The sequence below is a fragment of the Panicum virgatum genome, chromosome 1K (genome assembly GCF_016808335.1).
Source record: "Panicum virgatum strain AP13 chromosome 1K, P.virgatum_v5, whole genome shotgun sequence".
NCBI classification, from domain to species: Eukaryota; Viridiplantae; Streptophyta; class Magnoliopsida; order Poales; family Poaceae; genus Panicum; species Panicum virgatum.
The window spans coordinates 2065039-2134145 of NC_053136.1; the positions used below are offsets into that span (position 1 = coordinate 2065039).

Sequence of the window (69107 nt, forward strand, 5' to 3'; positions counted from 1 at the left end):
TCTTGGTGATCGGGAGGTTCTTGGTGAGCTCTTGGAGTTTAAGGGAGCCCCAAGACAAAAAGCTTGTACACGGTGTGAAGCTCGCCATTCCGGAGATGGAGAAGGAGCATTCTTAATGATTACTTACTTCTTGGTGAAGCAAGGGAGCGATACCTTTGTGTGGGTGCTCCAACGTGGATTAGGGGAGAGCGTCAACTCCTCGATACCACGGGGAAAAAATCCGATTGTCTCGTGTCTCTTGCATTTATATTCAAGCAATTAATCTCTTTCGTTGTGATCTTTACTTTCTTTTGCTTTTTTGTTTGACTAGGACAATCGCGTGTTAGTTTGATCTCTTGACTAGAATTTGTACTTGTTAGTGTGTTTCTCCCTTGGCAAGATGATCCTGTTAGTGTGTTTTTCTACCTAAGGATTCTTTGTTAGTGTGCTCTAGTGAATATGTTTTAAATTTATAGATTAGACAATATTAGTCTAGGTAAAGAACAAGTTTAAAATTTGAAAAAAATCCCAATTCAACCTCCTTCCTTGCGCCTCGATCCTTTCAGTGGCCGAGGGTGTACGTCGCGGTGTACTCAGCCAGCAGGTACATGAGCCAGATGACGATCCTCAGAGCGCGGGAGATGCTGCGCCGACGCATCCACGCGAAGCTGAGCAGGAACACCTGCAGCGCGAAACTGACAAGGACCAGGATTTGGATCTCCCATTCGTTCCAGAGGTGCAACACTCCGGCCATGGCCATCACTTACTTGGAAGCTTATTTGTAGTGATGAATTACCCAATCAATCAGTCACTGAAACAAAGACAAGGACCATCGTCATGAGCAATTGATCAATTATACTAGCTACACATGCAACAACAGAAATAAAATACTCCAATCAATGGCAGTAGATTGCAGATCGATTAGGTGCACCAAAAAACTGGACCAAGCTTTTCTTTGAAAATATATTTTGGGCCAAGTAAATGGGACTTGGACTTATCAGGGATAGGGGTCATCAGCAAGGCACTTGCCTATTCCATGTTGCATGAAGTTTTCACACACTCGGGGTGTAACTGCATCATATATAGGCTCATAATTTTTGCAATTCTGCCACTATAATCCATGACAACAGCAGGAACACAGGAGCAGAACCATTGCCGAAACTCACAAGGGATCAAATTTTTATACCGTTTTATTCCTTGCATAAATGTCATGGTATCTTGGCATTCACTAATAATTAAGATCATTTGTAAATGTTGTGCATTTTCCATTGTACAAGATTCACTGAAACTTTTAAATTTACAACAGAAATGTAGTGTACATGTAACGTAAAATAGGCAAGACCACCAATTTGACTCAAAGACTTTGAAACTGCCCTTCTTTGAATTTTGCTCAAATTTAAACCTCTTCTCTAAGAATAGAAAGCAATTCCAAAATACAAAACCCTATCTGGCCCTTTCTTTTGGGGTAAATTAGTTCTATACCGTTCAAAGTTGGTAAAGACGGTCACGCTCTGCTTTCAAGCCCACACAGATAGTCCTTAAGGAATAAAGCTAGACTTATTTTTCTTTACACATATTGCCTCGCATTCAAGCAATGTACTAATAAGGAATCACATCCCAATCAAAAGCTAAAAATAAAGCCGCGCGCAGATTCCAGTGGAGAGGAGCTACTACAGTGTTTCGACGACTAGCTAATTTGTCATATTCGAATTACAACTGTTTCAACTATTAACTAATTTAACTGAACCCTCTCTTTTTATTGTTCTTTCTATAAATGTTGTTTTTACCTTCTCTATTAATACACACACATACAGTTAAAACCAGCCGGCTCCTCATAAAAAACCATATTGATTTTTATTTTAGTAATAATAGAAGAACATCAGGCTTCATCCCACAAGTGAGGAGTGAGACCAATATTTTACAGGACATAGATGTTTAAAACAAAAACAGTCTCATACACCAAATAAAATTTAATCGACCAAAGAAAACATATTTGTATGAACAGTCATCATGTGTTGTCCACATTTGTGTGAACCAGCGGAGCAAGCAAGAAGAAGTTACCTTAAAACCAGGAGATGCAAAGTGAATACTCTTCGGAAGTGCGGAATGTTGGTGATATGACCAAGAGGCAATCATAACAATATAGATTAAAGGCCCACATGGATATTGATCCATAAGCGATTAGGGTTATTAATGGGCCTACATGGTCGATGTCCCATTAGCGCGCTCTATATATATATATGAGGGAGGGGGCTAGGGGCGCCACACCTTTTGCTGCGCCTAAACCCTAGCCGCCTGTTCGACAATGTTTTGAACTGAACATGTTTCTCAAAGTAAACAAGCTAAGATATGCATACGTATGAGATAAGAGAAGCAAGCTAACATGCAAGGAAGTCCACACATGCTAGCTGCACCGTGGCCGCAGTTAATGGGCTGGAGTTGCTAAGCTTCAAGCATTATTGGGCTGATCAGTAAAGAATTAGCACTAATTAATCTGGTGCATATGGGTTCTTACGTGACCCATGCATGGCCCATGCATCAGCCCATGCAAACAAGCCTCGTATGGTGCATACGAGTGGGCCGTCTCCATAGATTATCTTCTGGAAGCTTTCGGCATGCACAACCACGGGCGCCAGCCGCCTGTGGATGAGATCGAGCTTTCAAATTTTGAATTAGCAGCCGCACGGCGTGGAACTGATCCGAGCGCTTCGCTCGGGCGCCGGCTTGCTCAGCAACGGATTAGAGGCGGCGCACGGCTCGACGCTCCTCTCCTGGCCCCTGCCTCCAGCCCATAAAAGAGACCCCTCAGTCTCTCACGAGAAGAGGAGACACCCACATCCATCTACACCATCGTCACCACGCTCTGCACTGCGCCAGTCCGCCGGCCGGAGTTCGTGATCAACGACGACGACTGCCGTGCGGCCATCTCCATCTCCATCTCCATCACGCACACGATGCCGGTGAGCGAGTCCGCGGCCTGCGGCGGAGTTCCGGCCTCGGCTTCACGACGCCACGCAACTGACGTCGTCGCTGTCGAACACTTCGGCGTCGACTCCATGGCTCCCATCCTTCTCGCCGGTAACTCTGGTTGAGATCGATCTATCTTATTTGTTTTATTCTTGTTCTTGCATGTTTCCTTTCAGCACGCATGCATGAAGGAGTTCTGCACATCATCGTGGGCATCTCATGGTCTCCATGAAGGAGATTGTCGCTCCTCGCGGTGAGAAGCCTGCCACGTCGCCGACCGCCACCGAGATCGTCGTCGCCGTATCGCCGCCGCGGCTCGATGCCGTCCGGCTCGCCGTTGTGCAGTTCGCCGCCGGAGCTCGTCCATGAACAGCCCTCCTCATCGCCGGCCGCCGAGATCATCACCGTCTCGCCGCCACGGATCGCTGCTGTCCAACTCGCCGCCATGCAGCCGGTCATTGGAGCTCGTCGTCTCTGAACAGCCCATGTCACCGAGATGCATCTGTCCAGGAAAGGCCACGATGCCCTACATGCATCAAGTCAAGAGTTGTTCCTGTACAAGTTTAGAAGCCACCCAGATTGGATCAACGTGAACATGTGCTGTCCCCTCATCCTCGACGTTCACGGAGAGAGGAGTGATGCCGATGTGTTCTGTCTTCGACCGGGCTTCAATCGCCTAGACCCCGTGTCTGTGTCGCGGGTTGCGTTCCGGCCGGATCTGCGCCTGTCAAGTTCCTACGATGATTATTGGAGACACTTCTATTTTGCTACGCCATCTGACGTCCAACTGATCGAACTGAGCGCCACCATGCACTACATCAACAACTCTATTGCTGTACTTGCTGTTCGTAACCGACGAGGCCGAACGGCACGGGCGGACGCCATCGACGTTTCGACTGCGTTACCATCGGCCCATGGACCGACGAGGCCATGATAATGCCGACGCCTGCATTCATCCATCATCATCATCATGCATGGAGGACGCAAAGTGAAGATCGAAGAAGACGACCATTGCAGCTTAATCGGAGGTATTCTGCGACTATCTCGCAGATGTAATTAACTAGAAGACTTCCGAGGCCCTAGGAAGTAGGAACCAGAAGGCCACATCGCCCATGTTCGATCTGCCCCACGGCAGGCTATGGAGCACCCATATATATAAGGAACCTGTATTTGTATTTGTTGGAAAATATAAATAAAATATGTGTTCCTTATTTGTTCTTTGTCTATTTATTTTTTGTATACTTAGTACACTGGCACGCCCGCAATTTATTTTCCCCCGCGTGTAGAGGAAACCCCCTTTGGGTATTTTTCTCCCCAAACACTGCCCTTCCTCCTGGCCACCGTTCTCCTACAGCCTTGTGTGTGGTGCTAGCACATCGGCGCACGGTGTTCCTTCTCCCACATGTGTGGACTCCGTGGAGGCGCTGCTGTTGTTGCGGTGCTGATCGGCAAGGAGGAGACGATCCGTTCGTGACGTGATCGACTACTTCCTCTTCATCGACGTGTGCCTACGTTGGACAAGTCTACTCCAACGTATCTTCCGCTGCACTGCGCATCGAGGGGTAACGCTCCATGATCATCTGCTTACATGAGATCCTTATCGCTAGCGTAGCGTTTACTTACAGCGGTACCAAAGCGATCGAAATATAGATCGTCGATCGACACAGCACAGTAAAACTGAATGCTTGGGTTGATCTTTCGACTCAAGGACGACCGAGATAGCCTCTATCACTTGCCTCCTCCGATCCGCTGACAATGAAGAGCCTGTACAGCAGGGAAGGCCAATGAAAGGGCCGAGCCTGTACAGCAGAGCAGAGCAGAAACAGGCAAGAAAGGGCCGGCAGCTCACCACGTTGCATGGCAGAAGCAGAGGCGAGCAGCGAGCTATGTTCCCGTAACTAGCAGATCCGCAGATATAATGGTCCGTCCTTCCAAGTTCAAACACAACCGACGCAGGAACTCGGCATGTTTTGGATACTTTTGGTTGCTTCATTCTGTTTCAAAGTTAAGCGCCAATTGGGTATGATGATCGATCACTCCATAAAAATCAAGACACCCCGGCCCATCGAGGAATCAGATTCATTGCCCAGGTCTTATACTATGCTATATACCCGCTTTTAAGGAAATAAAAGGCACTAGATTCAACTTAATCTACCTACATAGTTGCGTTGCATCCAAGCAAAGTACAGTTCATGGATCACACGTCCCAATATAGCTCACACAACCCATCTTACAGAGGGAGGAGACCTACCATACTACAAAAGCAGACAAGAAATTTAAATTTAGAGGTGGCTCTCCATACTACAAAAAGCAAATAGTAAACAAGACGTTTAGACATTTCGATGTCGTTTGGTGTTGCTTTGGCTCCATACCTCGTGCCGCCACCTTCTTCCTCCTCACCGACATCTTCTTCGTCCCTAGTGCCCTCGCCCCCGCTGCTGCCCCCTCTCAGAGCTCCTCCGCTCCGACTTGGCCCGACCGCTGTCAAGGCCCCTAACCACCCTCCAACCATCCCCACCGCCTTATACACTAAATTTCCCACACAATCCAAAAGATTCGACACTTCTTTTTTTGGACACAAGACTCGACATTTCAGTAATACACTGATCGATGTGCTCGTTTATTAACTGCTGATTGTCTAAAGAAAGACTACTGACTGACTGATGGATGCACCTCCATCCGCTCAGGAAATAAATACGCCCTAACTGAGGAGTAGACGGGGGAAAGAAAGAGAGATGAATGGTTAGGGTTGGGGTCACGATGCAGACCTGGTGCTGACAGTGCCGTCCTCCAGCGGCGAGGATTCAACGCCCTTCTGCGACGACCGCGCTCCTTGGCGGCGGCAGCGGCGGCTTCCGGCCATTGAGGTCGCGTGGAAGCGTTGCTGGTGGTGGCTCGAACTGTCGAACTCGTGCTCGTTGGAAGCGCTGTTGCGAAATGTTGTGTCATTTTTTTGACGAACTGGCAGTGATATTTTTAGAGTATTTTTTGGTAAATAGTAGTGGGGCAGTTCACAGTTGGTCCTTTGAATTTTTTCACAAAAAGACGAATCTATGCATGGAATACTAAACGAAATTTATTTGTGAAACCTTCGTAGATAGGTGTAACTTTGTGAGCTGAATCTAATGATCTTAATTAATCCATAATTTGCAACAGTAATGCAACAGTAACCATGCTCTAATCATCATGTCACCGTACGGTCAAATGCTTCATTAGCTACAGCAACTGCTACAGTACAATAGCTGTGGATGTGATTTTGTAATTAGACTTCATTTAATATATCTAATTAGTGGTCAAAGCTGCCCCTAACCAAACATGGCATTGGTGCACTGGCTTCCTTTAATTTGGGTGTCTCCACCCCTGTTTGGATGCACTTCAATCCACCCACTTCAATCCACCCTGATTAGAGATGGTAAAGGGCTCAAGATTTTGAACTAAAAAAATTTAAGGACCAGTCCCTAAAAGAGTCGGGCTCTAATCTTATATAATTTTGAGCTAAATAATTTAAAGACCTTGTTGGGCTGTGAAGATGCCACTAGTGCTGTCACACCCGGTTTTAAGGACAAAACCGAATGCATAGCTATATGTATGCCAGGATCAAGTTTCATACATATAGAGATATTATAAGTGTATAATCAGTAACAGTATCACGTAAAAGAGAATTACAACAAATAGAAGATTATCAGAGTTATACAGCTTATCCTGGAAACGAATGCTCCAAACTTCACAGGCAATCGACTGCAGGTTGCGTATGCCTAGAACTCAGCATAATCTTCAAAATCTTTATACACCTTCTCCTTCTGAGCAGCAGTAAGTAAGGGTGAGTACACTTATGGTTGGTACTCAGCAAGACCACAAGAAATAACCAGAATGTGATTTATATCCATCTTTAAGTTTATTAATCATGTGAGGGTCCAAGCCGCTCTTGACCGTGAGCACGGCTGATATATCAGTTTTACACTCTGCAGAGGTTGTACACTTTCACCACAATTCGCGTAAAAGTTCCGAAGAACTTTGAACCCAACCACGCAATGTGCTAGCTAGGCACAGTATCACACTTCCAAGGTGTGATTGCATAGGGACGCTACGAGGCCTTTACAAAGATTCCCTAACATATGACAATCCGCTAAGGTTTCAAGTCAAAGTGGTCATAACACTGTCCTAATGAGGTGGTACCTTGCCAAAGGACCATTAAACAATACCAATTACCCCAAGAGGACTGAGCTATACCCCATCGATGCATCCCCTCTTGCTCTTTCAGTAAGACTGTCACAACCTAGAGTCTCTAATTAATCAGCCAAGACCAGAGCCATATAGTATTGTGGTTGTACGGTTTTCTTGGGTGGTTCTCCATGTTCCAATTAAATCATCATAATACTCTTGTAAATAAGCATAGACAGAAAGATGGTTAGGGTCACTTGCCTTTTTAAAACGATAAACTACTCATACTGCTCTTCAGCTTTTGCTCATCTGGAATTCTTGATCTTCAATCTTCAAACAGCGATCATTCTACTCGGAGCAATCATGGAGCAAACATACAAAGCAAACAAGAAGATACAACTAAGAACATTACACCATAACAAAAGAAAGGCTTTAAAAGAACGTACTAAAGGATAGGGCTCGCTGCTATGGTTACGAGAGCGCAAGAAACGCGGAAAACGGAACTAGAGTTGAAAAGAAACAGCTATCAGAAGATTTGTATTATTATTGAACAAAAAGAACTATTAGCTTTATTTATTTTAATTAGAAACCACATGTAAAAGATATTTTGAAAAGAAATATCTTTGGTTGTAAGTAACTCATATTATGTTTTTATTTGCAAAGTCAAAGTTGAACATAATCAAGTTTTATTTATAAAGTTTCAGTACAAATTAAACCAATTAACTATTTAACTAGCAAATAAAAGACATGTGAGAACAACTAGCGTCGAATTTTATATACCGTGGTTGAACTAAACAAATTATTTAGAAACATATTTAAATTGAGGTTTAATAAAATTAGTATTATTTTTGAAAACCGGTGTAGAGCTCTACTTTACTTTTAATTAGAAAAGCTAGTTTCACTAGTTATTAATCAGATTAATTCCAAGTTTATTTTAAGAACATGAACTACGATACAACATCGTTGCAACACGATAGCTTACGCTAAAACAAGTCTAGCGCAACAAGAACGGGTCGAAACGGAGCTAAAACGCGTAAACTACGGAAGAAACAAGGTTGAAGGGACCTATACGTAATTAACTATAGACTTTAGGGGGCTAGCTGCAGATTTTTGCAAGACACAGCAAATAGTGCTCGCAAATTTAGCAAAGGCTAGGGTTAGATCTGAAAAAGATCAAGGCTAGGGACTTGGTTCTATTTTACAAAAGAACAGGGGCTAAAACGAAAGAAAAAGGACTGTTTTGTAAATACCTTTGAACTGCAGCGGATTGCGGCTTGATTTCCACAAAACTGAGGGCTTTTCTGCAAAAATTCCTAGGGTTGACTGGTATCTGATCTAATTGACTTGGGTTAGATTCGATCTGGATCGTTGGATCGCGATCGAGCGGCTTAGGTCGATCGGGGCAGAGCGACGACGCTGTGGTGGCCGACAGCGAGGCGTGCGCGGCAGCGGCTCGCCGGCGTTGGCCAAAATCGGCCATCTGGGCTCGGATTTGGGCGCGGCTAGGTCGGGGAGCTTGAGCACGATACGGGGAACGCGAGGGTGGGGTCTGCGCGAAGCCTAGACGTGGCGGAGAGCACGCTCGACGGCGAGGTTGCTCGGCAGGGCGATGGCGAACGAACAGGCATGCACGGGAGCGAGAGGGAGAGGGGAAGGTGACCAGTGAAGATTCTCACCACAACACGGAGCTCCGGAGGCGGCTTGTGGAGGCGAGCGAGCGGCGGAGCGGCGAGATTTGCGGCAGAACCGAGCTCGAGCGGAGCTCCAATGGCGGCGGCGATTTAGGGCTAGGGTTTGCGAGGCGGCGGCTGTGACTAGGGGAGGCTAAGGGGGTCGTGCGGGCGCTATTTATAGGGCCCGTAGGGGATCCTTGGCGTGCGGACCAAGGCGCGGCGTGGGGAGGCGTGCGGCTGCCGGACTCCCTGAGTCCGCGTCGCCCACAGGGAGGAAGACGACCCCGACAGGCGGGGCCCGCCTGTCGGCGGCAGAAAGGAGGGGTGCCTTATCTGGGCCGAGAGAGGAAAGTGGGCCGGCGGGAGGGGGAGTTTGGGCCGCGGGAGAAGAAAAAGAAAGGGAGAGGGAGGTGGGTTGGGCCGGCTGGGCTGAAAATCAAGGGGAGGAAAAAGAAGAAGCTTTGCATTTTTGAAACTAATTCAAACAATTCAATTCAAACTCAAATTCAGAGAATTCAAATTTGAACCGAACAACAAACAATAAAACAATGCATTGCAGCATGAATGCAACACTAAAAAAACAACTTTATTTAATTTAAAAGACAAACAATTATTTTCTTTATACTAAATTCCCTGTGAAGAAAAATAAATATTGGCAAAAAAAATTTAGAATTATGAGAAAATTGTTGTTTTATTATTTTCTTTTAGTCACATCATGAAATTTGAAAATTTCAGGGTGTGACAAGGGCCACGACCCATTACCACCCCTAACCCCGATCCACATGGTCCCCAATTCCTCTGAACCCATGTGGATTAGGGTGGAGTGGAGTGCATCCAAAAAAGACTTTTATAAGAGCATTTCTAATAGGTTATGTAAATCATCGTGGATAGATAGAGAGAGAGAAAGGACGCTAAAACTCGTTTCCAACGGAGCAGCTAAAGTCGTGGACTTGCTTTCTCCTACGACATCTCGGGAAATCCGGTAAGCATATGTGCCAATGCTCCACTACTTGTCATCGCTCCTCCCATGTGGTCCCACCCTCTCTTCAACAATGGCACCGGTGCAATTGGAAGTTCAATGCTGAGCCAAGTGAAGAAAACTCAGTAACACCAGTTTAACCGATGGCAGCGTCGGAGTAACCATCAGAGCATTGTCCAGAGAACATGTCAGGGCGCAAGAGAAAAAGTCTTCAACACCGAATGAACTGATAGTCATCGGTGCAATGTACTGGTTTAATCGGTGGTTGCTACGTCAGCAGCAGGCGGGTGTTAGAAGACTCAACGGTTATGTTCTGGAATGGGGAGATCGGTTTAACCGATGCTCCCAGGCATAGGTGGAATCTAATGCATTAGGGACAGAATCCCAATACGCATCGGTTAAACTGATGCTATGCTGATTTTTGCTAGCCGTTAGAGCAACGACTCTATGGATTTGGTGGTCTATATTATATATACGCTTCACCCTGGCCATTTTGGACCTGCTGGAGACTTAAAACTATAGATGTCTAGAAAGCCCGAGGCCTGACAGCCCGACACGAGGCATGATTTTTTAGCCCGGCCCAAACACGGCATGGCCCGATGTTCCACGTGCCCGGGCCGGCACGGCCCAATACTCTGTGCCGTGCTTGGGCCGTCACATTTGCCCAGCGGGCGGCACGGCCCGGCACAAATTTTAGACGTTGGCCCGAGATGGCCCGTTAACTTCACCTCCAATCCGGCCCGTATAGGAGGCACCTCGGTCTGCAGAGGTCCCTTCTCGATTCCTCCACACAAATCTTATCCAATCGGCTGGCTTCCACGTTCATCCTCCGCCTCCTCCCGCACGGCCACACGCACAAGATGCAACATGTGGCGCTCTCCTCCATTAGCCTCCCTGTTTCCCATCCCTCTCGGCTGCCATAGGAGTGGCGCTCTCCTCCCATCAGCTGGCAGGCGGCGGCCACAGCAACATGTGGCGGCGCACAGGGGCGGCACGGCGAGCAGGGCGATTGTGGCGTCTGGCGTGCAGGCGACCGGCACGCTCGGCGACGGCAGGCGTGCGTGGCCGGAGAGCAGCGCAGGGTGCAGCGGATGGTGCCAGCGGGCGCGTCAGCAGGCGAGGGGCGCGCCGGCGGGTGCGGCGGCCGGCAGTGGCGGCGCACGGGCTTCTGCAGACACGAGCACTACAAAATTCCCGTGCCGAACCGGGCCAGCACGGCACGAATGGGCCCGTGGGCTCGTGCTTGGGCTCGAGACGCGGCATGATGAGCGGCACGGCACGGCACGGCCCGTTAGCATGTTCGTGCCGTGCTTGGCCCGGTCAGTTCGTGCTCGGGCCAACCCGGACTCGGCCGGGCCGGACCGCCCGAATGACTATCTATAGCTGAGGGCTCCCAGACTTTTTTTCATAAGTCCTTATCACATTAAAAAGAATCTTACTATTTTATAGTATTAAATAAAATCTGTTTATTAATGTTTTTTGACAGCTGAGTGCTAATTCGTGAGACGAATCTAATGAGCCTAATTAATTCATAAATTGCTACAGTGATGCTACAGTACCCATTTGCTAATCATAAATTAATATACCTCATTAGATTCGTGCCCCAGGGTTCTGCAGTTAGTTTTATAATTAATATTTATTTAATACTTCTAAATACTAAAAAGTTTCAGAGACTTAAAAAAAGTCCCTGGAACCAAACAGGGCCTGAGACACCCCACACACAGTGAAGAACATCTTCAATCCTTTTAAGTGTTTAGGGATCAAATTCTTAGTCCTTTGAGAGTGTTTAGGTTAGCTCTTGAGTGAGTGTGAGAGCAAGATGTTATGTCTTGTGTGTTGGTTCTAGTGAATCACAAGTGTATTTTGATGTCCCGGCCATTATTGGAGTCTTGGTGGCTTGCCAGCAAGTTTACGCCCCTCCGGCTTGGTGTAGAGCGGTGTGGATGACTTTGTGCGGGGGACGTGAAGACCCCTGTCCTTTGTAGAGAAACTACTTTATGTTTAGATCCATATAATTTATATCAAAAAACATTCCATCGAATGTTTGGACATATACATGGAGTATTAAATAAAATTTAATTACAAAACTCTTTTGCACGGATGAGTTGTAAATCACGAGACAAATCTAATGAGCCTAACTAATTTATAATTAGTGGCTAATTATGGATTAATTAGGCTCATTAGTGCTTCGAAATTACAAGATTCCGTTTTGAAATTTTTACCCCTAAATATCAAACACGGCTTTAGTGCAAAACGAGATCAAGGTAATCATGGTGATTTGGTGTCCTCGGAAGCAATTTGATTGTCGAGAAATAATACACTTTGTGAGTGCTTCAACAACATGGAGTAGAATTGACTTTGTGTCTAATTTAACTGAACCACGAGATAAATCTCGCGTTATGAGTTTACTTCCTCTCATCTCTTCTTTAAATTTCCACATTTATTCTTGTAACTTGTGTGCTTTTACTTTTTTTAGAATAGTTTTGTTTATAGGATTGGCTATAAGTTGCATATTTTTTTGGAACGAATGTTTCACACAGTTGAACCGTACTTTTTTAGACAAGTTTTAATTTATTTTTTTTTACAAATTAGTTGGAGGTATAAATTAAGATTTTAGATTGCTTAATTCATCCTATTTCCCTCTTATACATACTACGAGCACCTGATCAGTTTCACTTTCATACATGAAAATTGTCTGGATACGAAGAGGACTATGTCGCTGCGATGATGCCAATTCGTATTTATTTTGAGGATATTGTGCAAATTACCCCCTCTGCCATGATTTGAAAATATACAATTATACTGCCGTTGGCACACCAAAAATCATTCTAGTTTCCGTCCCTAACGAGACCGGCATTAAGTCCAGCGGCGGAACCAGAAAATTTTTGAAGGGGGGGCCAAGAGGCTAAGCCAACATATGGCCATGGCGGCGGCCGGTGGCGTTACTGCGACGTATGTACGTCTTCAGTTCGGCTGAGGCGTCCGTTAGTTTGTTATACCATTGCAAAAACGATTCAGAGTCTATGTGCCATGTCTGCGGCTAGGGGCGAAGCTACCTCTAAAATTATCATGGTGCAACCGTTAAAGACCATAAAAAAATTAACAATACATGGTAAATGCAAGTCTAGCTAGTGCTAAATTTTTCATTACCCTAGTGCATCGGTACCAGGCAAACTGTACGTAGCGTTAACCCTGGCTGCGCCGCTGCGGCTCCTCCTAAAATAGCTCTGGTACAGTTTTTTGATGAAGTAGAAACTGAAGTTGTGTTAAAAAATTGTTTCCTAAAACGGCTTCAGTCGCCTAGGATCATGGTAGCCGCGAGAAGCCACAATTTTTTGCTCGCAGGCAAAGCCGTTTTATGGCTTTATTCACGGCTCCCATGATAAAATCATTTTGAAAATGATATTTTGATAGAGCTTTCATCAAAAGTCGGTGAGGAAGCTATGCAAAACAGACTACTTTTTGCTTGTAGTTATTGCCTCTTAGACTATGTACTTGATTTTAATTGAAAATACAACGTGAGCTACTAGATATTAAATTTGTTGTAGAATCACTTATCTAATTATTTGTTATATACTGCAAAAAAGAGGGAGGTTCAAATTTTTTTTTCAGGCTTAGGGGGGGCCGTGGCCCCTGCTAGCCCCCCCTGGTTCCGCCGTTGATTAAGTCACCGTCAAAATGCACAGAGCAGTTAGCTTAGCCTAACCACAGGACCAGCATTGATCCCTGACCTGGAAAGGCCACTACCACTAGTAACAAAACAAACGTGGCAGCTCGGCCCCACCCGAGATATACTCCACCTGTCCGGTGCCAGATCCTTGTCAGCTCTCCTCACACGTTTGACTCCGGCCGGCGGCCGGCGAGGGCCCGTCTCGTCCCGGGAGCGAGCCGATGACCCGCCGGGCTGCCGGCCTGCCGCGGAACGGGCCCCGGATCGATCTCCCCCGTTCCCGGGAGCCCCGGGCGAGGAGACGAGACGAGACGAGACGACCGGGTCAAACCCCGACCGGCCTAATCCCGGCCTGCCCGGGGAGCGCAACGCGCGGCGCGGGTGGGCGCGGACGGGGGAGGGGAGGGGTGAGAGCTGGTGTGGGCCCGCCGCGGTGGGGTTTCGGGGTTTGGCGGTTGATGCGGTCGCTCTTCCCGCGCTAAGCGCGAAACGAAAAAGCAAATCAAAGCGGGCGGCAATTAGCTGGTGCGTTCGCGGCACGATGGCTTTTGGGGGTGGACTCGGCGTGCCACGTCGGCAGCGCCGTCTCGCGGATGACGTGTGGGGTATACAGGCTTCGTGTTTGGTGGCCCCGGTTGCCGATGGCTTCGCAGAGGAAAAGGTCCATGACACGGCTGACCTGGCAGGCCGCCCCCGTGCGCCACCCAAAAATAATTGGTTTGGGTCCCAAATAATTTCGCAGCCGGTGATGATCAGATGCGCGGGCGAAATGAAATGAGACCCGCGCGAGCCATATGATTTGTGACAGCGACCACACCGCATCGCAAGGCCAGCCGAGCCCGGCTCAACGCGAGTCCACACACACGCCCCCACCCACCCACGCACACCACTCCTCCCTCCCCCTTCGCCGCCGCCCGCCCGATCCGGCCGCGGAGGACGCCGCGGGTCGCCCCGCCATGGACCAGGTGAGCGCTCCCCCCGCCTCCCCTCTCCGATCGCTCTACCGCCGCCGCCTCCCTCCTCAGTCCGCCCCGGAGCGGCGGCGATGGCGCGGGGCCGGGTGTATATAATGCGGCGGAATGGTGTGGCGTGGGCGCAGTACGAGAAGGTGGAGAAGATCGGGGAGGGCACGTACGGGGTGGTTTACAAGGGCAAGGACCTCCACACCAACGAGACGATCGCGCTCAAGAAGATCCGCCTCGAGCAGGAGGACGAGGGCGTCCCCTCCACCGCCATCCGCGAGATCTCCCTCCTCAAGGAGATGCACCACCGCAACATCGTCAGGTCACTGCTCCTCCTCTTCTTCTTCTTCTTCTGCTGCTGCTGCTGCTGCTTCGCCCCGTCTCGAGCCGGCCGCTCGACCCACGCGCGATTGGTTGTGTGCGGCGGATGTGTTTCGACGGGCGATAAATTGAACCGGCTGCTTGCTGATCCTGTCGCGCCGCGTGTGCAGGCTGCACGACGTCGTGCACAACGACAAGTGCATATACCTCGTCTTCGAGTACCTCGACCTCGACCTCAAGAAGCACATGGACTCCTCCCCGGACTTCAAGAACCACTGCATAGTCAAGGTCACATTCTCCAGCTAATTGTACTGTCGCACTTGTAATTGAACTGGCGCACTAGTAGTGAGTTACTCCCACCAGGCAGCAGTAGCCCCGTTGAGGAGGCTGTGGGTCATGATCGCGAGATACGAAATGGTAATGCTGGGCTATGCTCTCTCTCTCTCTCTCTCTCTCTCTCTCTCTCTCTCTCTGTGTGTGTGTGTGTGTGTGTGTGTGTGCAGTCCTTCCTCTACCAGATTCTTCGGGGCATCGCGTACTGCCACTCGCACCGCGTGCTCCACCGCGACTTGAAGCCACAGAACCTGCTGATAGATCGCCGTACCAACCTGTTGAAGCTCGCTGACTTTGGATTGGCAAGGGCGTTCGGCATTCCTGTTCGGACTTTTACTCATGAGGTGCGCTTTGCTGTTAACGAAATGCTGTCGGTCTTGCATGCTGATTTAAGTTGTCTGCTTGAGTCAAGCCGCGGTTGACGGGAAATTGGCATTCCATGTTTGCATCTAGGCAAAGGAATGCGGTTACTTTTAACGACAAAATGCAACAATTGTCGCCTTTGTTGCACTACATTACACATTTCTTCATGGTTTACCAGTAAAACTGTCTGACTTGCTATGGACGATTTCGTAATTGCCAGTAATGCCGTTTGCTTTTGATCTGCTGTATCATGTCTTAAGTTTGTTTATTTTGTCCTGTGCAAATGGCAGAGCAAGTATCGAATCTAAAAAACAGAAACAGAAAAATAACACATGCTTTCTTGGTTCATTTTAGTATCCTCTTTGACTTGAGGCAAACATCATTGGGACTGGCATTTATATGAATGAACTGTTACCATGATGTTCTGCATCTGCTCCTTTCCTTTTGAGCTTGTTTTCATTTAATTGGAACTGAACTTTTCATTAGGTGGTCACACTTTGGTATAGAGCACCTGAAATTCTTCTTGGTGCGAGGCATTATTCTACCCCAGTTGATGTGTGGTCAGTTGGTTGCATTTTTGCTGAAATGGTGAACCAGAAGCCTCTTTTCCCTGGGGATTCTGAGATTGATGAACTGTTTAAGATTTTCAGGTCTCATTTACAAAGTCTTGGTCAATTTTTCTTTAGTTTGTTGTGTGTTTTTGGAGAAATTCCTTACCTGGGTTGCACGTTCTCTTCTGTTAATGCAGAATATTGGGCACTCCAGATGAAGAAACTTGGCCTGGAGTTGCTTCGTTACCGGATTACAAATCAACTTTCCCGAAGTGGCCATCTGTGGTTAGTCATAAACGAGTTCTTTTTATTATTGCTAATGGTGGGATTGTGGGTGGGCATGAAAAGTTATATTGTGTTCTGCTCCATAGATAAGTCTGGGATCTCCTTTTAGATAATTAAACATTTCAGTTATTGGCACACTTTTGGTTCTAACACGAGGCTCATGCTGTAGGATCTTGCAACAGTGGTCCCAACACTTGAACCTGCGGGAATTGATCTTCTATCCGTAAGTCACAGTCACACTCCGAATTCTTTGAATTCCGTATACTTGGATTTGCTTATGTTCTCCACTTCTCCTAGTGACACTGCTTTTCATTAGTTCACTAGATCATCTGCCTTTTGCCAATGCCATTAGTTTAGTGAATAGCTGACATGGCCTTCTTTCTGTGGTTTATTCAAGGGCCGAAAAAATTGATTGCATTGGAATAGCTAGGTTCCATCCACTAGAATAGCTATAAGTGTACCCCCTTTTCTGTGGTCACGTCTCTATGAACTTAACATTTTCTTGTTTGCATTCTTGAAGCTGCAAGTATTGAAAGCAGGCTAGCAGCATTGTAATGATGTTCCCACATGATGTGCAACCTAATCTGAGCATTACAACAGCTAGTTGTAGGGTTCAATATCAAACCTTATTCCCACTATGTACAGTACAGCCTGTATTACACTGCATCCTGAGTTGCAATAGATCAACGTTACAGAACATTTGCTTAAAAGAATTACGAAATATTAACCGAACTAGATTAATATGCCCTCGGGACTGTTATCTTCTCGTGCTAGTTTATGTTGCCTTGTCCTAAATTCTGTGATTATGTTTTGGGTCTACATTCAAGTTGCTGACTCCTCCCCACCAATTTGCAGAAAATGCTACGTCTAGACCCGAGCAAGAGGATCAATGCCCGGGCAGCCCTCGAGCACGAGTACTTCAAGGACCTCGAAATAGCATAGTAGATCAGTCATGCCCGCCCCCACCCCCTCTGTACATTAAGATTGCATTGCTTAGCCCGGCCGAGTCCCTCCTTTTTGGCTGCTGCGTTAATCTAAGATGGTGTCTGGTCCTATTGACTTGTGGTTGTGTAGAGAAATGAGAACAGAAGGCTATCTATCCTGGTATCCCTCAATGTAAGTCTTGACCCAAATTGAGAGATCCTTGTGCCATTGGAGAGCCCCATGTCTGCTATTTTGCTCGCTTATGTGTCGGGCGCTGTGGACTTTTCTCGTGCCCTGAATCCTGATGCTGCTGATGCCCACTTCTGTGCGTTAGCTGGTGCTATACTTGGCTGTCTTTTGTCACAGTTTGTTAACCAATGTGATGGTGCCCTGTACTTGGTAAGCAACGTTGTTGTCATCAAGGGAATCTGCTGCGCCGTTGACATATCGCCCTGAGTGACTGAGTTCACTTAGTGATCAGATGGCATCCTTTTCAAACTGAAAGGCACGATCGCATCTGATCCAGACGTCGAATGGACAGTTGAAAAAAAATGCAATAGGGCATGGCATCTCTGATTCTCTTCTGCCTGCTGGGCAGTGTGCGCGCGTGCTCACGCGCAGCTCTGTACTGGACTACTGGCCTCTCAGTCTCATGTGATGTAGCGGTGGACTGGGGGTGGACACAGTGACAAGTCTGCAGAGGCGACGTGCAATTGAATTGATTGGTAGAAAGATACTCATGCAGTAGTGCGGTACATCCGTGCCAAAAGAGAGAAAATTAGTCCATGTTTTTTAACAAAAGGATAGAGATGTTCATGTGGTAGTAAGATTCCAGCGCATGGAAACGGAAAGAACAGGATGAAGCTTTGGTCCATTTCTGTTGGCAGAGGGGGCGGATGGCGAGTTAAAATTGTTAAGAGGCAATCCGTTTCCCAGGAGATGAGCCAATAGGATTGCAGGGATCACATCCCCTTGGATTAGCAACGTAGATTAATATTGGGTTTTTTTGATCCATACCACTGTTATTTTTCGAGTTTTGAAATATGCCATTACTATTCGCGTTATTGGAACCATGCCATTACTATTCTGAAAATCTTTGATCCATGCCATTACGCACCTATTCGGTGGCTTTCCAAGGTACCGTATTTTAGTATGGACAGAAATGCCCCCAGCTCTATACTTTATACTTTGCTCTGCTCCGAGCCTCGTCCATCCCCGGCGCGCGGCCGCACACCGCCGCTCACCCCTCGCGCGCCATTCCCATGATTCTCGTGCAGGAACGACAGTCTCTTCAGGAAGAAGCCAGCCAGGTCCTCGAGCGCTCGCTCAGCTTCAAGAACTGGGAGGCGTAGGTGGCACCTCAGAGTCAGGACCCGGAGCCGGCAGGTGCCGTCACCGGCAGGAGCGGCGGCGGCGGCATCAATGGCGCGCGCCAGGGGACCCTGGCGCTGCAGCCGCCGCAGCCACGTCGCCGCAGCAGAGCACGAGGCTGTGCAAGCACTCTCCGCTGACCGTCTTCCCGCACCTCCGAGCTCGAATCGACCATCCTCGCCGTTGAATCGACCTTCCCCGCCGCCGAATCAATCATCATCACCACCTTTTGGACCTTCCCCGTCGCGAACCCACCGTCGAAGGCTCCGCGGCGGGCGGAGGAGCTCTGCGGCGGCCCGCTGTGTTGAGGGTGGAGGCGAGGTGCAGGCGTGGCACGGAGGCACGGCCTCGCGGGTGGTGCGGAGGCGCTCGCGTGGAGCAGGGGCGGTGGCGCGGGCATGGAATGGGGGCACGACGGTGGAGGGGGGAGCAGGGGCATGGCAGCGCGGGCGGTGAGCAGGGGCGGCGGCGCGGGCCGGGGAGAGGAGCCGAGGAGCACGACGGTGGCGGGGAGCAGGGGGCACGGCGGCGCGGGCGGGGAGCAGGGGCGGCGATGAGTGCCGGGGAGAGGAGCCGAGGAGCACGACGGTGGCGGGGAGCAGGGGCACGGCGGTGCGGGCCGGGGAGAGGAGCCGAGGAGCACAACGGTGGCGGGGAGCAGGGAGTCGTCGGCGTCCATGGCGCATGCCGCTGACCGGCTGCTCCAGGGGCAAGACCGGAAACGGTGGTCTGCATGTGGGTCCAAACGCTCGAGGAGCGTACATAATGGCATGGATCAAAGTTTTTGAAAATAGCAATGGCATGGTTCCAATATCGTGAATAGTAATGGTATATTTCAAAACTCGGAAAATAACGGTGGCATGGATCCAAAAAACCCAATATTATTAGCTATTAGATGTAATCCTACAATCACGATATAACCTCCCTGTAAAGTTCCGTACAAACTACGCTACCTTCTCGAGAACCGACATCGCCGGAAGCGCAGTCCGTTGGGCGACCGCGTATCCGTGTCCCCGAATGGGCATCTCGCGACTCCCGTGACGACGGTTCACTATATATAAATCTCCGAGATTATTCAATGAAAAACTTGCAGTTGATTTATTCTTCTCACGATTACACCCACGCTCAAACAAAACTCGGGGAGGACGAGTGATGAGAGCGACGCGGCATTCATATCGTTAGTACGGAGAGTGACACTTCTAATAAAACAAGAGAATCTATTGGATGCTCACGCGGATGCTAACGCGCAAAAAGATAAACATTCTTTTTCCGTGCTTGAAAAAATTAGGGATGGTCATGGTCGTAAGCTCAGTTAGTTAGGTTGGTCAGGGTTTTTTATCCTGACCGGGACCGTCCGGAAACCACGGTTACTGGTGTAACTGGTCCGGATCGGTTCCGGTACCGGTCGGTTGGAAACCGATCCAAATTTAAAATTCAAATTTGAATTTAAAAAAATAAAAAAAAATTTAAAAAAATTTCAAGTTGAGACGAATCTAATGGTGTCAAATTTTTTTAAATATTCATTCATTTAGTATACTTTGCGGGCATTTGAAATTAAATAAAAAAAAGCGTGCATACAATTTTTACATTGTATTAATGTAAAAGTAGTATAAAAGAGGGTTGGATGGTTCATTTAGGCTAAAACATGTTATACAAACATTCAAATTTTGAACTAAAGTGGGTTTTCTGTCGTTTTTTTTGTTCAACTCCCCGGTTCCCACTCAAATCGGACCGATTTACCGGCCTAACCGGTCGGCTAACCGGTGGAAACCGGTTGAACTATAATTTTTTATTTGGAATTTGAATTTGACCGGTTTTTCCCGGTTACCGGTCAAACCGGTCCGGTTTACCGGAACCGGATGGCGCCGGTTTCATACTACCGGTCGGTAAAAAAACCCTGAGATTGGTTCGAGTTTTCTGACTGAAAGCAACGCTCGTTTTTTTAGCTTTTTGTCTTCAATCCAGCTAGGTAAATCATGTGGTGACTTTCACTTTGTTCGGCTGGTTGTGGCAGATAGGCGGTGCTAATTTATTGTGAGAGAAAAATACTGTTGGCTGACTGTGACTAGTTTGGTGTGAGAAAAAAATACTGTTGGATGGTTGCAGCCGAACAGAATGTTGATCAATCTTAAGCTGCCAATCTAGCTATTTATTTAGTTTTCTCACATTTAGCGTTTGTGTTATGTCCTAGTAGAAAGAAAAGGAATAAAGAGAAATGAAAACGGTCCTCGAAAATCCATTCCGGCAAGGAGGCGGCCCCACCAGTCAGGCTAGCGAGTGCTCGGCGGACGCCGGGATCGTCACCACCAGGCCGGCTCCAGCCGGAGGACCAATCCTCCTCATCCCGACCGACCGCGGTAGCAAAGCAGCAATTGACGCCGCCCCGCCTCCTCCGCGGCCGCCTCGCCCCGCCGCCGCCGCGCCCGATCGCAAGCCTCCACCTCGCCCTCCGCTTGCTGCCGGTCTTCCATCCACCTTCTGCGCGAGGAATCGGCGGCGGCGTCGCCGTCGCTGCCCGCCATGGAGGCGTACAAGCTCTGGGTACGCAGGAACCGGGACCTCGTCCACTCCCTCGAGTCCCTCGCCAACGTAAGCCCCCCGATCCCCGCTGCCTGCTCCTGCTTCGCTCTCGTTGGGGTTTGGCGCCGAGAAACCTTGCCGCGCTCCTCCGCTGGTCCCGTGAGCTTAATCCGCGTGTGCCCCGTCGATTCGGGCGCTGCTCTTCGTACTAGGAGTGCGCATCTCGCTTGGGGTTGGCTGAATCGCGCGGTCTCGTGGTTGCTGGGGGGCTGCTCGGCTGGGATCGTGTGCTTCGGCTGGTCCCTCGGAGCTTCATGCCCCCTTCTTAGCCACAGAAGCGAGTAATGATATGTTGTCTTGGCGATGCTCTGTGGTCGCGGGACTTAGTTGGGATCGCAAGACTTTTGTCAGGATTTCCTACCTTGGCCTCTTAATTTGAAGGGTTACGAGTTACCACTTTGCTTATGCTGCTCGAACTCTTTTCAGGGGCTCACTTGGATACTACCTGAGCGCTTTGCCAACTCAGAGATCGCGCCAGAAGCAGGTTCTGTCAATGATCCCTCCTTCAATTGGAGCAACGTTTAGTTCCACTTTGTGATTTTTGTTGTCTGAATCTATCATTGGTCATACGAATGTGTACCATCTCACCGATTCAGACTTTGAGCTGTAACAATTTTTTACATTCGCAAAGGCGAGCCTTGAACTTGAAGTGTCAAACTGTGTGAACTGTTAATGAGATGGAAAATAGGAGCTGCAAATTACTCTCCACAAATATATTGTGAACTTTTAGAGGTAGAACAGGCTGGAACGATTATGATTTAAGAGGTATAGGTTGTACTTTTAAGATGTATGGATGCCCAAATGTCAAATTCTGGGTGGGTGAAGTTGGCGTGTCCTGCCCTGGGCCTGTTACCTCATGTTGCATGTGATTCATGTGTCCAAGCCCCTTAATTTTTCAGCATTATTAATAAGTCACATATTATAGGTAACATATGTCGACACAAAATTTGGCAGCTGTGTTTCCTATTTGGTCATGTTTTCTGTTTGGGTGCTACGGTAAATGCTCTCCTAGGTTTCTGAGATCTCATGTCTGCATGCACGAAGGAATACATGATCTATTGTGCTTCAGGTCAAGATGCGATCAATATTATCATGGCAAAATAATCTGTTTCTTACAAGACCAACAAACTACAATCCATCTTTTCCTGTTTGTAAATGCTAATAAAATCACCTAGGTACCAGAAGTCCACTGTGGTCTCTGTTTGAGTTATTTCATAAAGAACATAAAAGTTATTCATTACTATCAGTCCCTTTATTTTTATGGAATTCATATCTTTGGTGGCCTTAGCACTAGAGTGATTAAGCTTAGTTCAGAATCTGTTATCACATTTTTATCCTGGATTCTTCCATTGTTAGCTAAAAGGAGGTACTAATGTCATATGCTCATTTTGAACTATTCAATGTTAGAGACCATAGAAAGTTTTCTCATCCTGTCTGAAGATGTATTACGGTTTGCATATAATATTCTGTATTGAACATGTTTTACTTCAGGGTATTGTATGTCTTGGAAAATCAAATCCTCTGCTATAACTAAATTATAGGATTGCATACTGTTTGCCCAACTATTTTTTGTTACTAATCCGAGATAAGACATCACAGAGCTTAGCTCTTGAATTTTACTATAATCTTGCCTAGGAAACTCAATCCTGTACGAAGTAATTCAACACTTGTTCAGTTCGTAAACATATGCATACTGGCATGACAATGTTTTCAGGACATATTTGCTCTTCTATTTGATAGAAGTCTATTTTGAGTGGTACATGCTTTGATTTCTTCATATTAATATGTGCTTCATTGTCTGAACAGTATATTCGCTATTGGGTATTGTGAGTTCTGTCAACCAGCACATAATTGATGCGCCCACCGAAAACCACTCATTTGCCTCAAAGGAGCAATCTATCCCATGGGGTCTTGTTGTCTCTGTACTAAAGGATGTAGAGGCAGTTGTTGAGGTTGCTGCTCAGCACTTTGTTGGTGATGATCGCAAGTGGAGCTTCCTTGCTGTTACAGAAGCAGTGAAGTAAGACAGTTGTTGCTTTGTTGGTTGCGTATTCAGACCAACGATAACAATTTTGCAATATTTCAGAGCAGGTGTCAGGTTAGCCGCTTTCCGGGAGAGTGGATACAAGATGCTCTTACAAGGAGGGGAGGTGGCAAATGAAGAAGAGGTGACCGTTCTTGAAGATAATTATGGAGTAAATGGTAATGGAGTTCCAGTCATCTATCCAATGAATGGGCATTCCCAAAATGGTCACAAAGCTGTGACCAATGGTCTCGATGGAAAAAATGAATTTGTATCTAAGAGTCTTGAGAGAAGAGCAGTAGCTGCTTTGAACAAGTTTGGTGAGAATGCAAAGATGATGTCTGATCCTATGTGGCTGAGGAGGCTCCAACCTGCGCCCGAGCCAACTGGTAAATTATTTTAAACTAAATCAAGCATCCATCTATTTAAGTATCATGGTATTTCCATTGGACACTTCTGGGACTATTTTTTTTCTTCCTTATAGCGAGTTAAATCTTCTGTTCTGTGCAGTCTCAGTTGTTGAGAAGCCAACTTTGGCAAGTATTTGGTCTGCTAAAGGGGGTACTGGGTGCTTATTTGTCTTAGGGGAGGTTGTTCACATATTCAGGCCACTTGTTTATGTACTTCTGATCAGAAAGTTTGGAATCAGATCATGGACCCCCTGGTTAGTGTCGCTAGCTGTGGAACTGACAAGTCTTGGCCTCCATTCACATGCAACTGATCTAAATCATAGAGGAGGGAAAGTGCATCATCTCTCCACAGCTGAGAGGGATGAGGCAAGTTGATTTCAGCTCTCTCAACTAGTTCAGTTTTCTTTACCATATGCTTACTGTTGCTGAACTAGCTATTCTTTGGTTTGATTCCATCAGTTGAAAAGGAGAAAGATGATGTGGGCCCTTTATGTGATGAGGGATCCTTTCTTTGCTGGTTATACCAAGTAATGAACACCCGGCCCAAAGATGCTCATTGCTTGACTGAATCTGAACCTTTTATGCTCATGTCTACATTGTGTCCTGACAGGCGTCATCTCCAGAAGGCTGAACAGGTGCTGAATCCGGTGCCATTGATTGGTTTCCTTACAGGTATGTATGTCTTTGATGTATTTGTATTCCGTAAAAACATGCTACAACAAGCTTTTCTTGCTTGATTCATCGCAGGTAAACTTGTAGAGCTACTGGAAGGGGTTCAGACAAGATATACATACACGTCAGGTTCATAGAGATGGCTTAGTTCATGGTTTGGAGGACCTTCATGCTACACGAGTTGGTTGATGGGTTATGTTATACTGGCCGAGAACTTGTGCCCAGACCTGTAGTACCGCTTCCTTGGCAGATGTGGCATTGTTGTCTTACGACTTATGAGGCTGTTAAGCTGCGGCCTAAACTTTCATCCATGGTGGGAGATGAGAACTAAGTATCTGAGTATAGAATTCTAATGCGAATGTAATGCTAAGAACCGGCACGTGCCTCTGCAACGCATCATGCACGATTTACTGGAAAAGAATCTTGATTATAATTATATGTTTCTTCTTTAATTATGAAATTACGAAATTCGTGCTGCATGGCGCTAACAGTAAGTGATTTGTGCTTGGATCGGAAGAGGACCTCATCTCGAATGTTTATCCGTATCGCTCGTTGTTTAAATGGTACCAGCTAGATCAAGAACCAGTCCAGATGGCATTTAACAGGTGAAACTGAGGTCTGTTTGAATTATCACTGCGACATGGATTCCGAACCCAGAGCGCAGAAACACACAGCCTCCTTGAAACCTTGCATGTTCTTTTCCCGATTGCAACATGCATCTAATTTACTCAATTTTGCACGCGCAACATGCATCCAATATACTGCATGATGTACTGATTTTACAAGCGGCAGGTAATATCACAGGCGTGCCATAGTTCTGTTCAGGGTCAGCTCATCGCTTGCTACAGATGAAGCATTCGTGGCCTTGCTATGAGACTCGCTACGACTCGACTGTGAGCTGATGTAGGAGAGGGACTGCAGCCATGACACAAGTATCGGCTTCCGAGTGACATCATCAGACTCCGCGACATGGGAGTGCATGTCATCTAGGAGCACATCCTGCCCTTCCTTCGGTAGCAGAGTCACGAATTCTGCCAGCTCCTTCAGCAGGTATGGGAATGACTGCAAAGATAAGGACATCCGAGTTACAATAAAACATAGAACATCTTGGTTTGCTGAGCGTCCTCACGAAACAAAGACAAGATAGCCTCCATCTTCACAAACATGCAGCCAGCACATGAGAAATATCTGACAGTTCTAGCTACTTCAGTCTGAAATATTGTCTGGGAAAAATTGCTTGTATTTCTACTAAAATTCTGCACACTGACAAACCAATACCTGAATGCAACAATTGAGATAACTACCAGACTTACGGAAACTATTGCTCTACAAACCATGAGGGGGAAGAAATGGCCATATAATCTAACCTGAATATCCACAAGGAAGATTAGTCTCAGCAACAGATCCAATGTTTTCTTACAAGGTTCGGTGCTTTCTTCCCATGATCTCCATAAGGGTTTGTCCTGAACGTTTGCAGTATCACAAAGATCCTTAGCCTTGACAACAAGGCTGTGGATACAAAAAAGAATGGCAGGGCTCCCTGCAGGAATATGCCGAGCAATTGCTGCGACTCCTGATGCTAATCCATCGAATGGGGTTACCCCAGGATAAGCCTGTCAAGGAAAAACATCAGAAAAATAAGTCATCTTCCAGTCAGAAATCAAATAGAGAAAAAGATGCTGAGTGAACTACCTCCAAAGATCTTTTGATGTAGTAAAAGCTAAGTTGCTCTTTCAAAGCTGTTCGGTCATCCTGATCAGCATCATTGCCAGATGACAGGAAAGATACCATCACAGAATGTGAAGCACTTGTAACTTTCTCATTTGAATGTTGAAGGTATCTTGTTTGTGCTAAGGAGCACAATTATCAGTGCTGAAAATCTTGAAAAAATAATGTAAAAAATAACAAATAAGAAGACAAAACAATACACAAAGGATACAAGAACATGATTGAAGCCACTTTATCCCGAATCATATGAGCTGGTATGAGGTCAATACAAGTTGGCACAACCCGCAGGTAAAACAGTAAGCGTGATGTCTGAACCTCATCTCTGTGCCAAATATATCTTGTTCCAGCCAAGCTTGGTAAATCTATAACAAACCAAACACAAATTAAAATTAACAATCGCAAGCACATCCTAGCAATCAAAACATAACCGAAAGATAGGTGCCATTGAAATAACCTGGTTGACTTATCAATTCAGCATATGAAGGCATAGACTCAATAAACAAAGTAATTGCTGCTGCATTTTCTTGATTGACGAGTACAGCACGCCGGACTGCCTCAGTGTACTCAGGAAGACGCAGGCGCCTCAAATGCTCCACACATGAGAACGCCACCAAGATTTTAGCAGCAACCTCGGGTTGGAACCCCTCTGAGGACTTAGCACTTAGCCTGTGTTTAGTGACCTCAGCTGCAAAGACTACAACCATAAGAAATGAGGCCTCAGCAAGCTTGTCAATCACAGTAATCAATTCATCATGCTTTCCCCGGTGCAGCAGCACTGCTGCACGAAGATGGCAATAAATCTCATGTGCATACTCCCACACACAACTTTCGACAAACTTTTTAGCCTTGTCGCCAGCATTGGAGTACTGATTGCAAAGAATCCCAGTCACCGGGCCAGCCTCTTTGAAAAGGATACTATCCAGGTGTTGGTTGACCTTAGCCTTGACAACCTCAGCTGCGTTCCCTTCAGCACTTTCAACTGACAATCTGAGCATATCCGGCAGACGGAGGAGCTCCTTCAGTAATCCCATACAGACACACTGTAACACCGGTTCATGGAACATGACCTGCCCACACTGTGTCAAACCCAATGCAGCACACTGAACAAGGATACGCTGATCATCAGCAGGCCTCCCTTCCAAAACAACCCTCTCAGCTGCAAACCGAATAGTCCGCTCAGGCGCCTCTTTCAACCGCGGATCAAAGTCCAGCCGGTACCTCGCCGAAGCAACCCTCAGTGCTCGCAATCCACCGCATGCCGCCACGACCACTGGAAACAGCACATAATCCTCGGCCTCGCACTTCTCCGGCGAAATCATCTCAAAGAGCACCTGAACCTTCCGCATCCTCCTCGACTCGACAAACCCCATTACCAGCCACTCTACCAGCTTAAGCACCCGAACACCGACAGCTAGGTTCCCAATCCTCCCACAAATCCTAAGCAAGGACACAAGAATCCTTCTGAATTGCACCTCATCAGCAGACGCCAGCGCGTAACCAATCCCGGCGAGTGCAAGGTGATCAAGATCATCGATGCTCTGCCCCCCTGGCTCCACATCCTCAAGCATGCGACCCACAGCCACAACAGGATCATCATCATCGTGGCCACCGGCAGACTCACCACTGCCGAGATTCTTTGCGTGGGAGCTCCCAAAGCTCGCATTGCTTGGGGGATCCTTGGCGCTCTTAGCGAAGGCGCGAGCGCCGAGGAGGAGGAGACGAGGGGAGATCGGGAGGGAGTCCGGGAGGGAGGCGGGGAGGAGGTGCGGGGACGCGGCGAGCAGCGGGGCGACGAGGCGCGGGTGGAGCGGGAGGAGAGGGAGGAGGAGCGCTACGTGCGCGGAGGAGAGGCGGAGCGCGCCGCGGTGGAGGTGGAGGGTCTCGAGTGCGGCGAGGGCGTCGGCGGGGGAAGAGGAGGAGGTGTCGCGGAGGCGCGACCACGCGGAGAGTATGGTAGCGGGGGTGGGCGGCGGCGGGGGCGGAGGGGGCGGCGCGAAGGTCGCGGACTCGAGGCGGTCGGCGAGGGGGGACGCGAAGGCGGAGGCGGCCGGAGCCGCCGGGCCCGGTCGGGGCGGCGGTGTCGCCATGGCAACTGGCAAGTGGGACCGGTCGGGGAGGAAGGGAAGCGGTTGAAGATAACGTGCAGAAAACAGTAAAAGGCACGCTGAGATCATACTCCCGTCAAATCACCATGGAATTCGAATGAATTTCGGCATGTTTCAAATCTCGTTGAAAGAAAATTTGAGTATTAAATAAAATTTACAAAAACTTTTTGCACACATGAGTTATAAATCGCGAGATGGATCTAGCGAGTCTAATTAATTCATAATTAGTGAATATCTACCGTACAAGTCTAATTAATTCATAATTAGCGAATATCTACGATAGCATCAGAGTTTTTAGGTAATTTTTTTTATATAAACACGGTGACCCCTGTCCCACGAATTCCTGCGCATCACAAGCATTTTCTACCAAACAAAGGAGCCATGTGGGCCCACTGCGCACTAATCAAGCCTGCTCAGCAACCTGCAACTGCAGTGTGAGTGCGAGTCGAGAGCTTGAGGCCGGAGCTATCCCTTTCTTTCCCCGTCCGGGACGGCAGAGACGAGAGCGAGCGCCCAGGAGAGGAGACGGAGCCGAGGAAGAGTGTCAGCTATGGGGGATGGGGGGAGGAGCTCCATACTGGTGCACATTCTGGTGATCGCCCTCTGCCTGGCCGCCTTTGGCTTCGCCATCGCCGCCGAGCGCCGCCGCAGCACGGTACTGTACACACTCCCGCAAGCTGCTTCCTTTTTTCCCTTTGCCTCCTGCATCCATGACCAGCAAGCATCCTGCAAGCACCTGGCGCTGCTAGGGCTCGCGGAGATCTGGGGTTGGATTTTAGCGCTTGTATTGAAGATTCCTGCTATTTGGTTTAGCGCAAGGGTTTTGCGACTAGCTTTTTTTAATATTTAATAATGAAATCAGCAAGCGCCTATCCTTCCTGCTATCCCAGCCCTAACAGATCCAACCGTAACAGTACGACTAATCACTCGATTGCCGTCGCTACGTTTTGTGTATCTTGTCTGCAGCAGTTATTATTTTTAGTTAATCTTTTTAGTTTTTTTAGGGCAGTCCATTTGAACTCGGTCATGCTACTGCGTTGTCATGTGCAGATAGGTCTTACTGAATTTTGCGTTCGAAACCCTTACTTTTATCAAGATGATATTTTAAACATTGTTTTGGTAACAACCGCTGAGCTCATGTTATGTTGAATGCTAATAGTCTTTGAGCATAAATTCTTCCTATGTTGAAACAGAGTGGAGCCAGACAGCCAGCCAATGTCTTGGGCAATACTTATCCTTGTTCATTCTTAAAGAAGCAATACATATCGAGCTTCTTAACAATCTTGAACCAACCAAATCATAGATATTACAGTAAAAAATATATATCTTATTGCCAATGAATTAATAATCTCAGTTATGCCATCCATGGTCTTAAGTTCGGAGTTCCCATCTGGGCTCTGGCTCATCCACTCATGCCATTGCCAGTTGCCTGAGATTTCTTCTTTGCTCCAATGGGGGCCAATTCGGAGGTTGATATTGAAAAGGTTGGATTTAGGCTTGAATAGGGAAAGACAGATTTGTGATTTCACTGTAGGTATTTGAGCTTTGGGAAACAAGCTGGGATATTTATTGCCCCCTTAATAGTTAATACTCTGCTAGTTAACATCTTTTTGATCAAGCACAATCTCCACAGCTTGCTTACTACTAGAATCAACAAGGATCCAATTTAGTTTTTTTTCAATAAGCTGTATGATTTAAGATAGAGTAATTATGGTTCAGTTACTGGAACCAAACCTTGAGGCCACATACAATGTTCCAGCCTTCCAGGATAATATTCGGTTTTGGGACTATTTTGAGCTATCAGATTTAACTGAGGATTTCCCGACTGTATTTTTTTCTTAGATGATGGAATAAGCAAATTATTAAAAGGGCAGTCTGCACAGTCCTAACATATCCAGGACAACAGTTGGACTAACCACTCAATTATGATTGCTGAGTCTAGTTTGCATCACATGTTTGTTGTGCTTCATGTTTTAGGAAGAACTTAGACTGAGTTTTGTAATGGCATAGAATACCTGAAATTTTATTTTTAAGTTCATCTGTAACCTTGACACTTAAAGGGCACTTTGCAGTTCATTCATACTCTGTTGTGCTAACGTCATTGTGTTATCATGTGTAGTAATATGTCTAACTGGATTATTTGTTTGGAACCCTCACTTATAAGACCTTGTTTGTACCAATCTTTTTGATCATGCTATGTTGAGAAAAATATTTTTGAGTGATTCCTTCTATGTTCAAATAGAGTGGAGTGAGTCATTCTCTTGGGGAAGGTTTATTCTTTATTGATTATTAATGAAGCAATATATCGGTTGTCTAACAAGCTTTAACAATCCAAATCTAGATCTTATTGATAATGAGTCAATAAGCTCAGCTAATGCTTTATTTGGCCCAACGTTTGGTGTGCCCATCTGGCTCATAATATATAAGGCAATTTAATCTTTATGTCTGTTGTCAAAAACCATTGAGCATATGCTGTTGATTATGGTAAATGAGAATTAGGGCCTTTTTGGGACTGCTTTCCTCCAGTTTTTTAGTTCCATGGATTGGACTTCCTCCCAAACACCCCAACTCCACCGAACTCTATATCAACCAACTCCACAGAGCTGGAGGTCTCCCTAGTTCATTTTGGTGGATTCAGTGAGCAGGCAAAGGTGTGCTCTAGAGTTTGGTGGAGCCGCTCCACCGTTAAGTTTTGGAGTAGGCTGAAAATTGTCGAGTTGAAAGCTACCAAAAAGGCCCTTAGTTTTTTAGAACCTGTTTTACAAAGCTGCATGAGAGCCTTTTTCTGATCAATTGTTACCTTTTCATTTTTATAACAGGGTTCAATAGTCACGGACAGCTCCAATACCACATTTTGTGTTTATGACTCCGATATTGCTACTGGCTATGGTGTTGGTGCTTTCCTGTTTCTTCTCTCAGGACACTCACTGCTTATGGGTCTTACGAGGTGCATGTGCTTCGGCGCACCACTCGCGCCAGGTGGAAGCAGAGCCTGGTCCATTATATACTTCGCATCGTCATGGTTATTTCTGAGCTCTTACATGTGATCCCAAGAAAAAAAAAGACTTTTGTACTTGCCAAGTTTTGTAGCCCAACCATATAAATTTTCTTGGCATATTTGTAGGGTCACATTTGCAATTGCGGAGGCATGCCTAATTGCTGGAGCAACAAAGAACGCATACCACACAAAGTATAGGGATATGGTATACGCTAGTAACTGGACCTGTCAATCTCTGCGCAAAGGAGTGTTCATTGCCGGAGCAGTCTTCGTGGTGTTCACCATGATTCTGGACGTGTACTTCTACATGTACTATGCAAAGGCCACGAGCCAAGCTGCCAAAAAGATCAGTAAGACAACCCCGAGCGTTGGCATGACTGGATATGCATAAGCAACCTAATAAAACTCTCGGCTGATAGAAAAATAGACTTTCTATTTGTGGTATTTTCTGTAGCACTGCAGTGAGTGATTTTAGGATATGACTTAGTTTTGCGTAAATGTTGCTTACTATATATGTGTATTGTTTAATCCTTGCGAAACCATAGTACTCTTGTGATGCTATCTTGTCTGCTAGAACATAACAAATGTCAAACCGTCGGTTGTGCGGGATTTTCGATGCGGATGTATGGACCAGTCGAACCAATGTAAGGGCGCGTTTAGTTCCATTTTCCAAAAATTTTGGAAACAGAATCTTGGCATTTAGAAGTACTAAATGAAATCTATTTATAAAATTTTTTACACAGATGAGTTCTAAATCGCGAGACGAATTTAACGAGTCTAATTAATCCATCATTAGAGATTATTTACTGTAGCACGATATTGCTCAATCATGGCCTAATTAGGCTTAAAAGATTTGTCTCGAAATTACACTCGGGGGATATGTAATGGGTTTTGTCAGTTATTCACACTTAAGACTTATAATTAGTGGTCAAACATTCGAAATTACTGTAGTGTTGGAAATTTTTTAGAATTTTAAGGGGAACTAAACACGGGCTAAGCAAAATGTCTGCAACAAACAAAATGACCTTATGTGTTTTGGCTTCTCCACATTACTGCTGCATTTCAGACAAGTGGCCCTGTTACTGACCTCCAGCTGAACCTCTTTCCACTCGGTAACACTCCCCTCTGAGATTCAGGATTTCAGGAGGATGGTAGCGCAGCTGATTGGTCGTTTTGATTCAGGTAGATGAGCAGCCGGCTCTCTCGGATGAAACTTGCATCGTCGGCGGCCGCGGAGACGCCGCCCCACGCGGGCATCCCCCGGCCTGAAGCCGGCCGCCTGGCCGTAGCCGTCTCCTTCGATTCCTGCGAGCTCCCTCTAGTCTGGAACGCTGATGCGGCGAGCCGTCCTGCGTCCTCGACCAACGGCGAGCTCCGGGACCGGCAACGCCGTGCGTCGCGCCGCGCCCGCCTGTGACCTGGATGACCGCGTCGCTGACTGCAGCCCCCGCCCGATCTGTCAGCAAGCAAGAAACAAAGTCCAGGCCAGGCCGCCGTTCAGCAGCGGCGCGCCGACTCGCCTAGCCGGACGGAGCCCCGGGAGGCGAGGCGGCCGAGGCAGGCGCTCGGCACCACGCCCCGGCCGCGCACGCAGGGTTAGACGAGCGCCGCGACTTGCTGTGGCGGCCGCCACGGGAGGCGGTGGCGGCGCTGAAGACGGCGACACGGCACACGGCACGCGAGCTTGCGGCGGCACGCACCTCTCGAAGTCCAAGCAGCTTGCCGGACGCCGGGCCGTCGTCTCCTCAGGCCAGCAAACGCTTTCGCCCATAACGGATCGCGAGAGCTTCGGCAAGGTTCCCGGGGTCCTCCACGGCCGCCCGCTGCTCGCCGACGAGCCCGAGCGACGCCGCGCTGCGCTCCCTCGCCAGCCTGACGGGGACGACCCAGCCGCTGACCGCGTTCCACCCCCTGGTCGTTGTTCCGCTCGCCGTCCGCCCCTCATCGTCACGCCGGAGCTCCGCGGTGCCCCCAGGACCGCCGCCCCTTCCTTCCAGGTCCCCCTCCTCCTGTGACCGCGTGACGACACCTGCTCGGATCGCATCGGCGGCCATGGACACGGGCGGCAGGCAAGGATCAAGGAGTGGAGCTCATGCCGGCGTTCAGCAGCGCGGCGCCAGACGGAGCGGCCCAGGAAGGAGGCAGCGGCCGCGGCAGGCGCTCAGCACCGTGCACGGCGGCGCAGAGCAGGGAGAAATTAAACGCGCTCCGCCGCGACAGGCGAGCACGGCGACGAGATCGAGCCTCCGGGCCGGGACGTGGTCGATGGCCACCAACTTCCTCTGGTGCTGCATCTCATCTAATTAGTCGGTCACTTTCAGGTTTCTTGTTCGTGGTACACTGACAAGAGTGTTTTGGGAATGACCATTGGATTGTGTCTGGAACAGTCTGTGTTTCCCGTCATGTTTTGCTTTGGCCATTGTGTGGCCTTGTTTGTAGGCTCTGGTGCTGGCAGTTCTGTTGACTGCTGCGGTGAAGTGTCACTGACTGTCTCCTATATATCAATCCTTTAGCAGCAAAATGAGTACGATACAATTCAGGTCACAAACACAATGGATACGACAACCTCAACATTGAGATCTTAACTGCAGCATTGGGTGTTCTCTTGCTGAGATTTCTGCGATCAAACAATATACCACTTGCTGAGATTTCTGTGCTCTATCCATGCAGGCAGGTCTCAGACCTCAACCGCAGGCAAAAAAGGAAAGAAAAAAGTTACTAGTCTCCAAGATAGATCAGGGTTGCTGCAAACGATCCCGTTAAGCAGCCAATCTAAAGTCTGCACTTGCAAATTGCAAAACAATGTATTGTCTGGTTTTCAGAGAAGGAACGCATGATGCTGCAACTGCACTGACACAATCTGAAATCTGAACATGCGGAAAACTCTGCAGTTAGCGCTGCCTGATCTGATCCATCGGTCCTGCCTCCTACGTTGCAAATTCGCACCAGCTCCGACGAGGCGACGACCTGCCTCCACGACGCGAGCTACCTCGTCGCGGGCATGGAGTCCGCGCAGCTGTTCCCGCCGCCGGACGGCCGTCGACACGCGCAGCCCGCCAGGCGCCAGCGTGTGTGCGCCGTGACCAGGCCCGCCTTAGTCTTGGCCGCGCTGCCGCCGTCTTGCACGGGCCCGACGAACTCAGGTGCTGCTGCGTCGCGCTCTGGCCTCATCGCCAGCGCCGGAGCGCTGCCGCATCCCGGGAACCCTTGGTCGCCGTTTAGCAGCGGCGCGCCGACTCGCCTCGCCGGATGGAACCCCAACCCGAGAGGAGAGGAGACGGCCGCGGCAGGCGCTCGACACCTCGCCGGACGGATTTCGAGAGCTCCGTCAAGGTTTTCGGGGTCCTCGACGGCCGGCGGGCGCTCGCCGACGAGCCCGAGCGACGCCGCGCCGCGCTCCCGTACCCACCCGACGAGGAGGACCAAGCCGCTGACCAAAGTCTACGCCAGATCTAGACCGCTCGTGCTTGATCTAATGGACGGAAGGGCCCCAGGGGTGGACGGTGTTTCAAATACCGTCCACCCCTGGACGTTGTTTCGCTCGCTGTCCACCCCTGGTCGTCGCGCCGGAGCTCCGGAGCGCCCCCAGGACCGCCGCCCCTTCCGTCCAGCCGTCCAGGTCCCCTCCTCCCGTGACCGCTTGACGACACCAGCTCGGATCGCACCGGCGGCCATGGCCACGGGCAGCAAGCAAGGAGCAAGGGACGGAGTTCATGCCGGCCTTCAGCAGCGGCGCCCGCGGCAGGCGCGTGGCGGCGGCCTTCACTGCTCGATAACGATGATGAGCCGGCAAGGTCTCCGGGGTGGGTCGTCGACGGCCGGCGGGGCCCGAGCAACGCCGCGTCGAGCTCCCGCGCCTGCTTGACGAGGGACGGGGACAAACCGAGTCGCTGACCAAAGTTCACGGCGCATCTGGGTCGTCCGTGTTCGATCTAACGGACGGCAGCGACCCCAGGGGCGGACGGTAATTGAAATACCGTCCACCCCTGGTTGGTTTTCCTTCGCCGTCCACCCTGATCACTGGTAACCTAAATGCAGATGGAGTAAGATTGCAGCGCAGTTCACAAAATTCGAATTGATTCTATAAGTATGTGTGCTGCTGGGTGCAGGGCTCCTGAGAGAAAAGACCCGCATGATCTTTGGGCCAATCCAAAAGTTCAGCTTGTGCAGGCCAAGAGGTTTGCGACTGGTGTCTTGGAGCATTATAACAGAAACAAGAAGGTGTGTGCTATACAATTTATTCACTTGATCGAGGCACAAGAAAAGAGAATGTTATCTATGTTGGATTGGTGATTTGCATTGGTACGACCTTTGTTAATTTCTTGTGCCCTGGTCAAATTTGAGCTCCTGGATGCCAAGCCTGTGATCAGCATACCCGAGCCACGATGCTGTTAGCCTGTTACACACACATCAACTTCACCGCAAGGTTCAGCAAGGAGGATTCGCAGGAACAGCTTTTCTTCGCTGAGATTTACCACTGTGGCAAAAGGAGGGCTCCGAGTGGCTTCATCGTCACTTGCTGTGAGCCATTGGGCTCTGATTCTGCAGGTGATCAGTTCTCTTATCAGTTGAATATATTGACAGTTTCTCTGTAGAAGAATGTATACAGGTATAGAAGTACTACTAAATTTAAAATGAACATGGATGAACATGGGTTTCAGCGGTTAGTGTGTTCGCATCTTTTAGATGGATTGTTTATGATTCCAGTAATAGGTTTTGGAGGCTGGCTACTCTAGGTCTTATTGTAGGTGATCTTGAGAAAACAGGATATTTAATTGACAATGTTGTTTTGCTGAATTATTGGAAATCTTGTCTTTGACTGCTATTAGGAGGCCTTCATATCTTTTTTTTTGGTGGGGGCTGACAATGACATCGATGCATTCATACCTACCTACAGTTGCATGTGTTGTTTTTGAGGAATGCGTCGCTTTGTACGAACTTACTCGTCATTCTTTTTTTTTCTCGTGTTAGAAGAATGGAATAAGCTGGTCCGTTACTGGCTTGATCTGTCATGAACTCAGTAATGCCTCCTTTTCTGTTGAGTAATCATTGAGACTAATGCATCGTGTGCTATAGTATCCCCTGAGTCATTTTTCTGAAGCTGCTTCTGTTTGTTTGCTGCAGCGGGACAGAAGTTTTGCAAGCCTGATGGTAGCTCGGTGGTGAGCAACAATGCTGATTTTACTTACTGCTTCGCCTGCACCGAGAGGATGTTGCATCCGAGGGGCGAAAACTATGTCGCTGGCCACTGCAGCATCCCGCGTGTTTACGACTATGTGCGTTAGCAGTGCAGTGAAGAAGCAGGTGGAACTCTGTGTACTTGTGCCATTTTTGCACTTGCTGCTGGAGACTACTGACGGAGTTACCAGATCCGGGGCTTAACCTCACCTTTCCACTCTTCAAAGTGCTCGGTTGGTGATTGCCCATTATTCTGGATGTTCTTGGTTTTCTGAAATCAATTATCTGAATGAAATAATTGATTTCGCTGTAGTTGTCTGAACACTAGCAAACCCTACAATGACTGTAGGGGAAAAATAAACACATTTGTCACAATTCCAATTCTCTCATTTGATCAGAGGAGTACTGCATTCTGAGCTAAACATCGTCGCACTATTCAATTAGCTTGCCCATTAACCTACTTGGTCAGGTCCCTTTTGCAATCATCATGTCCTCATTTAAGTGTCCTTGTCTGAACCTTAACATACTGTACAATGACTGTTTGTAGGAATAACGATGTATTTGATGCAACTTGCCAAGCTCTATCTTAGGGATATTTGTTTCAAAAAATGTTTCATAAAGATATTGAACATCATCGCAAATTCATATCTTGCGTAGTCACATATGTAGTACATGGCCAGGTCTTGTGCGATCAGAGTGTAGCATTCTGCAGTTCCACAAGGCTGAAGACGCTTTACTCTGAAAAGAGCAGCCACCTGCCCTTCTGATGCATGCTTATACAAATTAAAAAAAACAAAAGATTCAAAATTTCCAAGCTCGCATTCACTGGCGGAGCCAAGTGTGGGCCAAAGTGGGCCATGGCCCCCTTGCGATGCAAAAATTCCATTAGATGAATAGTAATTTTGACACTATTTATTGGTTTAGCACCTCAATTACAAAGGCCGGCCCCCCCTAATTCTTTGATCTGGCTCCGCCACTGCTCGCATTGTTGCTTTGGAGTAACATATCAAACACTAGCAAAGACTGGAAATTTGGTAAAGCTGCTGCTATTGTTCAATTCTATCTTCCAGCACACTAACAAAGATTGCTCGGTTATTTTTCGATCTGTACTGGGTTGTGCCATATTGTTGCTTTCCCAATCTGTCCTGCTCACATGCTATTGAATGATATCACTTTGGGATGAAAAAGGGCCCAATCTCTTGGATGATACTCCAAATAACAGTCTAACACTTGGCCTAGCTCTGCATATGGTATAAGCAATACTTTGCACACACAAGTAGTACTCAATACTCTTTGCTGTCGACCTGAATTTCATTTGGTGAGTGTCGGTCACAAAAAGAGAAAAAGGTTGTGTGTTCTCTGCATTGTTATGGTTTCCACCTGGCACCAACATGTAAAGCCCCCCAGTTCTTGCAGACGTGTACAACTGACATTGCCTTTTCTCTTGAGTTCTTTTCTCTCTTTCCAATTTGCCATGTTTTCCTAGTCCAATACAAAGGAATCCGTTGGACAAATGGTCATGAGAATTGGCGTCCCAGTTTGTGTAAGCTAGTTAATCTCCATAATTCTTAATTGCAAAAAATCTCCATAATTCTTAATTTTGGGTAAGAAAACTGACAGGCATAATCATCATGATTAGTTTACGATAATTGCTGCCATGTTCGAGAAAAACTTAAGTGATAGGATAATAGTAAAAAAATGTTTTTTTCCACTCAATCTAACAAGGTCATGCGACATGCTCTGACCAATATGATTCTCTTGGCTGGAATGAATCCTAATTCCCAGAAACGCCAGCAAGTATCCCCAAGATGTATGCGCAATTGGCAATACAAAAATGAAACGAGCATGTGAGCTTGGCTTTTTTGTATGCTCATATTAACTACTCACTTTAACCTGAATGGCTGAACCACTTCCAAATTCGATCTCCCAGCCAGAAAAGCACAGGAGCGAGAGGGAGAAGACCCTCTAGTTCCGGATACTCGTTGGTACCAGTGCGTATAGAGAAAATTTAGGTTGTTCATGACTTCACGTGCTTAAAGCATCTCCATCAGGTCCCCAATAAACATCTCCCAATAAGATGGTTTTGGGATGTTCCAATATCACTTTCATAGATTATTGGGAGAGACGCTTTTACAGACCCCCAATAACTTCATCCCAATACAACAACATATTGGGAGAGCCAAATTTCTCCCTTTATTTGGGGGTGGGGGGGGGGGGGGGGGGGGGTGAGTTGGGGTGAAATATTGGGACATCCCAATACTTTTTGGAGAAAGGGAGAGGTTTTGGAGAACTGCTGGAGTATATCTTCTTCCCAATATTGTCAATTTATTGGGAAAAGGGAGACTAGCAAGGTAGTCGAGCCTGTGTAAACACCTGTTCGCATTGGAGATTTTTTTTATAAGGAGCACTGGAGAGGTTAATATTAATTTCTGTTACACATCTACAACATTTTTCCTACAAGCGACATAAGCGCAAATGGAGTGTGAACTACTATTAACTTGGCCCCCAAAGATAAATCAGAGATGCCAATGAATTGAAAAGAGTGTTTAATCAGCTACTATATGCTTTTCAAATTCATAACAACATGAGATACAATACAACAATCCCCGTCAGATGTTATGACCATTTTCAATGATCGATGGGAATAGGGTGACAGCGGGTGAATAGCATCGAGCTCCCATGCAGGAATAAAACACATTATTGATTTTGTTCCAGCCAGTAGATGGTGGTTGGAGCAAGTTTTCAGAAAGGTACACACGGCAGCTGAGATTGTGAGCAAGAAATGCTAAGAGTAGACGTCGATGCCCCAGAACTTGGCAGGCTGGTTGCTGCGCTGGTTCTTGTCGATGGCCTTGATCTCCTCCATGTCCTCGTCCGAGATGTCGAAGTCAAAGAGCTCAAGGTTCTCCTGCAGCCTCTCCACCTTGGAGGTCTTGGGGATCACCACCGCGTTCTTCTGGAGGCCCCACCGGAGGACCAGCTGTGCAGGCGTCTTGCCGTACTTCTCGGCCAACTCCTGCCATGGATTTGCAGCGAGCAAGTTGATCATAAGAAAGGCAGGCTTGCACAATGCAAGGTACTCAAATGGAATGTTCCTCAAACTTAGCATAAAAGTTGGGGGGGGGGGGGGGGGAGGCGACAATACAGTTTACTAGTGATGATTTGGGATAACAACCACCTTGATGACAGGGTCGTCAAGGCATGAGAGTGAACCGAACAGCTTGGCATTGGCAGTAGAGCCACCCAAGGGGGTGTGGGCGGTGACACAGATGCCATGCTTCTGGCAGAATTTGACAAGAGAATCACGCTGGAAGTAGGGGTGCATCTCAATTTGGTTAACAGCAGGCTTTATCTTGGCATAGGCCAAGCAGTCTCTGGTGAGGAAGACTCCATAGTTGCTGCAAAAATAGTTGTAATTGTTAGATTTGTGAAGCTGACTTCCTGTGCCATGACAAACGTGGAAGTAACAGATTGAGAAGGTGCAAGATTTAACACAGCTCTTCTTGTTGTTCTGAACCTGAATCTTCAGTCTCAGTAACTTGTATTAATGAAAGTACTAGGTCAAATAATCTCCACTATAACTCTATAAGTAAAGACAATCCTAGCTTCACCAAAAGATAACAAAAAGACTATACTGAGCCATCGACCAATTTTTAACATTAATGAATCACATGATACAAGACAGCTAAAACATATAAAGCTCAAATATCTCCAACCTTCCAGTCAACAAACCATAGAAACAGGGAAAAATACTAACACTGGTCCACTTCTTACCTGATTCCAATGCTGCGAACCAGTCCCATATTAACAAGATCTTCCATTGCATGCCATGTTGCCTCCAGTGAGACAGTGGTATCAATGTCTAGCACACCATCTTCACCAATAACACTAGCAACTGTGCCAATTTCTGTAGATAAAGCAAAAAAGAAAAAGGACCGAGTCAGCCAATGAGAAAATGTACTTGCTCCATATCATTTAAATAAGGGTAAAAGGAGTACCAGTGTGCCTAGAAGCCACTGGGAAGTGAATAAGATAGAGATCGAGGTAATCTAACTTCAACTTCTTCAAGCTATCCTTACAGGCTTCAATCACATGGCCATGATCTGAGTTCCACAGCTACAGCCACAACAAATGCAGATCCTTCAGAAGAAAAAAAAAAGAGGGGGGAAAACAGGAAATAAAGGCTGCAGTAGAATGGAGAGTGCATAGCATTGAGGTTCAGGTGCCAAGGTGAAAGTCTATCAGGGTCCCATTCGCATCTCGCGTGCATCATTATAATCCCAAAAGGTTTGAAATGCAGTTGCACACTGGAATTTAAGAGGACACAACTCTAGAGACTAATCATGGCTGGGTACAAACCAGTATTGGTATTTGTATGTCACTCTAGAGACTGGTGATAGATTTTAACTTTTTAAAGCTTTTCAGTTTCAGCTTAGAACACTGGCAATATATGATGTATACTGACTCTGGAGTAAAATTCAGTGCCAGAATCCAGGATGTTTCTCAGGAGATTGTATATATTTATTCGTTGCTACGATTTTAACCGGTTTTAGGGACATATAATTTTCAGTGTCGGAGACCCTTTTCCAAAACAAGACCGAGAAAAGTAGCATTGATTTTGTGATCTGATCAACCTTGGTTGTGATGAAAAGGTCCTCTCTCTTGACAAGCCCACATTCGAATGCCTCTGCAAGCGCATCACCAACTTCAGCTTCATTTTGGTATTTTGCTGCACACCACGAGACAAAACATAGTCACCATATACCCTGATAAACATTTTGGTAGCTAGCAACGGGGTACCAACACGCCATTCGTCACATTACCCGTGCACACAGTATATATAAGCCGAAGTTAAGGGCAATGAGCGTTCATCAACGAGCGAGAGGAGAAAGAAAAACTTGCACTTTTCCAGTCAGTCAAAATCCCAGATGGAAGCCCGATTGGTCCAACAGCTCGTGGGGGGTTCGGGAATGCAGGACGGCGGCGTGCGGACCAGTGGCGGAGGCGCTCTGCCTGCGTTCGCCGCTCGTGGGGGCGCAGGCCGGCGAGGCCACAGATCTGCCCACGGCTGCCTTGACGCCGCCGCGGCCGCTAGCGCTTTGTCGGTGAAGACTGGTATCGACTTTTTTTTTTTAGAGAGAGGAAGACTGTATCGACTGGCGGAGGCCCGGTAAGCGTGCGTGGGTCCTGGACTAGGCCCATTTTAGCAGGTATAGTTCACGGGCTGCTTTTCTAGGAAGACATGGGCTACTAGGTGCCGTCCTGTGGGCCCGCTCGCCAAACTTTTTTCGGTGTTACTAATTAATAACTCTATTTTTTATATTAGACTAGTCAATTATGTGTGCGTGCCTTGTGAGTGTCTGAGTTATACTGTGTAATCTCAAAAAAAAAGTCCGAGTGTTGCCATCGACAAAATTGGTATAAGTATCAGATACATATTGGTGCTCGTGGGTTAATTTGTATAGATCTACGTGATCGAGTCGTGGACAGAGGGATTGGTCCGACTTGTATATGAGATGGACTAATGCCCACATGTCAATAACACAAGCGGACCAAACAAACATACCAAACCAAAAATTTGGGTGAAAACCTTAGATATTAAGTTATATCCGTGCGTTCCTACGAATAAAGTTGGTATAATTATCGGATATGTATTGGTGCTCGTGCATTAATTTGTAGGATCTACGCGATCGATTCATGGACGGATGGAATTAGTCCGACTTACATAGGCCCACCTGTTACGGACTAAACCAAAAATTTAATTAGAAGAATCTTATTTATTTGTTTTAATAATAGATATTCATTAGAATTTGTCCTAAATGTGATGGTGTGCTAACCTCCGTTTTAATACTTGAAACCTGTAGCCACTTGAATTTGTTCCGAAGTTGCGTTTTCGCCCATGTAAAAGTACTGTCAGAATGTGTACGAAACACTTTGAGACATATTATACTTTGTGGTTTTTATATGTTTTTCCCGGAGCAACGTATCATCGTGAAGAAAAAATATTGTTGTGCGTTACGGAAATGACGATCGACTTGGTGCTGAGGCAATGCGCTTGAACTACCTAGAACCGTAGACACGACCATGCTAGCTAACTAGCTAGATCGATCAGTGTGGCCTGCTCATCGCGTCAATCAATAAGCTAATAATACATACGCTTCCGACGATACAGCAGCAGGGCATTGCATACCGGCGCAGTCAAAGTGGCGGTAGCCCTGGCGGATGGCGGCGTGGATGAGGCCCCGGACGTCCGCCTTGTCCATCCGCCACACGCCCAGCCCCACCGCCGGCATCCGGTGCCCGCTGCTCAGCGTCACCGCCGGCGGCATTATCGACGACCTGCTGCGGTGCCCGTTGCCCGCCGCCGCCGCCGGCATCATGCTGTGCCCGTTGCTCATCAGCAGCACCGCCGGCGCCACGTCCTTGGCCGCCATCCTATCTAGTATCTAGTACTAGCTTAGCTAGCTATCTAGTCCGGCCTCGATCGCCAGCTCTTATTACTGGCTACTGCATGCTGCTTTCTTAGCTTGCTGGGGCTTGGAGCCAGCTGATGAGCACCGGCCCTTTTATAGCTCTCTTTCTCGACATCACCAGCACTGTGGGAGACTCTGGTTTGCTGCTACCAAATGAGACTGTGGCTTGCTACCAATAAACGAGTACTACCGGCGACCTACCCCCATATCATATTGGGCAATACTACGTAGGAATGAATCTACCACAGAATTTTTTCCATAGGGAACCAATAAAACAGATTTGTTTAATTTCTTTTCTACACCGTTGACACTCGATTCATAGTATTTGGTAATTAGTTTGCGAGCACTCATTTTTACTGGACCTGGAAGAGAAAATAGCAAACGGACTATTTAACATTCATGCTGTCTGGGGCCTGCAGCAGAGGGAACGAACGTCCACGCAAATAAGGTTCAGCTGGACCACAGGATGCATGCTTCTTTCATAATTATAGAAGAGGGGACACCATTGTGATGCAACTTTCTGTTTGGAAAGGAGACATATATGAAACAATAATATATAGGTAAAACAAGACCATAGATGACAAATGCGGGGATCACAAAACAAATCCTAACATCAATTTCGCACGTCATGGAAAAGCAGAGATCCTCATTATTGATGCCGTATGGAGGGACAGGGGATGGAACAATTATTCAGAAACGTCCACACACATGAAAGCACAGGCGCAATGCAAGTGAACTAAGCATACAGATCGATGCCCCAGAACTTGGCAGGCTGGTTGGTTCGGTACTTCCTGTCGATGGCCTTCATCTTCTCCATGTCCTCGCCCGAGATCTCGAAATCAAAGACCTCAAAGTTCTCCTTCAGCCTCTCAGCCTTGGAGGTCTTGGGGATCACCACCGTGTTCCTTTGGAGGCCCCAGCGGAGGACAAGCTGCGCAGGCGTCTTGCCGTACTTCTCAGCCAAGCTCTGTAAATTGTAGCAACAAGTTGGCAGATTGCATTGCAAGGTATCAAAATGCTATGTATTTATTACAAATGGATGATAATTCACTGCCGTATTGGAGATTTGGAAGAACGAACAACCACCTTAATGACAGGATCGTCGAGGCATGAGACTGACCCGAACCACTCGGTATTGGCAGTGGAACCACCCAAGGGGGTGTGCGCTGTAACGCAGATCCCATGCTTCTGGCAGAACTTGACAAGCGAATCACGCTGGAAGTAGGGGTGCGTCTCAATTTGGTTCACTGCAGGCTTTATCTTAGCATAGGCCAAGCAGTCTCTGGTGAGGAAGATGTCATAGTTGCTGCATGAATAACTCTACAATTAGATTTGTGAATGTGACTTCCTCTCACCAAAAGCAGACCCTGAGAATCTCCAAGCATAGCAAAAGTGGGAATAACAAAATGGAAGTGCATGATTTATTATAATTCAATGGTTATTCCAAAGCTGAAATACTCTTCAGGACGATAGATGATAGCCGACACCCATTTTGCAGTTCCTTTGAAGAAAGAGCTGCCAGCCAGTCACACTTCCACAAGGTTCAACACCATAGCAGATTCACTCCGAAAGGGAAAGCATTGGGGACCAATGAAAGAACACAAGCAAATGCGATAACAGAAAGTAGGAATTTGTAATGAAGGAAACTAAACTTTAGTTTAACATGATTAATACCTTCATAAATTAAAATTAGAATGCCAAACTAAATAAATGCGAGGCAAAGTTTAAGCAGAGATAGAAAATTTTCACAGAAAAATAACTGTGCCCTTTTAACTTCAAATGGACGATGATAACCTGAGGGCAACAGGAAGTAGGAATGAATTTGAACACAAACATATTCAATGCAACAGTAAAATTGGAAAGATTTGGAAGAACCATACCATGTTAGAGATGCTGCATATAAAAGGCATATGATCAAGCAAGCTTTTGAAATGGGTGAACAAAGGGATCAAATGAACTACATAATTCCTATGTAGACAAAACTACAACTGCAACTAGAAACAGCGAAACTATATGTGCCACGTAATTTGCAAAAGTAAATAATCATAACGACAAGGTAGGAAAAGAAAAATGTCATTTCAATTCACCTGATCCCAATGCTGCGGACCAGTCCCATAGAAACAAGTTCTTCCATCGCATGCCATGTTGTTTCTAATGAGATAGTGGTATCAATGTCAAGCACACCATCATCACCAAGAGCACTCGAAGTTGTACCAACTCCTGAAGGAAATCAAAATGCTCTATTCAGTGAGACACATATTAAATCTTCCTAAATACTATGCAAAATCAAGAGTCAGAATTTACCAGTATGTCTAGTAGCTACTGGGAAGTGAACAAGATAGAGATCAAGATAATCTAGCTGCAGCTTCTTCAAGCTATCCTTACAGGCTTCAATCACATGACCGTGATCTGAATTCCATAGCTACAGTCATAACAAACACAGATGTTTGAGTAGAATGAAAAAAGAAAAAAGAAACATTAGTTGTCATCATGCGCAATTCTGAAGTGGTGGTTTCCCAGAATACAGAGAGTAGGGCTTTGCAATTGAGATAACCTTGGTTGTGATGAACAGATCCTCCCTCTTGACAAGTCCAGTTTGGAATGCCTCTGCAAGTGCCTCACCAACTTCAGCTTCATTCTGGTAGTCAGCTGCAGACACAGGAACCAAGGACAGAGGCGGTAAATCACCAAGTAAAGCAGGAAAATTCCTGAGCTGGCACTAGAACTTCAAATCGTATTCGGATATTCCATCGTACCAAAGAAATCTCAGTCAGGTACAGTACAGTGCGGTGTCTACGCATGCCGGTATCAATCATACTAACCAGAGAAACATACAAATCTAGTGTTCATCAAGACAAGAACCAAACAGTGACAGCCTGGTTGGCAGAAAAAAACTCATATGCCATGTGGCATTGAAAGAAACACTCAATGATTTGATTAGCACAGTGCAACAGACCAAGATTGTGAAAGAAATCCCACTAGTCACATCAGCAGCACAGCACCCTATCGAGCACGCCTGCATCATTCAGACAAGCAATACAAACATAGTGTTTGTCAAGATGAAAAGGAACAGTAATCGACACGCATACATTCACTGTGTTCGGCAGCTCCACCAGCCTCCAGCTCAACAGTGTTTTCCTCTCACACCGCTCCAGCACCAGCCACCAGCCAGCCAATAGTGTTTTTCTCTCACACCACTCCAGCACCAGCCACCAGCTCCAGCCCAGCGAACAGAGTGATTCATGAGGCATCGAAAGGAAAGTTTTAAGGATCCAATTAGTTTATAGTGGAATGGACCGAGAATTGTGAAAGAAATATCAAATACTCACTCATGCACAACACAACGCAGTGTCCGGGCATGCCTGTATCATTGACAGTACCAGAAATCTCTAGAAATATAGTAGCAAAGGTCTGGACAGTAGAACCTTTTGGTCCGCATTCGAATACTCCATGCTAGTTAGACTGATTGCCAAACAAATCCCAGTCCTGTACGTCGTAGCGCATCGTTTAAGCATTCACACAAGCATACGAACCGAGTGGTGTTCAGTACAAAAAAAAAACGAGCTGTGACTGCCTAGTTGACAATCAAACACTCAATGTGGCACTGAAAGGAACATTCAATAACTCGATCGGTACATTGCAACAGCAGACATTCAATAATTCGTAGTATCTCATCAGCAACACAGCGCACTTTTAATTACGCCCGTACCAATTATCATCCATAGCCTCCAGACAAACGTGCACAATCATTTAGCATTCGTGAGGACAAAAGCGCGCTACGACTGACAGACGCACACTCGTGTGGCCTCCAACGGAACTCGAGGGATCCTTTTTTTTTTTGCGAAAGGAATTCGATCCAATTATTACTATTTATTTATTGGATCCGGTATTCTGTATACAGACAAGGCCGGCGATCGCGGTGGGTGGGCGGTCGGGTTCGCGGGGGCCGGGGGGTGGGGGAGTTGGAGGCTTACCGGCGCAGTCGAGGTGGCGGTAGCCGATGCGGAGCGCGGAGTGGACGAGGCTGCGGATGGCGGGCTTCTCCATCCGCCAGACGCCCAGCCCCACCGCGGGCATCCGGTGGCCGCTGCTCAGCGCCACCGCCGGCGCGGCGCCCTTGGCCGCCATGCCCCGCTTGATTCAGCTGCTGCTGCTGCTCTGCTACCGGGCTTCAGCGCGGCGCTTCGCCTCGCTCTCTTGTCTCTTCCCCCTTGCTGCCTGCGCTGCAACCTGGACTGACTGGAAGATGCGGAGATGCCGCCGGCCTGACGTGGCATCCTCTCCTTCTCAAAACCAGAGCCGAATGTTTTTTCTAATTTAGGGCCCTAGTTGGGCCGTCCGCGGAATCCGCGGCCCGCATATATGGATGGGCCCTCTCCGGACACCTGCTTCCTTGGGCCGGCCGGCAAGCCGAGCAATGGGCATCACCACCACGGTGGGCCTCGGTATATCGGGCCGCGCGCGCTCGCGACTCGTGAGTTCATCTTCTTCCATGTCTCATCTGCTCTCCATGACTGGTGAAGTGGTGAGCACCTTCCTTCCTCGGATCCCGCGCCCGTGAGTTGAGCCCCAGGAGCAAGCCGCCGTGATTAACGACGACCGCATGCGGAACGGCGGCGGATTAATTAGCGCTAAAGCAAGCAAAGCAGGCCGCAAATAGAGCCACCAGCTGCGATACGATCCAGCAGCTAGCTAGTATCGATCATCTGGACTGCACCGCACCTGCGCCGCCGGCCGGCAGCCGCCGCTAATTCCGCGCCTGATGAGCAACGGACGCGCGCGGGGCTGGATTCGCCGTGTCGCCGCCAGCAACTGCGCCGGAATCAATCACCTGCCTCTGACTGACCAGCGTGCAGCGACAGGGGCGGGTAGGATAAAGCCCCTGTCAATCTGCCGTGAGCTGCTGACAATGCAGTAATCCTGCTGGGATAATACAGTAGTGAGTGTATACAGAGCCAGAAATGCTTGCGCGCATCTGCAACAAGCAAGCACAAGTTTACATCAGGGACAAGAATTTCAGGACAGAGACGCTGCCATGCGTTTTTGTCAATTGCATCGACCTGCACTCCATTCTCCGACGCCGACAGTACGCTACTCTGCTCGAGACGAGTCAAACTCCGATTGTTAAGGATGAGGAGACAGACGCCCTGGAAGAAGGAGCAACCAGACAAATGTCAGTAATCTTAACGAGGCTGGATTTATTCTCACTTCCTTTCTTTTCTTTTCTTTTTTTGCGAAATCCTGGATTTATCCATTTATCAGCAACTAGTACTGAACAGGGAATCAACCTTTTCTGGGATCAATGTGCTACCACATGTCTGCTGAGTGCTGAAGAACAACGCCACCTGAATTTCAGCAAATGCAGAAACTGAAGAGTAGTGACGTGTCATCTCAAGCTGCAGACAAAACCTGAATGGCAAACTCATCACCTGCTCCAAAATCCAAATGCTAACGAGATACACGCCAAGACGAGATGAAATGGTTACTCGTGAGCTGTCGGGGTCCTTTTTGCATTGGATCGATTCACAAGGCACAGCACGTCCTGGCGTGGTCCATGGCTGCTGCTACTCCCCGTCTCCGCCGCAAGCCCCGCCGCGCAACGATCGGAGCTGCCCCGTGACCCGGCCTGACCCATGCCAAAAGCTACTACACTACACGCAGCAGCAGCAGCAGCAGTTTGACCACCACACGACGTCGCGACATGCATGTACTGCGCTGCACTCAACTGCCCCGTAACAGACGCCACCTTTTCGGTTGCTTCCAACGAACAACTACCATACCTGTCGTCGCCTAGCTCCGCTTGGTCTCATCCTGAATTCCTGATTGGCCTCCTCGACTCGGCTATATAAATTCCACCCGGTTGACACTTGACAGCATGCACTCATCGTACACACGTCGAGCTGGTGGTGGCACACGCACACTTGCTCTTTGTACTAGCTGGTCAACCAATGGCGGCTGTGAGGGCCTCCGACAAGGCCGCGGCGTCCCTCGCCGTCGTTGTCGTCTGCCTCATGGCCGGCGGCAGCGCGGCGGCGGCGTTCAACTACGCGGACGCCCTCGACAAGGCGCTGCTCTTCTTCGAGGCGCAGCGCTCGGGCAAGCTCCCGCCGGGGCAGCGCGCCGCGTGGCGCGGCGACTCGGGCCTGTCCGACGGCGCCGCGGAGGGGGCGGACCTGGTCGGCGGCTACTACGACGCCGGGGACAACGTCAAGTTCGGCCTGCCCATGGCGTTCACGGTCACCATGCTGTCGTGGAGCGTCGCCGAGTTCGGGGACGCCATGGCGCGCGCCGGCGGCGGCCACCTGGAGAGCGCCAAGGCCGCCGTGCGCTGGGGCGCCGACTACCTGGTCAAGGCGGCCGCGGCGGTGCCCGGCGCGCTCTACGTGCAGGTGGGCGACCCGTACCAGGACCACCGGTGCTGGGAGCGGCCCGAGGACATGGACACCCCGCGCGGCGTCTACAAGGTGACCCCCGACAGGCCCGGCTCCGACGTCGCCGGCGAGACCGCCGCCGCGCTCGCCGCCGCGTCCATCGTGTTCCGGGCCTGCGACCCCGCCTACTCCTCCAAGCTGCTCCAGACAGCTCGAAAGGTAACACTAATCGATCGATCACCCGGTCGATCAACGATGAACTCAGCTCACATGATGCCTGCTAGGTTTTAGCTCGATCGCCGCCGGCGTCGCCCGTGGCATGACGTGCTCGGCGTGCAGGTGTTCGATTTCGCTGACAGGTACAGGGGCTCGTACAGCGACTCGCTCAGCTCCGTGGCGTGCCCATTCTACTGCTCCTACTCCGGCTACAATGTAAGCAACACAACAAGCTCTTTATCCGTCTGTATCCTTGTCTCGGTCGATTTCAGAATTTTTTTTCGCTGTTATGAGCGTCAGAATTCAGACGTACACGCGTTGCATGCGACACGGCACGGGGCCGGTACATCCAAAACTTGTTGTCTCCGTGTACCAGAGGCGGCACATGTCCCTTGCATTCTCTCTGAACCCTTTTCAGAGTTCTTGGCAACCAATGGTGTTGCAGATTCAGTTCAGCTCAGGACATTCTTTTTTTTCTTTGTCATGGTTATAAGCCAAAGCTAGATTCATTTGGTCCTATGACGATATGAATTATTGTTTTGTCGGGTTTGATCGCAGCTGAAAATGAAATTTACTGTTTATCAACAAAAACCATGCAGGACGAGCTGCTGTGGGCGGCGGCGTGGCTGCACCGGGCGACGGCGGCGGGGAAGGGCGGCGGCGGCTGCGGCTGCGGCAACAACTCGTCGGCGGACGCGTACCTGTCGTACATCTACTCGAACGGGCACACGCTGGGCGCGGAGCAGGACGACTTCACTTTCAGCTGGGACGACAAGCGCTCGGGCACCAAGGTCCTCCTCGCCAACTGGTTCCTGCAGCTGCATGGCGGCGGCGCCGGCGGCAAGACCTCCCCGGCGGCGGCCGCGCTGCAGCTCTACAAGGCGCACGCCGACAGCTACGTGTGCTCGCTGGTGCCGGGCGCCGCCGGGTTCCAGTCGTCCCAGTACACGCCGGGGGGGCTCCTGTTCAAGGAAGGCGACAGCAACATGCAGTACGTGACCTCGGCCGCGTTCCTGCTCCTCGCCTACGCCAAGCACCTCGCCGGGGCTGGGGCCGTCCGCATCCTGCGGCCGCGCGGCGGTGCCGCCGGCGGCGCTGGCGGCCGTGGCGCGGCGGCAGGTGGACTACATCCTGGGCGCGAACCCGGCGGGGATGTCGTACATGGTGGGGTTCGGCGGCGGGCGGTTCCCGCGGCGCGTGCACCACCGCGGCGCGTCCATGCCGGCGGTGCGCGACCACCCGGCACGCATCGGCTGCGACGAGGGGTTCCGGTACCTGCACTCGCCGGAGCCCGACGCGAACGTGCTGGTCGGCGCCGTCGTGGGCGGGCCCGACGGGGGCGACGGGTACACCGACAGCCGCGACAACTACGCGCAGGCGGAGCCGTCCACCTACACCAACGCGCCGCTCGTCGGCGCGCTCGCGTTCCTCGCCGGCGGCCCGGGACACTGAAGCTAGTAGCAGATTATATTATTGCACGTGTAAACTAGCTAGAGCCTTGAGATCGATCGGTTGGTGGCATTGCAGGTCGTATCATCCGGGCCGGGGTTTGTGCGTGTCAAGCGTGCATCGGCGTGATTCGTGAAGGTGGTGTATGCAGCATAAGTGGTGTGGATGTGTTGGTAAAATTTGCGCGAAAGAAATGACTCGCGCTGGAAATCCATCATGGTCAAAGTGTTCTGAGAGCAACTCCACCCCTAAGTCTCCCATTTTTTAGGAGTTTTGGGCTAAAACACAACTCCAGTGGAGGCTCTATTTGGACTCCCTTTTTGCATGTGCCTCCAAATTGAAACCCCAAGCCTATGGAAATACAGGACTCCCATTTCCTTTTGCTGGCGCCCGCTGCCAGCACAGGAGCCGGCCCCAACACGAGGTGCCGCCCGCCGCGCCCAGCACCGCGCCATCTCCGCCCGCCGCCGTCTCCCACCGCGCCGTCGCCGTCGCCGTCGCCCCTCCTTCTTCTCCATGGACAGATCCACGCAGGCGTCCTGCTCCATCTCCGGCGGCGGGCGGCCTCCCCGTCCGACGACGGCTCCCCCGGAGAAGATGCGACGTGGTCCGTTCGTTGCAACGCATCCCCGTCGTATCGCAAATCCTCCCGCTGTCGGCCTTCCTCGTCGGCAAGATCTGCCATCTCCCCCGGCGGCCTACCTTGTCAGCTCCCCAACGATGTGCTCGTTCCTCCACGCGATCGTCAGACGTCCACCTTCACGGAGCCTCAAGGTGCTTCACCACCATTCTCCACCGCCGCCACCTTTGACGCCCGCAGCACGACATCATCGCCAGTACTCATGTACGAGGAGGCCGCGGACGATGACTTCCCAGAATGTCCCTTGGCACGTTGTGGCGACCCGGCAATGATCCACGGAAACTTTTTCTTCTGCTTGTTTCTCTTCGAGCCCTCAAGAAGACCGGCAATGATCAATAGATCGTCAACATCAGATTCATCCTTGTCATCCCACCGCCGAAGAGCTCGACTACCAAACCTTGACATCTGCCATAGCAACAAAAGAACATATAAGGATATGCCAGAAATTTTGATTTCCACATAACAAACACTTCTTGCTTCCGTCCCAAACAGAATATCTTGCTAATTTTTCTCTAATGAAATAGTAGTCTTAATAATTGTATAATTAACTATTCATAGAGCTAACTGGACTGCTATTTGATTTGTAGGAGCATACTTTGAGATATATAGTTTTAATGGTTCTACTATAGTTTTAATGTTGAAAGCCATTTTAACTTACAAAATGAAGAGATCCATGTAACTGGTTATATTAAAACTCAATCAGACCACTGAGAGTGTCTAGCTAAGTTGCATATTGTTCTGGTTAGTATCATATAAAAATAACTGTATATATCATGTGACATAGGCAGATTCAAATTAAGCCCAAGAACTGGTTGGGAAGATGTTATTCAGGTATGGTACTCTGATCTACATTAGTACAGATTATAACCAAACCAAAAGCACAGGCCAACCAAATCGATCAAGGATGTGTAGCCAAAACTTGTCAGTTTAATTCTTCTACACTTGAATTCTATGAGCCATCCTAAATTTGGTGCTTTTCTTCATGAGACCAAGCACCTCTCTGGTTCTTTGTACTTTCAGCAGCCATGGCAAAAGAGGATTCACCTTCTTGCTGCACGAGCGGATGACGAGGAGGAGGGGTGGTGGCACCTCCAGCTGAGTGGATGACTAGACCTCCCGGCTCAGAAGCCGAACGCCGAAAGAGCAACGCCGCCGCCGAGAGCCAGTGCCAGGACGGACGCCATGGTCGCCAGGAGATCCACCTCGTGTGCGGGGAGGGTGTCGTCAAGGAGGTCGGGCATGGATTCGAAGGTGAAGCTGAGCTCCGGGAGGAGCGCCCAGACTCGGCACCAGTGGCGGTAGAGGACGCTGGTCCGCGCGGCGGCCGCTGTGTCCGCTCCGGCTCCCTTCCCGTCGCCCTCGCCGGGCTCGGGGAGCGTGCTGAGGCAGTCCTCGCCGACAGCTTCGGAGGAGGAAGTAGGGGCCTCGCGCGCTTGCCGTCGATCTCGCCTACGTCTGCAGCGGTGGTGGCGGCACGAAGAAGCGGTCGGCGGCGTGGACGGAGCAGGCGGCGGAGTTGGATGGCGACGCGGTAGGCGGAGCTGGCGGCGGACAACTGCACGAACTCGAGCTAATCTTGAGAGGAGCTAGGCTGGGTGAGGCATTTGCAGGCCGGCCCGCTGGAGTTGGGCTCAAATTTGAGCCATCAAAATTTGCAACCCACCTCCCAAATGGAGAAATAGGGGTTAGGGGTTTCATTTGAGGACCTGGGCTGGAGATGCTCTTACATCTTTTTTTTTAGAGGAAGTGTTTTGAATCTGTAGAGAATGTCTGACACAACTGCGATCTTGCGAGGACTGAGGCCTTGTTTTGTTTAAATCCAAACTTCAAAATTCCAAAAGATTTGTAAAACGTCTGCATTGTGTACTAAATGTAGTTGAAAAAAATCGTATTACACAAATGGATTGTAAATCGCAAGACGAATCTAATGAACCTAATTAAAGTCGTGACTAGACACTAAATTGCTACAGTAAAACTACAGTAGTGATTAGCAACGTTGTGACTTCCTTTTTTGTTAAAAAAAGGAGTGGTGACTCCCAATTTACATGTGATTTATCGTACTCGCCAGACCACATCGTGATCGGACAGTGCGCACGCAGGCACGCGGCTAGGACAAGACAATTGCAGGGGATCGATGAAATCGAGCAACTAACCAACCCCTTTGGATTGGGTTTATGCGCGCGGCGATGCGGTTCTCTTACGATCTCAGCGATGTTGGATCGACAGTTCCGATGCTCTTTCAACGACCCGGCAAGACGAGACAGAGCTTGCACTCTTGGTTCGGTGAAACCAACCAATGCAACACTGGCTGCACGCGCCGGCCGGCCCTTCTATAAGTACGACGAGGGCTGGGTCTCCATCACGACGAGCAGCGTATCCATCCAGATTCGAGTCCTCGACTACCGTCTGTTGTCGGAAGTAGTGGCACCATCATATTAATCCATACCAATCTTTGGAAGTCCGGAGGAACGCACGCGCATCGTCGTACAATGGACGCGTCGTCGTGGTCATTGCGGAAGTCGGGTCCGGCGAGCCACCACCCGAAGACGTCGTGGCCGGAGGTGGTGGGCATGGCGGCGACGGCGGCGGTGGCGAAGATCATGCAGGACAGGCCGGACGTGGCCGTGGAGGTGCTGCCGTCGGGCACCCACCTGCTCCCCGGCGCCAACCCCAAGCGCGTCCGCGTCTTCATCGACGCCCACGGCGCCGTCGCCAAGACACCCCGCGTCGGCTAGCCGCCGCCGCTCCGCATGATGCTACCGCCGGCCAGCGTAGTCAATCGCGTCCATCCGTGTCATGTCGTGTCGTGTGTAATAAATTATACAGGCATTTCGATCTGCTAGTGGTCGGATCCGGATTCGATTCGGCCGCGGGCCGGAATGCTTGACGCATTCATCCATCACCAGCAGGCTGCTGAATTGCTAGCTGATGGTGACCGTACCCTCTCTCTGCAACAAATGAAGATGTTCTTTGTCACCTCTTTCAAGATCAAAGTTGTGTGGTGGGCAAAAGCTTTAATTATATTTGTAGCACTAGCCCCACCAGCACGATCGACGTATGTACTAGTAGTAGCTTCTTCCGAATGTAATTCGTGAAGTTTGGGCAGTAATTCTGGCCTAGAAGTAAAAACTGCATCTTGATTAGGTGATCAGACCAGCACTCCAGCAGTAAAAACTACAAAAATGTGGCTACCGGTCGGTATTACAGCGACAGTGCATCCCCACGCTGTTTTTCCTGGTATATAACGAGATCTACAGAGACGCTGAAAATGATCTCTGGTCTTTCTTTACTTGCCATATCGACGCATCAGTTTTCATATGAACCGTGATGTGAAGCTGAAAGATTCTTATCACTGAATCCAAGGGTTAAAAAAAATTCTAAGCGAAACAGTAAACAGTGACCAAAAGAGAAGGAAGCAAAGTGTCCAGTATGTAATTGTCATTATTTCTGCCTCAAGAATGCGATCACCCAGCCTTCTAACCAGCAGCCTTGTTCCATTGCAAAGCCCCTGAGCCTGATTAATATTCCGCAGGAGTACCACAGGAACACTAACCTTGAGCACAAGGCAGTGCTGGGGATAGTTGTTAGGGCTATAGAATTGAGCACTTCGGGTGGGTACAACATTTCATAGTCAGAAGACATTTCTATGGAATTTGCAATCTGATCGAAGCTGCGATATTCTTTAGAGTCACCGGGCACCCTACCCACCATAATTTCATTCAACTCATCAACAACTGTGTTGACAGGACACACTATGCACCTCTGTGCTAGATAGGGCACAGAGGAGAAAGAGCTTTCAAAGTCGCTGTAAACAGCATCAATAATTGTGGAAGGTTTGTCACCCTTGGTAAGCCTAACTATGTCATCAGGTATGTTGATCCATGTATTTTCAGTCTCCCCATCCTTCCGATATGCAGGAACCTTCCCCTCACCTACATCTAACACCCACTGCGCGAATCTGGACATCCGTGTTCTTTCTATAGGGCTCAGGGCTGGATTGGAAAGACGCATGTTAACTGTTAGGCCAAGCACGCGGACATGTTTCCACAAAGGTGATCTGATAAGTGAAGCATTTAGTATCTGACAACGGTCTGCCCCCTGGATGACAGGGAGGACCTATCTGAAATCGCCACCCAATAATACAGGCATACCGCCAAAGGGTTTCGCTGCATTGGAAGGCTCATCAGCAGAGAGCAGGTCTCTAAGAGTTCGGTCAAGCGCTTCAAAGCAGAACCTATGCGTCATCGGTGCTTCGTCCCAAATAATAAGGGATGTCTTCTGTATAAGGCCAGCCAATATAGTGCCCCGACCTATATTGCACATTTCTATCGTGTATATCCAGCGGTATTATGAACCTTGAATGTGTTGTTCGCCCTCCAGGCATCAGCAGAGCAGCAACTCCTGAAGACGCAACTGCCAAAACTATATGATCCTGAGATCGTAATTTTGCAAGAATCGCCCTCCATAGAAATGTCTTGCCCGTGCCACCATGGCCAGCGATGAAGTATACAAATGATTGACTTGGCACACACTGCTTAGCACAATATCATAGATAAGGCGCTGCTCGCTGTTAAGCACCAAAGCCATGGCTGCAGCTGCTAATGTAGGTCTGTCATATGACAATTCTTCTAGAATCAGCCTATTAGAACCTTCATTGTGGGCAAGGTCTGAAAGGGGAGGCAGATCATAGGACGATATAGAGTCCGTTGTTGGAGAACATGGCAGCTAGTTCTCTCAGAACACCCAACAACAGCACGCTATCTGGAATAGCATATTTAGGATTACCAATATTTCTGCGCATCTTGTATTTGATATCATCAGCCATATATCTCCAGTAGGCATCAAAAAGCGCTCTTACATTGCCAACGTCGCAGTACACTAAAACCGTCATAAATATGCTTCTAAGCTGGAATGCGCTCGCCCACCGTATAGCCTCATCAAATAGGAATGCCCATTCACTATCATCGCCAATGAGGCCGCGTGCCTGGCAGGCCTCTCGGAATGTGTTGTACACAATACCTTCATAGGTTCTTACATCCTCATAACTAAGCGTGCCTCTAACAACCATAAGCAGCATCCTAAGGTAGAATGCATCACCCACACCCGGATGGATATAACGCAACCTACCGATTTTGGTCCCACGCCTACGCCCCTCCCATGCCTTCTGCTTGCTATTCCAAGTGTAATAGTTTGGGAATTCACAATAGGTGTATTTGCGGGCTGCTGGGAACTGTTGGTTTGCAACAAACCATTCTGTCAATGTACTCTTGGCTGAATCAGGGTCCTCTAGAACCCTCTCCAGATCATCCTCTTCAGATACAGCAACAATATTCATACCTGGCAGATGTACCTGCAGTCTCTCAACTGCAGGAGATTTCTCGTGTATTTCAAAACCAAGCAACCGCCATACAGCCTCACACCAGGAAAGGTATCTTGACTTAATGTACTCAGCAATCTCATCTACGCCGCCACTATTCCCTTCCTGCGTATCCACATTCATAGAAGAGGCAGGAGCAACACCTAGCCTAGCAGCATCCACACCTTTGTGACAGTACTTGAAAAGATACTTTATAAGGTAGGACTGATTGCAGGTTTCTACATTGATGTGTGCTTGGAATTTCTTAAGGATCTCAAGGTTGTGGGGCACAACCCATCTATTGTCAAGGTCCACACCACTTTTACGGGCCTTGATACCGGTATCTCGTCGTCGATAAATAGGAAACCCATCCTCATCGAATGTGGTTGTGTCTTGGAAACTCTTTGGAAACCTTTTCGAGCACTTCCCGTCTTTCATACATGGACATTTTGGATCCAGGTCACCACAAGGCCCATGCATCATGAATTCCTGTACTAACACAAAACCCAGTGGGTCTTCCTTTGGATCAGGCAACTCTGCGGATATGAACTGATCCACAAAGGCAGCAGAGGGTTCGCTGCTGCAGCCAGTTTGCCAAATAAGGATATGAGCATGAGGAAGGCCCCGCTTTTGGAACTCGATAGTATCAGCAACTAAGGACAAAGAAAGCAAGGGGAATGTGAAAGTGATCTAACATGCAAAAAAACGGGGTAAAAAATAAGGGAAGGTTAATTCTCACATGCTGTGACAGGACCGTAGGCCTCCCCACTCCTAATATCCTCTATATATTCCTGGAGTTTCATGTGGAATACACGACTTGTGATATCGGCACGATCAGAGGGCTTTTGGCTAGGCTCAGATCTCAATGCCTCCTCTATCTCTGGCCAGTTAGCATTGCAAGTGAAAGTTGTGAACAAAGTAGGAGAACCATATGTCCTAGAAATGGCCATACAATCATGGTAGTTCTGATTTAGATTGCGTTTGCTGCCTGGGTAAGAAAGAGGCAGAATTGTTTTGACCCCTACATCATTACCGGAAGATACGCCCCTACCAAGCGCATCAGAGATTCCCTGGTATGTTTCACTGCGGAGGAGTTTCTGATTAAAAAAGTGGAAAGAAAGTCTGTTGGCTTCTACACAAGAATAGGCATTAACACCATACTGCTGTGAAAGGCGACCTGAACAAAGTACTGGATTTGGCTCGCCTCTACGGCAATGCTGATAGTAGCAATGAAACTCCATCATGCTCACGTCGCTTCGATTACCCCGTGATCCTCCAGAGACATCTTTAAACTTGATGCCTAATTGGTAACCCTTATCACCATACGGAAACAGAATTGGGTACTGTAGGGCCATAAGAGCGGGATGAATAGGAGGGACACGCTTGAACCCTCCCTGCTGCAGCTCAAGAATTATATCAAAAGGCTGTGTAGAAGAGGACATATCCCCGACGAGAAGCGCGGCCAACTCATTGGCTGCTGGTAGACAATATCTATCCGCACTTGTATCGGATGAGCCAAAAAGTTTAATACGAACATCAGGAGTGGTGGGAGAAAGAAGTCTATCTCGAAGCCATGCGGAATTGCTTCACCAAAGGATTGCATTGATCAAACATGGAAATCAAAGATTCAACAATGCGAGCGTTCAGGGTAGAGTCGCCACCGTGTTCAGAAGAATGGATACGAAGCCTATTTTGCAATTCATTATCAGTGTCATAGATGTACAACTGTGCATACTGGGGTTTACTCCCTTCCTCTGGGAGCAAAGAACCAATACGGTGATGAACCACTCCATTGATTCGGAATATGTAAGGTCCCCGACCAGTATTTATGGATCTGTTAATATCTACTCCTAAAGAGGTAAAGGCAAACATAGAATTGTATTGTTTGATGAGCTTCATGAAATTCTTGGATTCATGACCTCCATTGAACTTTATCAAATCACACAATGGAGACGGAAATGGCCTGTGCTTTGGAAGAGACAAACGTCCACCACGGCAGCATGAATTGTAGACAATACGTTTCTGGGCATATGAGCTTAAACTAACCACACGTTCCTGGTACCAGAAAACAGCATTGCAATGCTCACAGACGTAATCTGGCCCCCCGTAGTAGGAGCGACTAGAATACGTTTCTACAGGACATAAATGAAGTGGTAAGGTGTTTGGACTGAGAAGGGCATACGTGTTTGCGGGCAAACAACAACCCAAACAATCTTGAAATGTACCTTTTAACAGAGCGCAATATTCTTTAGGGAACGCGACTACAGTCTCAGACAAAGGCTCAGAAGACGCCGAGGCTGCATATTTGTGGAATTAGTGCGCTAACTTAAGGTCAAAGAACAGTCCAGAATCACCAAAAAAAAAGGCACAGGGGGGACCATCCGGAGAAAAGGCAACCTTTTCTCAACAGGGACCTGCTTCTATTCCTGGACATTCTTCTGGCTCTATTCTCTCGAGCGGTGCTTATAGACACAAGGGGGCAGAAATGGTCCCCTGAGCATAATGTTCATTTGAATCATAGACAAGCAGGAGCGCAGCTACAAAAAAGTAAGATCATGGAACTGAACTCACTGGGGACCATGTAACGCCGTGGTTCAATAGGAACATAGTCCGAAGCTGAAGCAGCAATCACTGTCCCAGTCAAAGGAGCGGGGAGCACATACTGTCGCGGGCGTACATTCCTACCAACAACAGCACCGATACGAGCAGCAAGAGTGGCCGCAGCAGCCGATACGAGCAGCAAGAGTGGCCGCAGCAGCCTCGTCACGACGACGGCGCCGTGAAGCCACCAAATCAGGTATAGAACACCTACGCCGCACATTTCGTTCGCTGGAAGGTAGAACCTCCCTACAACGGCGCCGGGAACATGCAGGAACATCCATCTAAATCTTCAGGCCAAAATTACATGTCACACAACAGGGGAACAAACAGGAATGAACAAATAGTGGGTACACTATGACGCCAGGCCAAAGATATAAGGCCAAGTAGCGCACACAAGGCCAAAATCAGAACATTTAAACTGCTATTGATCGCCGCCAGCAGCAGGCAGGCATAATGCCCAAAAGCACAAAAAAAAACAAGCAACAACTACACTGTACTTCAGGCCTAAAATCCCTAAACGATCCACGGTAGCAGCAAACAGGTATAACGGCCAAAAGAACAAACACCAAAAATCTCCTACCGCACTGTACTGCAGGCATTGAATTCTCATACCATGAAACCGAACAACATGGATAGAGCAGAAAGGCACATAATGAAATCTCGGCATGGCAGAAGGAAACACACACCTGACGAACTGGAGGAAGAGCTGGCGAACTCTAGAAGCAGCCGACGAACTGGCCCCTTAGATCCGCGAGGACGCTGCGACCCACAGCACTAACCCACTTCAGCGACCGGACGAGAGAGCAGCACCAACCCACTTCAGCGACCGGACGAGGGAGCACCTGCAAAAACAAACAGGCACAGACACAGCACGTGAAATAGGAATGGAAGCATCAACAGTCAATGAAGAAGCAGCACGCTCCCTCAACGATTCGAAGCGGATAAAATCGCGCAGATCTGGAGCCTACCTTAATTTCTGGGAGAATGGAGACAACAATGCAGGTGAAGCAGGAAGGGACTGCAGTTGGAGGAGAGCGACGGCGGTCCTGACGGATGGGCCGCGCACCGGCAGCCGGGTCGTCGGCGGCGAGCTGCACCAACGAAGCGGCCCTCAAAGAACGGTCCGCAAGCCACGGCAACAGAGAAGCAATGGAGTGGAAGGTCTGCGTATCACGGAAAGCGCACCTGGAGAAGAGCGGCGCTGGTGGTCGCCGGCAGCCAGCACACCGCCCAAGGCGTCGCCGCCGGCGATGCGCACCAGCGAATCTTCCCCCCGAAGACAGCAGTAGTCCCCGCTCCCCAAACCCTACCCTGCCTCCGCCAGAGGGAGACGAAAGCGGAAAGGGGTGCAGCGATAAGGAGAGGGCCCGTGATCGACAGCCCGTGTCCACCGCCTCTCTCCTGCTGGGGCCCCCGGCGACGCGAGGCGGTCCAGCAGCCCGTTCCACTGACACCGCGGGCTCCACTACAGCGCCGAGGCGGTGCTCGCAGGTCCTGCGAGGGCGAGGAATCGACGGCCCGTGTCGAGCTGCTCCCTCCAGCGGCGGTGGTGGGCCCCAAACAACCACGTGTCGTCACGTGGACAACTGTTTCTTCTCAGCCGCCGCTGTCCAGGGTGAATAGAAGTTAAAGTATTTCACAGCGTGCTGCTCCAGCTCGGCTACACGGTGTTTTTTTAGATCACATAGTACAACTCCAACACTCACAACACACGCACACTCACACCCCTATGAACACAAAACGTAAATCCAACACACGTACGTAAACCCTACATGGTGTTTGAAAAGCTCAAGCTCAATAAACTGGGTAAACTCGTGAGGTTTTGATGACATCACAGCTCACATGCCCTTAGAGGTTTTTAATAAATCACATGAGCTCAACTGCTCAAGGGACAAATTTTTTTATATACCTCGCCATTGAGTTGGCACAGTGCGTGGCGGAACTAGAAAGATTCTCCAACCTGTGCTAGCTAAACCAGTAGATAAGCATCATATTGACTAAGTTTACACTAAATGTCACTACTTTGGGTCTAAATAGTAAATAGATTTACAGGGGATAACCATCCCATCCCGCTTGATCCCCAAACCAATAAAAATAAACACAGTTAATGATTCAACCAAAGGGTCATTTGGGAGCTACTGCAATCTAAACAGGCACAACGTTTTGGACGAAATTAACTTGGTGGGCTCTATCAGCTGCAATGCAGACTCTGGGCCTCAGCAGTGGGCTGGTCTACTTACTGCGCCAACCCAAGACCATACCGACTTTTTTTTTTCCAATTTCGGCCTTATGGGCCCACTACGCCCCAGTTAACGGCCAGTTGACGTTGTTAGATACGACTACTGCCACTATCTTCCTTCCACTCTTGCCTGAACTGTGTCTCGTAAGCTTGTTAGCGTGTGCGAGCTTAGGGCAGTCTCAGTGGGAGTGTCATCAGGGCCGGCTCTATAATTTCTAAGGCCCTTGGGCAAGCAAAAAGATAAGGGCCCATTAAATTATTTTTTATATTAAAATTACAGTATATTGTATGAATTCTAAAAATATTTTGCAATATATGTATAGCTCATAAAATATAACAATAGTGTAACAAAAAATAAAAACAATAACCATTATAATTTACCTCAAATAAAAAATATAATACTTACTGTGGTCGCGTGCATGTCTGTTGCTCTCGTCCTTGCCGTTGCCAGTCGCCTAGCGTGAGCGCGTTGGCAGGGTGCCAGAGTTGCGGCGGCGGCAGGAAACGAAAATGAAACCTTGAAACGTGTTCGTGCTCCACCGATGGTTAGGTTACAAGCTCGCAGACTTCTCTACGGCTGTACGTCAGGCCTCAACTTTAGTCTAGATAATCTAAGAGGCCAGTCCGTAAAAAAGCTGGCCTCTTATCATATTCAATTTTGAGCTAAAAATATATAAGAATCAAGTTGAATTGTGAAGGGAGCACTAGAGTCATGATTCATTACTACCCCTAACTCATGGTCTCATGAGCTGATTTATGATAGTTATTATGTCAAATACAAAGTTGGTATTCAAAAGTTTTTCATTTGACCTCTGGAACAGTAGGAAAATCACAACTGACATCATTTTCCGTGGAAAATCACCGAATTTCGGTCGAAATCACCGAAATTTCGGTCGAAATCACCGAAATTTCGTTTTTTGAATTTGAATTCTCTTTTCGTTCGGAATTAGCGAAATTTGACGAAATTTCGGCCGAAATTTCGTTTCCGGCAGTTGGCGGGATTCGATAAAAAAACGAAAAGGTGAACCTTGTGAGGGAGCCATGCATGGATCCTCCATCGGCCCATGGAGAAACCCTATAAACACCGCCAAGATCCGAGCTGACTCTACCGACCGACACCATATAAGCTAGCTAGCGGGAGGAAAAATATAATGGACAAATGTCGCAATGCAGACTATTGGGTTGTAGCAGTATGGCCGGTAGAGTACGTGGTTCGGGATTGAGGTCGGAATGGTTATCCAATGCATCATCACTATTCTCTGCTAGGCCCGGCCGGCAGCCTCCCCAGTCCCTCGCCGCGCCATGGATGGATTATTCAAGCGTTCAATCTCATCAAGCTCTAACGTAATGATGGATCGGATGACGGGCTGCCACCACGCTCTCCTAGCCCTACTATTTTGAATGTCAAATGCGAGTAATATTTGTGGTGTTTTTTTCTCTATAAATCTGATTAAATAAATTTAGACTATTTTGACTTAGCATAAAATAAAATATCTTACATTTTAAGACAGAGGGAGTAGGCCGGCCTGATGATTATATGATCAGCGCGGATATATCTAGTATATAGCCCGCCCGGCACAGATTTTAGTCAATTAATTTTTCCTCTCACATGCAGTCGGTCGCTCTCACGAATCCCAGTGTATCATCGTGTAGGCCTGTATGATGAAGGTATCTATGCCAAATTGCCAACATACATGCAATGCTCATTGGAATGCACGGGTGCCATTGCCATGCCATGGAGAGTATCGGCGGACAAAAGATCACCTGACCAAAACGAGGCAGCCTCAGTCTGCGTGTGGCGTCCAAAGGCGAAAGGCCCTAGCTAATCACTCCAACGTCAGTTAATTTCGAGGCAGCAAAACCTGCTGGCGTCGTCGTGCAGCTAGTAGCTCGAGGCCTGGCCTTTATAAGCGATGTGGATGCTGCAAGTATCTCTCTCACACAGCAGGGCTTGAGTGAGTGACAGGCTACCTAGTAGTAGATCATCAGCTGCTGGTAGCTAATAATAAGCAAGCTAGGGCAAGATGAGCGTTCCGGTCCCGGGGAAGTCGTCGTGGCCGGAGCTGGTGGGCGTGCAGGCGACGCTGGCGGCGACGGCCATCGCCCACGACAGGCCCGACGTGGCCGTGGAGGTGCTGCCGCCGGGCGCGCCCATCATCCCGGACTACAACCCAAAGCGCGTCCGCGTCTTCATCGACAACAACTCCATCGTCACCAAGACACCCGTCATCGGCTAGCAGCAGCCCAGCAGCTATGCTGGTCTCAAGCTCAAGCGCCTCATTCAGCTGTCTCGTCTGGAGTCTCTACCGTGTGATGCCACACCACATCACCAGCTCATGTCTCTCTGTGTGTGGCTTATAATCGAATAAAAATACCTACTGGGTACTTCTGCTAAAAGTTGTAGTATTTTGTATGTCCTCGCTCTCATCAGCTGGGACATGCATGATGCATGTATGGTCACCGGCAGCTCAAGTACTGTATACCCTACTTACTCCTACATACGGAGTATGCGCTTTTCTCTTTTTGGATTCAAGTTGTGCCGGTTATTTAATTGAGTAAAGTGCATGGTCGGTCTTTAAACTTAATTGGTTGTGTCATTTGGGTCCATATACTTTGAAATTGCAGATTTGGATTGAAGAACCGAATAGACGACCAGAGGGGGGTTGAATGGGAGCCGCAAATTCGATTTTGAAAATCGAAGGGCTTATATCCCAATAACACCCGACACACATCAAAATAGCGAGTATCAACACCGCGTAGCTCAGAACGGCTACCGGCGCTAGGAATACTCCCACAGAGAATCTGAATACACACGCGGAAGCACTACACAGAATACCGCAAACACACGCGCACACGATCGACTGAAATTGGAAGAAACATCGTCGCAGATTCAAGAAACTCGAGGCAAAGTGTTAGTGCACGGGTAAAATAAAAGCTAGAAAGAACTGGACTTAAAACTAGCTAACACATGCACGACTAAGCTAAACTATTTTTTATTTTGCTTTTCTTGTTTTATAAAAAAGGAAATTAACCCAGAACAAGAAAATAAATCTAGAGAGAAAACAAACTAACTAAGACTAGAAAACAACCCTGCAACATGATGCACTACTTACACGGAGCCTAAAATTAATTCTAGCAAAATCAACGGGAAAAGAAAAACCACGTATGACATTTCATCCAACAGGATGTGAGCGAGTAACAGCTTGCTGAAAATTAGCCTCGTATTCACCTTGACTTTCCCACACAAAGCACACACTTGATGCTTGACGTTGGCACCTGCACAGATAAATCAATTGGCTCGATGGCCAAGCAGAGAAAGGAAAAATCTTTGACCTTGCTGAAGAAATTGTAGAGCTTGCTGAAGCCCCGGCCGTGGATCAAACGTGCGCCTGCACGCGATGCTGGTGCCGCGCCCTGGTGCCGTGTGCTCTGCTGCTGCAGCTTGCTAGCGGCCTGCTGGACGGGCCCACCTGCCCCACGCACAAGGCGCAGCTCGCCCGCGATGCTGAATCTGTGGGTGACCGTGAGTTGCAAAACTCACGGTCAACTCCACTCCCTGACTCACTCTCTCTCCTCCTTTCGCGTATTCATTTCTTCCTTCCTTTTCTTTTCCTCTTTCTCCCCTCTCCTTCTAGATCCAGCGGGCCTGATTCGGCGCGGTGGGGCGAAGCCCGCTCGCCGGTGGCGAGGTGGTGCGGCGCGGCGGCCGCGGCGCCAGGGTGGCGCGGCGCGGAGGCCCGGAGATGGCGGGGAGGCTCGGAAGCGACGGAGGAGGCGCAATGCTAGCAGGGAGGCTCGCCGGCGGAGAGGCTCCACGCAGCGGGGAGGCGCGGCGGTCTGGGCGGAGGCGGCGCGGCGGGGCGGCGCGACTGCGCCGGCGGCGGGGAGGCGTGGCGGGCCGGTGCGGCGGGGAGGCGAGGCGGCGCGGCGGGGCCGGCGCCGAGGAGGCGTGGTACGGCGGGCCACCGTCGGGGGAGGGCGGCGCTCGGCCCCGGCGAGCTCCATGTAGTTTTTTTTCTTTTTTTTATTCAAAAAATTTAACAATTTTTTTTACTCGAGATTTTTGTTCGTACAATTTCTTTTCGATTTTTTCTCTTGAAGGTTCTCTGTTTTCTATTTTTTTTCAAAAATTTTCTGGTCTCCAATTTTTTCCTTTGATTTTCCATCTTAATTTTTTTTTCTCAAATTTTTTTCTCTAAATTTTTTCTCGTCAAAATTTTCTGTCTTTTTTTTCTCAAAAATTTTTTCTTGATTTTTTTGAAATCAGAAAACGACAAAAAAAACTTACTAAAATAGGAAAAAATGAACGGTCGGAAAATCGACCATACGGAACTCTTCCTTACGGTTGACGTAAACTAGCGGTTCCCCAGCTCGCCGCTGCTGACTGGGCCGTGCGCCCTGGTGCACGCGCCAAGCTGTGCGCGCCGGCGCTGCAGGCCTCCGCGCGCTGCCTGCGCTAGGCGAGGCCAGCAGCCGCACGAGCACTGCGGTCCCAGCGCCCCTACCCTGGGCTGCTTCTTGCGTCCCGCTGTGACTACACGAACAGAAACAAAAACGAGACAAGGAACCAACAAATTCCAACGAAAATTAAGAGAAGGAAGACATGAATCGAATCAATTCAAACGCCCAGAGGGCACAAGGAGGAGGAGGCCTCCTTTCTCATCGAATTCCAGTACAAAATCTCAAGGATCCATGGAAGAAAACCTAAACCTAGAGAGGGGAGGAAGGGGAAGAACCAAGAACAGAAAGAGAGTGGGATTTTTTTTTAGAGAAAAGGTTTCTCCACTTTATTCCAAGGGAACAAAGCATTCAAGGTGTTCAGTGTTTTACAAGTTCAAGAGGTTTAAGCGTATTTTAAGCGCGCCCGCTACAAATCAGATACAAGAATTTGCGACAGAGCGTTCCAGAAATGAGAATGATTCAGCCATGGTGCTCGAGGCAGCTCCCGACGCTCCCAATTCTGATAATGTTGGATCCGATGTTGATGGAGAAACGTCCCGCTCTCCAAGTTTCCTGCTGTCAGCATCAAAGGCTTCAAGCTCTTCTCCAGCATCATGTTGATCACCCAGTTGTACTTGTCTTCGCTTCCCACCTTGCACAGCGATCTCCAGTTCTTCAGTGCCTGTACTATCTTGTTCAAAACTACTTGCTCGTCTTTCCATCTCTTCCCATGAAAACAAATTTCATTCCTTAGTTTCCATAAACTCCACAACAAAGCAGCACCGACAGTGTTTAAGACACTATTTCTGTTATTGCTCACCCACCAACGGGCTACCGATTCAAAATTAGAGCCAATTTGTATTTCAAAAATATCAGATACATGTTTCCATAAGACACCAGCGATACAACAGTCAAAAAACAGATGATGTGTTGTCTCAAGAGAGATCCTCAAGAGTTCTTCTCTTGGCTAGGCTGGCTCTCGTTAGAACTTTATTATTAGAGATCAGCCAGAGGAAAATGTGTACTCTAGGAGGCACATATAAGTTCCAGATTACTGGTGTGTAGACGGGTTGGATTCCCCTAAATGTCACTGTATTATACATGGATTGAACCGAGAATTTACTGCTATTGTCAAAGCACCAAATGATAGCATCACAGTCATCTGAGTAGAAAGAGAGTGGGATGGGGCGACGGGAAGAAAAAAAAACCACGGCCCAGGACAGGTTTTCCGACCGTTCGTTTTTTTCTATTTTAGTAAGTTTTTTGTCGTTTTCTAATTTCAAGAAATTTTTCCAGAGAAAAAATTTTTGAGAAAAAAAGACAGAAATTTTTGACGAGAAAAATTTTAGAGAGAAAAATTTGAGGAAAAAAATTTAAGATGGAAAATCAAAGAAAAAAATTGGAGAGCAGAAATTTTTTTGAAAAAAAATTAGGAAACAGGGAACCTTCAAGAGAAAAAAATCAAAAAAAATTGTACGAACAAATTAAAAAAATTTCAATAAAAAAATTTTACATAAAAATGTTTTGAATAAAAAAAATTAAAAAAAAGAAAAACGAAAAAAAACAAAACCCTACCGCCGCCCCGCCGCCGCGCCACCCGGCCGCTCCACCACCGGGGGAGAGTGCCTGGGTTGCCGCCGCCGGCGAGGCCTAGGGAGCGTGCTGCGCCGCGCGCTGCGTCTGCCCAACCGCGCCGCTCAGCTCCGCACCACCTCACCGTGCCGCCCCGCCCCCGGCCGCGAGCTCGAGTAAGAAAGGTCGTCGCCGCTCCGCCGGGGGAGGGGTCGCTACCGCTCTGCGCCCTCCGCCGCCTGCCGCGCTCAGAGAGAGAAAAGAGATAGAGAGAGAAGAGAGGAGACCGAGTGGATCTCGGAAGTGATAAGGTTCCAGGCTCAGAGAGTAGAGAAAAGAGCGGGTCCCACCATGTGCGGGAGTGGATCTCGGAAGTGATAAGGTTCCAGGCTTGAGAGTAGAGAAAAAGAATGGGTCCCACCATGTGCGGGAGGTCGGACGGATTGACCGTAATTTTTCTTCTGTCCGGCCAACCATAAAGGCAACATCGCGGTGTGCCACCCTTCTCTTCTACTCCAAGTCTCTATCCAAATGACTAAATTACCCCTACAATAATAGCTACACTTATTACACACCCAGGGGCATTTTGGTCCAACTTTCTCTCGGAGCATCGAACGGACCCGGCGACTTCACGACTTTGCTTTGCCTTGACGCAAGCTTCGCGATCCCGCCACCTGTCCTTCGATCTCCTCGGGCACTCCGCCCCGATTCCCGCCAGAATCCTTCCTCGGGTTTTGCGGCCCAAACCCGAAAACCGTCCATTGATCTTCCGATCCTCGACGTGTGTCACCGCCGTCCTCGACCGCCCGGCGCCAAGTCTTCTCGAGCCTCCGCTCGACTTGCGCGACCGCCGTCTTGACTCGATCAACACAGTCAACCCGTGTATTCTTGCGCTCGTCGATGTCCCTAGACGTCAATCACCGCAGCTCATCGCCCGGCCTCCTGGTCCCTCGGTCCAAGCCCAGCATCCGTCCTTCACCGCTCCCGGTCCATCGGCACGAACCCGCATGACCTTCACCTTCGCCGCCGACCACCGCCTCCGACTTCCACGCTTGCGCACCACAAGCCAAGAAACACATTGCACGACACGACTCACGCCACGGTTAGTCCTCAAACTCAACCCGAAGTGCTCAATCGTTGACAATCACTCATCATCAAACTCGAATCACAAGGGCACATATCCACCTTGTGTTCGCATGGATTCCCAAACTTTGCTTTGGGTGTCTTAGGTCCATTTACTCTCAAAATATAAATCTAACTCTTTAAACTTAGCTTTGGGTGTCATTTAGGTCCATGTATTATCTAAATGCGTTGACAACTTGACATCCTAGCTAAATTGATAAAAAAGTATTTTATAGATATAATTTAATTATAGTAAAATAAATAACTTTTAGCACAATGCATATAAATTATAAAAGAATATTGATGAATATGAGTCCAGGAAGCTTAACTTGATGATGTATTATTTTTTTTGGAGGCAATATCTTAGCTTGTTAGGTCCGCATGATAACTGTGCT

At 48.5% G+C, this 69107-nt stretch overlaps 6 protein-coding genes, 2 long non-coding RNA genes and 1 pseudogene across 9 annotated transcripts; 5 read left to right on the forward strand and 4 right to left on the reverse strand.

Moving 5' to 3' along the window:
* Window positions 1-14224: 14224 nt before the first annotated feature.
* On the forward strand, window positions 14225-17531 carry LOC120706505 (cyclin-dependent kinase A-2). The gene is made up of 8 exons (XM_039991207.1): window positions 14225-14394; window positions 14529-14713; window positions 14883-15000; window positions 15216-15389; window positions 15895-16058; window positions 16157-16244; window positions 16414-16467; window positions 17100-17531. Exons 1-8 carry the CDS (start codon window positions 14386-14388, stop codon window positions 17184-17186), a joined length of 879 nt encoding a protein of 292 aa, XP_039847141.1. The 5' UTR covers window positions 14225-14385; the 3' UTR covers window positions 17187-17531.
* Window positions 17532-20853: 3322 nt separating this feature from the next.
* LOC120706676 (peroxisome biogenesis protein 16-like) lies at window positions 20854-24692 on the forward strand. Its single transcript, XM_039991405.1, has 8 exons — window positions 20854-21128; window positions 21546-21603; window positions 22926-23139; window positions 23206-23531; window positions 23653-23918; window positions 24012-24079; window positions 24163-24224; window positions 24300-24692. The coding sequence occupies exons 1-8, from the start codon at window positions 21060-21062 to the stop codon at window positions 24359-24361; spliced, it is 1125 nt and encodes a 374-aa protein (XP_039847339.1). The 5' UTR covers window positions 20854-21059; the 3' UTR covers window positions 24362-24692.
* Window positions 24693-24804: 112 nt separating this feature from the next.
* On the reverse strand, window positions 24805-28057 carry LOC120706588. The gene is made up of 5 exons (XM_039991302.1): window positions 26407-28057; window positions 26164-26314; window positions 25917-26064; window positions 25592-25837; window positions 24805-25286 (listed from the first exon to the last, which is right to left on the reverse strand). Exons 1-5 carry the CDS (start codon window positions 28037-28039, stop codon window positions 25023-25025), a joined length of 2442 nt encoding a protein of 813 aa, XP_039847236.1. The 5' UTR covers window positions 28040-28057; the 3' UTR covers window positions 24805-25022.
* Window positions 28058-28407: 350 nt separating this feature from the next.
* LOC120706755 lies at window positions 28408-31677 on the forward strand. The gene is made up of 3 exons (XM_039991510.1): window positions 28408-28712; window positions 30877-31079; window positions 31182-31677. Exons 1-3 carry the CDS (start codon window positions 28608-28610, stop codon window positions 31444-31446), a joined length of 573 nt encoding a protein of 190 aa, XP_039847444.1. The 5' UTR covers window positions 28408-28607; the 3' UTR covers window positions 31447-31677.
* Window positions 31678-35387: 3710 nt separating this feature from the next.
* On the forward strand, window positions 35388-36614 carry LOC120650923. Its single transcript, XR_005665860.1, has 2 exons — window positions 35388-35603; window positions 36180-36614. It is a non-coding gene; the product is annotated as an uncharacterized LOC120650923 (long non-coding RNA).
* Window positions 36615-38762: 2148 nt separating this feature from the next.
* LOC120706844 (NADP-dependent D-sorbitol-6-phosphate dehydrogenase-like) lies at window positions 38763-42779 on the reverse strand. Of its 2 annotated transcripts, none has more exons than XM_039991663.1 (6): window positions 42424-42779; window positions 40868-40962; window positions 40232-40349; window positions 40008-40140; window positions 39379-39631; window positions 38763-39249 (listed from the first exon to the last, which is right to left on the reverse strand). In XM_039991663.1, the coding sequence occupies exons 1-5, from the start codon at window positions 42665-42667 to the stop codon at window positions 39385-39387; spliced, it is 837 nt and encodes a 278-aa protein (XP_039847597.1). In that variant the 5' UTR covers window positions 42668-42779; the 3' UTR covers window positions 38763-39249; window positions 39379-39384. The 2 variants fall into 2 exon arrangements, with proteins under 2 accessions (XP_039847597.1, XP_039847538.1); XM_039991604.1 differs by having other exon boundaries at window positions 38779-39249; window positions 39412-39631; window positions 42424-42778.
* Window positions 42780-43211: 432 nt separating this feature from the next.
* Window positions 43212-46977, reverse strand: LOC120706958 (NADP-dependent D-sorbitol-6-phosphate dehydrogenase-like). The gene is made up of 6 exons (XM_039991741.1): window positions 46681-46977; window positions 45261-45355; window positions 45011-45128; window positions 44794-44926; window positions 43793-44012; window positions 43212-43673 (listed from the first exon to the last, which is right to left on the reverse strand). Exons 1-6 carry the CDS (start codon window positions 46832-46834, stop codon window positions 43443-43445), a joined length of 951 nt encoding a protein of 316 aa, XP_039847675.1. The 5' UTR covers window positions 46835-46977; the 3' UTR covers window positions 43212-43442.
* A 1622-nt stretch (window positions 46978-48599) lies between these two features.
* On the forward strand, window positions 48600-50945 carry LOC120707023 (annotated as a pseudogene).
* LOC120707088 lies at window positions 50917-52972 on the reverse strand. The gene is made up of 2 exons (XR_005688818.1): window positions 52427-52972; window positions 50917-51787 (listed from the first exon to the last, which is right to left on the reverse strand). It is a non-coding gene; the product is annotated as an uncharacterized LOC120707088 (long non-coding RNA).
* Window positions 52973-69107: the final 16135 nt, after the last annotated feature.

Coding starts and splice junctions, on each gene's coding strand:
- LOC120706505 (XM_039991207.1), top strand. Junction 15,390..15,894: donor TTCGGACTTTTACTCATGAG/GTGCGCTTTGCT, acceptor ACTTTTCATTAG/GTGGTCACACTTTGGTATAG. Junction 16,245..16,413: donor TCCCGAAGTGGCCATCTGTG/GTTAGTCATAAA, acceptor CTCATGCTGTAG/GATCTTGCAACAGTGGTCCC.
- LOC120706676 (XM_039991405.1), top strand. CDS start 21,060: ATGGAGGCGTACAAGCTCTGGGTACGCAGGAACCGGGACCTCGTCCAC. Junction 21,604..22,925: donor AGAGATCGCGCCAGAAGCAG/GTTCTGTCAATG, acceptor TTGTCTGAACAG/TATATTCGCTATTGGGTATT. Junction 24,080..24,162: donor TTCTTTGCTGGTTATACCAA/GTAATGAACACC, acceptor GTGTCCTGACAG/GCGTCATCTCCAGAAGGCTG.
- LOC120706588 (XM_039991302.1), bottom strand. CDS start 28,039: ATGGCGACACCGCCGCCCCGACCGGGCCCGGCGGCTCCGGCCGCCTCC. Junction 26,065..26,163: donor GTGGCTTCAATCATGTTCTT/GTATCCTTTGTG, acceptor AGCACAAACAAG/ATACCTTCAACATTCAAATG. Junction 25,287..25,591: donor TCTTCCTTGTGGATATTCAG/GTTAGATTATAT, acceptor TTATCTTTGCAG/TCATTCCCATACCTGCTGAA.
- LOC120706755 (XM_039991510.1), top strand. CDS start 28,608: ATGGGGGATGGGGGGAGGAGCTCCATACTGGTGCACATTCTGGTGATC. Junction 28,713..30,876: donor CCGAGCGCCGCCGCAGCACG/GTACTGTACACA, acceptor TTTTTATAACAG/GGTTCAATAGTCACGGACAG. Junction 31,080..31,181: donor ATATACTTCGCATCGTCATG/GTTATTTCTGAG, acceptor GCATATTTGTAG/GGTCACATTTGCAATTGCGG.
- LOC120706844 (XM_039991604.1), bottom strand. CDS start 42,667: ATGGCGGCCAAGGACGTGGCGCCGGCGGTGCTGCTGATGAGCAACGGG. Junction 40,350..40,867: donor ACCTTTTCATCACAACCAAG/GTTGATCAGATC, acceptor TTGTGGCTGTAG/CTGTGGAACTCAGATCATGG. Junction 39,250..39,411: donor TTGACGACCCTGTCATCAAG/GTGGTTGTTATC, acceptor AATCCATGGCAG/GAGTTGGCCGAGAAGTACGG.
- LOC120706958 (XM_039991741.1), bottom strand. CDS start 46,834: ATGGCGGCCAAGGGCGCCGCGCCGGCGGTGGCGCTGAGCAGCGGCCAC. Junction 45,129..45,260: donor ATCTGTTCATCACAACCAAG/GTTATCTCAATT, acceptor TTATGACTGTAG/CTATGGAATTCAGATCACGG. Junction 43,674..43,792: donor TCGACGATCCTGTCATTAAG/GTGGTTGTTCGT, acceptor TACAATTTACAG/AGCTTGGCTGAGAAGTACGG.